Source organism: Sander vitreus, chromosome 10 (genome assembly GCF_031162955.1).
Source record: "Sander vitreus isolate 19-12246 chromosome 10, sanVit1, whole genome shotgun sequence".
Lineage (NCBI taxonomy): Eukaryota > Metazoa > Chordata > Actinopteri > Perciformes > Percidae > Sander > Sander vitreus.
This window is the reverse complement of record NC_135864.1, coordinates 32,143,554-32,200,189: the sequence shown is the minus strand read 5'-3', so window position 1 is coordinate 32,200,189 and position 56,636 is coordinate 32,143,554. Positions and strand designations below refer to the sequence as shown.

The 56,636-nt window shown below is 41.6% G+C and overlaps 1 protein-coding gene across 2 annotated transcripts; it reads left to right on the top strand.

The window, feature by feature from the left end:
• Positions 1-316: 316 nt before the first annotated feature.
• On the top strand, positions 317-52,968 carry psd2 (pleckstrin and Sec7 domain containing 2). 2 transcript variants are annotated; one of them, XM_078261163.1, is made up of 17 exons: positions 317-355; positions 4,717-4,803; positions 11,703-12,630; positions 22,039-22,608; positions 23,650-24,390; positions 39,826-40,023; positions 41,126-41,206; positions 43,326-43,483; positions 43,844-43,902; positions 45,893-45,982; positions 46,134-46,177; positions 46,301-46,491; positions 46,663-46,733; positions 47,152-47,309; positions 48,097-48,241; positions 48,439-48,582; positions 49,949-52,968. In XM_078261163.1, the coding sequence occupies exons 4-17, from the start codon at positions 22,124-22,126 to the stop codon at positions 50,177-50,179; spliced, it is 2,796 nt and encodes a 931-aa protein (XP_078117289.1). In that variant the 5' UTR covers positions 317-355; positions 4,717-4,803; positions 11,703-12,630; positions 22,039-22,123; the 3' UTR covers positions 50,180-52,968. The 2 variants fall into 2 exon arrangements, with proteins under 2 accessions (XP_078117289.1, XP_078117290.1); XM_078261164.1 differs by lacking the exons at positions 317-355; positions 4,717-4,803; positions 11,703-12,630; positions 22,039-22,608; positions 23,650-24,390 and adding an exon at positions 33,721-34,060.
• Positions 52,969-56,636: the final 3,668 nt, after the last annotated feature.

The following is a 56,636-nucleotide window of genomic DNA, read 5'->3' as shown; positions in this document are numbered from 1 at the left end:
ATCAAAAGCTCACCTTGGATGTAGCATACAATACTGACTCAAGTGACTCACAAAACCCAGATCAGTTTGGTGAGTGACTCAGAATAACCCCAATCATTAAAAGGAATCAAGTTTGCCAGGCCTAATTAGCAGACCTTTGAATGAGACATGAGGGACCCTTATATACCAGCTGACCAAACCAATAAACACACACAGGGGAGGAGAACATGGACAAGAACTTAACTTAGCAGAAGGAAACCCTGATTCCCCCCCCTGTCATCTTTTGGTATGGTCCAAGGCTGGGGCCTCTGCATGAAACCAGGCTCCACCCTTTGTCACATGTTTGGTTCGACCAGGACGAGAACTCAGCAGCCAGGTAACTCAAAAACAAGTTAAACTAAATAGCAAACAAGGTCAACTGTGTGCTAGAAACAGTGTATTGTTTAGGCGCTAATAAAGTAATTCTAAACCAATCAAACTGTTGTTTTTGATGTACTAATATGTGACTGCAACTTAGCTAACTGAACATGTGGTAAAGATGTGGCTGATTGTATTCAACCTTAAACACTCAGTTGTGTGGCTGTGTCCACCACAGTCTCCATATGCTGCTTTTTTTAATTGACTGTATCAACACAAAGAATTACAATACATCCCAAGTGGCACCTACAGCATTTGCTGTGGAAGTCAGTTTTCTCCTGTAACTACAAGATTGTACTTCCCATCATGCTTTAGCGGGCCTGATTCAACAACATGTTCAGACAGATTTTCCATGGCAAAATTTTGGTATTCCAAAATGTTCTCCTCTCAACCGCTGCATGTTTAATGCATGGACCCCCCCCCCCCCCCACCACTGACATGGAGCCAGCTCTGTGAAGAGGATGTGCATTAGCATGGATTCACATGAGAGAGGCATTTGGTTAAACAGACCGCAAAGTATTGCTTTAGTCCCCAAAGTAATTTAACTGGCAGTACAAGCTGTGCTGGAGCATGCGCCCTTGGGTGGGCTATGTAACGTGCTACCATGATACCGTATGTTGACTATTTTTGCATTATTTGCATAATGAATTTGAATGAGTTTTCAGCTGAATTTAATATTGTTACACTACATAGGTTATACAGCAATGTAAGCATCTATTGTAGATAGTAATGTACTAATGTTCTTGAATTATATGCAGTGAACATTTTACTGCAATCAGGCTTTGTATGGGGTGGAAATAAAGTCCTGCATTGTGTGTGGGTATAATCATGGGAGCTGGTTCGCTGATCAAATTATATATACAAATACAAGACAACTGTTATAGACAAGGAGCAGTCTATAACAGTTAAAGCTGCTGTTTGTAGCCTAGAAATCTAGACCACCCTAGCGGCAGCAAATGTTATTTGCAGCCAGGGTCGTCTAGTAACTCTCCGTTGGCTTGCAAGCTGGAAAAACCAAACTCTAGTCAGGCCAATCATATCGTGTATAAAGTTGGTGGGCGGGCTTAACATAATGACGGCAGAGTTGCGACAGTTCCGCGTGAATTCCCTGCTACTTGAAAACAAAGAAGATGGCTGCTGCTGCTGCTGGGAACAGCGGTCTTTGGATTCGGCTTTGGCCGCGACTCTGGAAGACTTGGAGTTCAGCTTTTCTTTGAGAAAAGAACAAAGAACGGCACTGAAGTCATTCTTAAAAAAGGAAGATGTGTTCAGAGTTTTGCCGACCGGATACGGCAAAAGTTTAATCCATCAACTCTGCTTGGTTGTAGCGCTATCCTATTGCGTGCAGAGGGAATTTGAAAGACAACCGTTTATCCCGCCCCTCGGATTGAGCCCTGCCAATGGTGAGTTCCCAGACCCAACATCTGGATGTGGGACTGGCTTGTCAGGCTATGCTGTTCTTGAATTACTGAAGAAAATTCAGTCTGGGCTTGGATTGCCTCCACACAGCTATCACCAGAGTTTAGGCTAGACTTTAGGCTAGAGTCTAGGCCAGGAATGGCTGCCGACAGGTCTCGCCTCTGAAGTGATAAGCAAACGCATATTTAAGTGAGAAGCAACGTGTACTGTATGTTGTTGTTTTTTCTTGGAAACCCCCCTAACACAGAGGTAGGTAAGTTTGCATAGGTATTTGATGCCTGTTATTTCTTGTCTACCAGATTAGGCAGATATGCTCCCATAGCTCAATTTACAGTGACTAGTGCAGTGCCAGTTTGGAACGGGACGATTGCTTGGCCTTCTGTATTGCTGCCTTTAGCTTTCTCCAGAACCGTTGTACCCCGAAATAACTTACAGAAGGCAACTGTTTACTACTGACTTACTGTGTACTTCTACTTCAGAGGAAACCATTTTATTGCCACGTTTACCTGACAGAAAAATGTTATTGGTTATTCACAAAATATCACAACTGAAATATGATGCGTTATTATTCATTAAACTATCCAGCATTGAATTAGAGACGAAAGCTCCATGTTGAACAGATGTTGAGTAAATGTAAGTATATCGTGCTGATAATTCCTCTCTTTCACGCGTCACTTTAAGTAAACATTTGAATGCAGGGCTTTTACTGTTCAATATCAATAGTGTTACTATTAATAGTTGATATTTTTACATCAGAGTACTTCTTCTACCCCTGCCAACGCCAGTTAGAGAGAGGCTGAAAAGCAAAGCAAGACACTGTTTGCCTGGGGCCCCAAATCATCATATTATATTAAACATTTCAGTTAATCTAGTCTCGCCAAAACGAATAATTTTAGTCAAACTGATTTCTTATTATCTGATTAAAAACACTGTGCCTACCGACAACGTTAAACTCAATTCATAACTGTCATTAGCAGTTTAGATAACAGACAGTCAACTGTCCTGCTGTTATTACAGACGTAAGTGTGAACTAATTACAGACATTTGCCTCATTAATGGACTCATTGTGGTGTGCTGTTGCAGTATGAAACTGCCAATTAGATTAATTTACTTATAAATCAATGGTGCGGATGCGCAGTCCCGGATGGTTGCAGTTACTCAGAGTCCTCGATGCGTGGTTCAGCTGTACCTATCCGACCCATTATGAGAGACTAAAATATGTGTTAATCAGCCACCCGAACCGAGCACAGAGACGGACTCGTCCAGCGCCAGCGGTGTGTGTGTGTGTGTGTGTGTGTGTGTGTGTTTGAGAGAGACCGAGAGGGAAAGGAAAGGTGGAAGGCAAAGAAAATCGTTTTTATTTTTTTTAAAACTACATTTAAGTTTTGTCTTTTTTGTCAATGATATTGCATGTTGATATCGCCACAGTCAACGTTTAATGATGGCGTTTAATGATGGCCGTCTCGTCATTATTATCGTAACGGAAACACTGCAGCAGAGTTCATTTCCAAACAGGCTTAGTGGATTGACGGTTATAAAGTAACGAAAAAAGAATGGATTTAATTAGCGTTAAAGCAACACCAAATATTCTTTTGTACCTTTAAAATAATGTTTCCAAAATCGTTTCAGTGGTTCATCAACTCGTAACAGGGTGAACGGCACTTCTGCATTGGCTTTGCGGCCCTCTATCGGCTATAACCACACTATGCAAGTTTGCCAGATCGGGTAGCGGATCTGTAGTTCGAATGAGACATATGACGGCGGTAATGGACAATTCCGCTTCCAACCTGTAGGGGGACCGAAGAGGAAAAGTGCTTTGGTGTTATAAGTTAGTATGGCAAACTCACACAATTGAGTTGCAAATGCAGAGTGATGACACCGTTCGTGCTCGTTGAAGGAAGGGAAGAAGAGTTTGGTTGTAAAGTTACTCCATCCTAAATCGCTTAGTTTTATTTTCAATTCATTAATATGGATGAGTCACGTTTGGGGTGGCAGCCCTAGTTTATTCACACAATAGTATGTCGAACAATAGTACACAGTGGCATCCATGTTTACTTCTGTATGTCAGCGCGCGATGTCTTTCACGCATGCGGGACAGATTCACAGACAGAGATTCCGGCCTTTTTATTAGTTAAATGTTGCACTGCCAGGACTAAGGGTTTCATTTTATTCTGCTATGAGGTGGTTCACATTGTGTAATAACATCCTTCAAATAACATATGTTAACTCATCAGAGGGAACTACTCAGATGGACCAGCTATGGAAGAAGAGTCTGACTCCTCCTATGTATTAACATGCTGCCGTCCTGAAACTTTTCAACAGTCAGCCATCCACATTTTTATACGACTTCCATATTTACAACTTGGCACAGAGGAGCCGAGTATGGCACTGTTGCTATGGTGACTGTTCTGTCTGTTGACCCGGCTGCCCAGCAGACTTATAGTTGGCGCTCACACACACACACACACACACACACACATGCACAGCACAGCACATTCTGTCACCATGTTGGCATGTCGCCCATGTTTTCCTAGTTTTTCTGCCTGGCTGTCTTTCTCTCACACTCTTTCACACTCTCTCACACACATAGGCACACATGTAAACACAAACAGAGAAGGGCTTTTCCCATAAATGGGAAACAAGATGCTTGAGACTGTACATTTTAACACTGTAGCATTATATTCCAGCTAAGGACAAGGTGGAAGTGACTGATGCTCATATAAAGACCCTCCCCCTCTCTATTTGCATCTGTCACATGGAGGGATGTGTGTCATTGTAACCCGCTTTTTCATGCCTGTGGATATAATGACCCAGATGAGAACTACACACACATACTGACACGTTTTCCCACACACGCACACACGCACAAGTGCTGACATGTCGTGTCTCCCTCTTCTTCAGTTGTAATGAATGCTGATGAGGTAGTCAAGGGAATCACTGGAGTCCAACACAAAGCCAAGCAGCTAAATGATGATGTCCCTACTGAAGGTAGGAATGATGTTTTTTACCGAATCTGTTACGACCAGAGAAAAATAAATGTTGTGGAGCAAGGCCATTATGTTATTGATGATGGCCCAGTGCTAAAATGTCTGCTGCACTCCCTTTCCCATATGTAAAAACAAAACAAAAACAGAATACACTTTTGTTCCCTTTTTTTAAATGGTGGCAACAATATCAACCTTGAACAGTTGTCTCATTTTTTAAAAGGCACCTGTGACCTTGTAGCCTAGCATCTGTAGGTATGCATTTAACAACTTGACAACCATCTACTGTTAGCATGGAAGAAGTAGTTTGACATGCATCTTATTCACTATCCTTCTGGGAGTTTGATGAGAAGATCGATACCACTCTCATGTCTGTACATTACGCACTGAGCTAAAGCCAGGAGGTGATTAGCTTAGCATAATAACTGGAAGCAGGGGGAAACGGATGCCCTAGTTCTCTAAGAAATATGCCTGCCCACCTCAAAAGCTCACAAAATATTTTTTTATTTTACCTTTATTTTTACAGGCAAGTCATTAAGAACAGGTTCTTATTTACAATGGTGGCCTGACAAGTGGCATAGCCACTTAGGGAAAGGGAAGGAGGGCTAGACTGCTAGACTTAGAGGCTAAACTTATATCTTGTTTGTTTAATCCAACAGTAATGTAAAAATGCCAATTTTTGGTTTGAGGGAAGTTACATTTTGTAACTATTTCTTGGGAAACAATGGATGTGCGGACGGACAAAGGGTTGTACACAAGAGGCAACATCCAGGCCTGAAACGTGAAGCCAATGTGAAAGTGCCTTAAACCTGCATTCTATTTCATTTTCAGCTGGGGGAGACTCCACTGGCACCAAAAAGAAGATAGATAGATAGTGAGCGAGTGAGTGAGTGCACTGGGGAAATTTGTTTTCACAGTCAGTACATAAGTCCCTTTCCATAGAAGTCTATGGGAAGATGACCCTACTTCACGCTTGATTTATTACCACAGTAAAGATTTTCCTAACGAGTTTATGCTCTCAATCGTTAGTTTTAAGAATTCTTCAATACAACATGATGTCCATTTTGTAATTTAGGGTCCCATTTATTTTAAAATGGACGAAATTGCAGGGCATGCTTTGGGACGTGGCTACACACCGACCTGTCAATCATGACAGAGGCTTGGCAATGCTAACCATGGCCCTGTGTACATTAGAGTAGCAGTGAACTTGTTTTTGGGGTGCTGTCCATGTTTTTATCTGAAACTTTGACCCTCTCACTCTGTTTTCACTTCTTCAAAGTTGATGGAAACATTTTGGTTGCCTTTGGTTGGTTTAGTTCAGTGTTCGGTAGCACCTTGTCAACCAAAGCTAGCTAGCTAGCGTTAGTGGTTCGACTGCTCATGACTGTTTTCTAAGATGGTGGACGAATGTAAACACGAACGCTACTGTCTTTATAATCTATCTTTTTAATAAACTGTCTGTACACTTACAAAGTTCTCAATGCTTCGGTTTACATGTAGGGACCCTCATTATGCTACCGTTTAAGTGTGGTGCTATTTTGAGCCTTGTTTGTGGTAGAAAATAGTGATTTACCCTCTACCCTGAAAGCTAGCGTTACAAGCTAATCACCGGCTTTGCGGTAGCTTGTTAAAAGCTAGAGACACATTCGATTAGCATGAAAACAGATCTCAGAGAACGGTCGACTCGGTACACATATGTTATTAACCCCTAGGTTCATTTTACGCCGGAATTTTCCTTTAATGTACCTATGAGAATGGTATCAGTCTTCTCATCTCACTCTCAGAAAGAGTGGAAACAACCTGTAAACACAATACGGATGACGTACGTTTATAAAGTTGATATGGGAAACGTGTTAAACAGTTGTCCGTTTACACATCCAGCAGTTACAGAGTATTACTCTGGAGTCGTGTTTCTTGTCACCTGGTAAATATAAATCCTATATGAATGAACTTGGAGACAAATAAACACCTTCTCCATTCCCTCTAAATATCTCTGTTAAATATTGCTCCTAATACATAGTATTAGCTGTGAAGCTGTTTTCTGGGGCTCGTTTACTTTCTTTAGATATTGCACAAGTAAACATCTCTTATCATTGCAGCATAACATTCAGAAAATAACTCCTTGAATGTTGTCGTGGGAGGTTTGATTTGTTTTTAGTAAAAGCAGCTTGTAAAGACTCTGAAGCAACACACACACACACACACACACACACACACACCATATCAAATTTCAGAGACGCACACATGCTTTTTACACTCCGAAGCACATTCAGCTGTGACGTCCTCTGATCAAAATCAAAAACCCACTCCATGCGTACACACATTCTGCAGTGTGTGTGTGTGTGTGTGTGTGTGTGTTGTTTATGTTGTCTATGTGCCCGTTATGCTTCCTGCTTGTGTGTGTGCCCCAGCTGTCTCACAGAGCTCCCTGCTGTTTGGCCTGCCGTGGCAGACGGAGCCAACGCTGTAAACTCTGTGGATCGATGCTCGTTTGGAGGATTTCTGTATTTAATTCCACCTCAGTCAGCAGCACTTCATCCCTCTCTCCGAGTGTGTGCGTGTGTGTATGTGTGCACACTTGGGTGCGTGATTGTGTGCTTGTGCGTGCACATTTGTATCTCTATCTTCAAATTGAGTTGTCTGTGTGAGCATGTGCAGAGGAATTCTGCAGGAGGCCTTGGTGTGTGGCTGCTAACATCTATGTGTGCATTTCTGTCGCCCACACACACACACACACACACACACACACACACACACACACACACACACACACACACAAAGAGGTAAGAGTCTTGCAGCAGAGGCTAAAGACACACACCATCAGTTGAGCACCTCCCCCTTGCTTTGATTATACTCACAACGCTATTACTTGAGCACACCAACATCAGCATATTGATTTATCTTCCACACTACCTGCTTTCATTTAATATGCTAACACACACAGTCTTCATGCCAGCACATCTTGTGATTGCACATTAGAACGCACACACACACACACACACACACACACACACACACTCATACTTTCTGACACCACAGCCGCGCACATTAACACACTTATGTGCACCATCACAGGAGACCACCCACCCCTACAAACCAAAACGCAAGCTGTTAGCTTTTCTCCTCACCAGTTACCTCCCCCTTCCCTCCCCTCACCTCCCTCCCATTGTCACATCAGGGATTTCCAGTGTCCCCAACACGTTGCAGCCACCACGGCCCTGCAGATGTCACTTAGCTGCAGACCCACCTCTTCATTTCTGCATCCATCCATCCCTCCACCTCTCCTGTGACACAGAGGAGGGACAGAACTGTGTGTGTGTGTGTGTGTGTGTGTGTGTGTGTGTGTGTGTGTGTGTGTGTGTGTGTGTGTGTGTGTGTGTGTCTACGTCTGTCTACAGAGGGGGAAGGGAGCCGGGCAGGTTAATGAATTAGTCATTAGGATTGATGTTGCGTCTGCAGTGGGTTTCCCCCAAACTGTTTCCATCGCTCTGTCTCTCTCTCTCTCTCCGGTCATCTGTGCATCCTCTGAACTCTCTTTGTCATCTTCAACCCTGTGCTCTTCCCCCCCTTGTCTCTTCCCTCTTCATACCCCCCCACCCCCCCCACCTGCCTCACTTTGGGCCTCGCCCATCTAACCTTCTCCTCCCCTTGTCTTCAAACACAAACCCAGCTCTTTTGTTTTTGTCCACGTCCTCACTCTTGCTTTCTGCGTCTCTCTTCTTAATTTCCTTTTTTCTCTCTTCTTCTCTCCATACCTCTTTTCAGCCACTCCCCTCTTCTTCGGTCTCCTTCTAATGTGCTATTGATCACTGGAGATCACTGGATTGGAGGCTAAAGTTCTCAATCCATGCAGACGTTACATTAAAGCTTGGCACGGCTCTGCATTATAAGGGCCGTATCCAAGATCCCTTAAGAAAACATCGTAAAATGTTGGCAGCAGACAATGCATAGCCATATGTGTGATTGTATAGTGCTGCTGTGCTTTTGTTTATGACCCCGAGGTGCACCAGTAAGTGGGTACTCTCAAAGCACTGTACTGTATCTTTGAAAGACAATACAAATGGTTTGCACTGCGCTCTTGGCTTGATTTCTGTGCTAGTTTTACACGTGGTAGATGAATGAGAGAGCTTGTTGAAAGGGAATGACAAATGGGTTGTGGGCATTTTGCAGGTACAGTGGAAAAAATGTCCTCTGTCAAGGGCAGAGTGAACACAGGCTAATTTCTAGTATACTAGTGCAGTGCCCATTCAAAATGTGCCTGTTGGAAACTGGCTGATGGCTTGGCCTCCGGTGTTGTTGTTTGCAGCTTTCCCCAGAACTATTGTTCCCCAAAATAACTCACAGAACGCCCTCATAGCTCAAAGCACTTAATATGCAACTCTACCGTATACTACTTACTTCCTTACTTCGTACTTCTACGTTAGAGGAAAACACTGTACTACATTTACCTGACAGAAAAAGGTTACTGGTTATGTTGTATGTATGTATGTATATATGTATGCGACTTTGGGGTGAGTATTACATTTTGTACAGTCTTATACCTCAACAGTTTTATGACAAACAGACTTTCTTGACTTGCCAAATTATCTTTTGGATTGACGAACATCATATGTTTAATTAATGGTTCAATTCAAACGGGATCAAATCATTATTTGTCTCTCGCCACTGACTACCGTACATATTTTTCCGAAATAAGGTTCCACGGTGGTCCACTGGAAAAGGTGTGACTTTGTGTCTGTATACAGCGGCCGTTTTTTTTTTCTCAACCTTTACTGTGCAGTCGCTTGGTTTTATTCACAGTTTATTAATATTGAACGCAATCCAAACTGCCCCGAATTTGAAACGCCAAGTTCATTGTGTACCCAGCAATACAACCATGAAGTAGATCGGATAAACTACAACTAGACACACACACACACACACACACACACACACACACAGAGATTCTTGCCTTTCTAATTGGATGTTGGCAGATAACATGAACTGCTTGTCCATTATGACTTAACATTTTGTGTTAGATCTTCTGCCATCGGCATGATCACAGGCTGAGAGCAGACGTCCTCTACTATTTGACAGCACAATCACAGATATTTCAAACCATGCCTTGTTTATTACTGTCTTTCTGTCTACCTAATACTTGGTGGGGGAAAATCAGACTCCCAATCCATTCCCCAGCTTGACAAAGTAAGTATGTTTTTCAGAAAATGGCAGCAAAAAGTAAAAGCCCTTCTTTGCCGTCTTTGTTCTCCAGGCCACATAACTTAAGATTGTCTTCTTTAAAGTGGTTTAATTGGTGGTATTTCTCTTTTGGATAGGCTGTAATTATAGTCCCGCCCAGTAGTGGAAGAAGTATTCAGGTCCTTTACTTACTGTAAGTAAAAGTACTAATACTGTAAAAATACTCTGTTACAAATAAAAGTCCTGCATTGTTGTTACTAAGTAGAAGTATGTAAGTATCATCAGGAAAATTAAGTACTCAATGCAGAAAAATCCTCCCATTTTAGAAACTGGAAACAAACAGTCCTGTGTTCAATCCATAGACTGTTAATATTAATGGACAACTCATCCGGTTCGGCGAAGTTCTGCAAACGCGGAACTGCTTTAAACCTGCATTCTATCTGAATTCCAGCAGGGGGAGACATGTGCGGTTGCAAAAGGAGGTCGGTTTCTGTAGAAGTCTATGAGAAAGTGAGACACTTCTCACTTGATTTATTACCTCAGTAAACATTTTCATAATGAGTTTATGGTCTCAATCACTAGTTTTAAGTCTTCTGCAACACAGAATGATGTTCATTTTTTGAATTATGGTCTCGTTGATTTTAAAATCTGCGATAAAGCAGGTAACGTGGAGTGTAACCAGCGTTGATGGCTCCTCCTTCACTCCTCCCTCTTGTCTAAAATCGTCACATCCTCAACCAGGATGGCTGCGCCCGTAACGGCAAACTCGACGACTCATAGCAGATCTCCACAAACCAATGGGTGACATCACACATGTTCTGTCCATTAATATACAGTCTATAGTTCAATTGGCTTATCTTTCAACTGTACTTGTAGGCCTTTATATTTTTGGGTAGTTTAATTTATAATAAAACATCTTATTAAGCTACATGTGTCTTGTGTGCAAACATCCTAATGTGTAAAGTAACTAGTAACTAAAGCTGTCAGATGAATGTAGTGGAGTAAAAAGTACAATATTTCTCTCTGAAATGTAGCAGAGTAGAAGTAGAAAGTGGCATGAAGACTCAAATAGAAGTACCTCAAATTTGTACTTAAGTACAGTACTTGAGGCACCACCACTGGTCCCGCCACAAAGGAAGAAGTATTTGCACCTTTAGAAAAGAGGAACTGACAGATCAGCGAAAACTACTGTAGATACCACAAGTATGTGGTGTACCCCACTACCCACCCAGAGCATGCTGGAATAGGTTATAGCTATTGCACGACCCCGCGCCGTTGGTATTAATACTGAATGGATTGAAACTTTGTTTTCTGAAATAGTGACATTGTTGGAAAATTGCTAATGCTATCTTGGCTAACAGTAATTGCAGTAAAATAAACAGTAATCCTAGAAGACTAACCTTACAGGCTAACAATAACCAGCAGGTTAAAGGTCAGGGCCATATTGCTGTTACAATAAAACTGAATTACAACATACTCAAATGTAACAGAAACTGATTTTATGGACACTGTCATGCCAAGTAAATCTTGAGTTCTCCATCATTTTTGAGGATTAAATTACACAATTTGAGCACTATAGTCTCAGTTGCAATGACTTACTTCGAATTGACCTAAATTGTTTGGACATCATTATCTTTTAATAGATTTGTTTTATTGAGTAGCATATCTAACAATCTATAAGAGCATGCTATTGACAGTTTCATGGGTCGTGTTTTTCCCTTGCAGACATCAAATTCCTATCTAAACCAAACTACAGCATGACCAATGCTACATCCTGGATATGACAGCTGCAGGACTTTGGACCTTGGATAGGATTTTTTGACTGTCTGTAAATCATCAGCATGATCTGTTTTTTCTGGTCAATTCCCAAACTTTCCCCCCAATAACATGTGTTCTCAATGGTAGTGCCTGGTGAAAAAAAAGAAGAAAAAAAAAGAAGCCAAGTCAAATAACCCATTCTTCTGAGGACATCCTGGAATCAAAAGTCTTTGGGCATCACTGGACCTCAGTCTGGGAACCACTTTTTTTACTCTGCATCCAGATCCTCTAAAGTTAAAGCTTAACCTATTTTAATGGTATTTCAATACATTCTTGGTCTGGGCAGTCATATCAGTCAGGTCCGAGTCGAGAAGGACTTGTGTCAACAAAACTGTCGGTGCTAATCTTCACTGCAGGCTACAGTGTCTGATATCAACAGGCCCTGGAGACACGTCCCGTTCACACCGCGCGTAACCACGGGAGAGTGATGGTGCTCCCGAGAAGTCCGAGGAGCGGAATTACAATTTCTCAGCTGCCATTCAAACAGGCTCCACAGAGAGGAGGAGACGAGGAGGACGCCTCCGTACATCCACCCATTCATCAATCCGCTCAGTAATCGCTCTCCGCCGCTTGGACCTCCCGAGAGCCCCTATACCAGCCTGCGCGGAGGCGCGAGACAGCACCACGAGCTTCGGCGGCAGCGGCCGTGAACAACGTTTCGCACGCGCATACCGGTGAGAGGGGGGCAGCTGGGAAGGACGTTCGGCGTGGAGAGAGAGAGAGAAAAAGAGCCCGTCTGTCAGTGTTATTCCCCGGCGTGGATGTAGAGAGACAGAGGGAGAGAGGACCACCGCAAAACTCTCCTTCTCAGCCTCTGACTGAACGCATTTTACTGGTGAGTGAAGAAACCATACTACGCTAAAGGACATGTTTAAAGTGTTATCATTTTTAAGCTAGTAGGGCTGTGTTAGCGCTAAAAAAAAATATCTCTGTTTGACCGGCACTTATAACGTAGCCCATGCTTAGATATCATGTATTTTAGTGTATGAGCGAGACGAGCATTTCTCATGGAGACTGCGTTGAGGTTTCGTGTCCTGTTTTTTTTTGTGTGTGACCAAAAATGCACACACTGAAGCCTGCAGCCTACTCAGGCTTTAGGACAGCAGTGTTTGTGGAGCTAATAGAGGCTGAAAGATATGTGCACCGTGCGGGCCGTGGGATTTTATGGAGGTGTGTGTTTTTCTCTCTCTCTCTCTCTCTCTCTCTCTCTCTCTCTCTCTCTCTCTCTCTCTCCCCCGAGAGGAGGAAAAGAAAAGCTTTTCCTTTCCGTTTTAAGGAGGACAAGTCGATCTTGAAACGCGACCAAGGTCTATTTTGGAGGAAAAGAAAGACACCGGCCTCAATTGAGCTTGAACCGTGTCTCCTAGCCATCCTGTTGTCATGGTTACTGGCTCGAGGAGGCTGGGAGAACATGGCTGTCTCGCGCCGTGCTCTCTCACTCTCTCCCTCTCTCTTACACACACACACACACACACACACACACACACACACACACACACACACACACACACACACACACACACACACACACACACACAGGCACGCAGCGCAGGGAAAGAGACAGGGGAGAGACAATAAGCCTTGTCTATCTGCCGTTTGTTTATGTCTTTAAGTGTATTGGTAGACACTTTGGGAAAAGAACCAGGCACCATTGTAACCTCATTATACATTTTAAATCGTATCCTATAATTCCATGCACATTTTAAAGGTAATTGTAAGCCCCCATATGAATTTTATATATTTTTTTATATAACAGATGAGATAAAAACATCATAAAGAACCATAAGATCTATAGAAGATAAGTCCAATTCAGTCTAGAATATTATAGAAATATAATGATTTTTGGCAGTGTAGGACAGAGCTTCTGTGCTAGACTTATCTTTGCCTCTACGGGATGTGGGTGGCTTCTTTAAAACAGGTGTTTGATAGCATCTTATTTCCCATCCCCAAAGCAAAGTCACTATTATCTTAATTATAGACATTTACATGTCTAGTCTAGATCCACTGTTATTCATCCCCCCCAATACAACTGTGGGCTCTCACAGGCAAAAGTGCAGCTCTCTTCAGTGTAATCATCTTGAACTCAAGGTGTCAGACATCCAGACGCACCAGCAGCAGCTCCCGACCAAACTGGTTGCCTCTTCCTCTCCTCCACACTCCCTCTCGTGTTGTCCTTCTCTTTGTTTATTCCCTGTAATTACTTTATTGACACTATGGTTGATCAGAAACCATTTTTTTTTTTTAAGTAGCCTATTATTTGGATTGCAATTATGTGAAACACATTAATCATACAGTGTATTACACTAAGACTGACATTCCAAAATGAGAAAGAGAACATGCAGTTTTGCAAATAATTCGTGTGTGTGTGTGTGTGTGTGTGTGTGTAATAAAGAGTGAATTTGCATGACAAAATGGAAATGGAAAACATGATTAATCACCACATGTACTGTGAGCATGTATTTAGATGTAAGCGTTTAGAGTGACAAAATGCGAGTAGACGGTTGACCTTGACAGCATAGAAGTGACATATATTGGGGTGATTTGAGAGGCTGGCTGACTGCTACGCTCCAGTAGGCTGGTGTGGCTAGTTGGAGGCCTTGTGGTCATATTGGTGTGACTTGTAGACAGGCAGGCAGGCTAGGACAACACCCGGGACTACTTCCAACTCCATGTTTTCCTGCCTTCCTGTCCCAGGCTAACGGCCAGGAAATGATTTTTCTTCCTCTCTGTCTGCATCTGTGCTTGTAACACAACAGCATTTTTGAAAGGTGACTCTATCTCTGCACTGTGTGTGTGTGTGTGTGTGTGTGTGTGTGTGTGTGTGTGTGTGTGTGTGTGTGTGTGTGTGTGTGTGTGTGTGTGTGTGTGTGTGTGTGTGTGTGTGCGCGCTGCAGCAGTGCCAATGCTGCACCCAGCCTGTATATTATGAACAGGGTCAGTGGGTCATTTATAGTATGAGACTGCAGTGTTAGACAGATGAAGAGAGGGGGAGGGAAGTCCTTAGTATTCAGATCTGATTAGCATCCATCAGTATTCAGCTGATAGCTTCATGAATTAATTTTGATTACCAATTAGCTCTTTATAGAATTATTAAGAGGGTTGTCTTGGTGGGTGCGTTTGAAAGCTATTTGTTTTCTCTCTGATTTCTCCTGTGTTTCTCTGCTGTTAATTTTCTAATTAAAAGCTAAGAGTGCAGAAATATACATAAAATATGTAACATTTACTAGTGGTTTTGTATGTGCGTGGGCTACTTATTTAATGTGTGACATCATTTTAGAAGATGAGATAACCAACTCTTTTTCAATGACTGCAGTGAAGCACCAACACTGTGCCCTTCACACCTTTTGCCAATACTGTGCTGGTGCTTTTCAGTAAGAAACCCTCACGGTGGCACACAGCTGAAATAAAAGAACTGCACACATGTTTTTTTTGTTTAATATGCATGCCGGCAGCACTACAAACGTAATGAGGTCAGACAAGTTCTAAGTGGTCAAATGGCTGCCTGTTCCACCACTTAAACTCTGTGAAGGTGGCGCAGTGATGCGCAGCACGAGTGTCTGCAGGCAGAGTAGTGTTTAAAAATAATTATATATATATATATATATATATATATATACAGTATATATATTATAATTCATCAGCAAAACAGAGCTATAAAAAGATAGATGGATAGATAGAGAAATGGCTGGAGCTAGGGCTGCTCGATTATGGAAAAAAATATAATCACGATTATTTCGGTCAATATTGAAATCACGATTACTCGTTGACTTCTGGAAAGATGTTGCAATTATTGAACTTAAAAAACAGTGGAAAAAGTTAAATAAATCAGCAGTAAAAAAACACAACTGTGAAATTTGCCTTAATACTCTTCCTATTTAAACTTTGTTTTTATTTTAAGTAAAAAAATGACTCAAACTGATTAATCGATTATCAAAATAGTTGGCGATTAATTTAATAGTTGACAACTAATCGATTCATCGTTGCACCTCTAATTGCACAGCCCTAGCTGGACCCCAATATTTGACTATTCTGATATTCCTTCGTTGGGTAGGTTTTTTTGGATTTTCAACTTTGGGATTTGAATATTCATTTTCTTCCCCCACCTACAATACTGTAATAACAGAATCCTCAGAAAATTAAACAATGAAAAGATCTCAAAAAACATGCATGCACGCTGAAATTGACCATGGTGTTTTGTAGCGATTAAGCCGCTAGCTAAATTTCCATTTATACATAATTTATACAGTGCTATGCTGTCCATTTCAGAACAGTGAAATGTCGAGTTATAACCTACCAGTCTACTGTATGAAGAGAACTGTATGTTATTAGGAACAACCCTAATAGATAGATAGATAGATAGATTGCAGAACACAAGTTGCTATAATGTAATGTTGAGGCTGTAATTTAAGCTCTTCATATTGCAAGTCATATATTGTGTCAGAAAACCTGCAACATGATTTTCCTCGCTATTGTGTAGCTCTGTCATTCGTTAAACTCTCAGGGAATCCTGGGTAATCCTCTCCTGCGCCATGTTACATCCAGTCACTGCCAATAACATCTGGCCATGGTGCAGCTCCACTTGAATCGGAAAGGCAAAAATCACATTTTCTGGGATTTGGGGTGTTATTTTGTGTCTCTGGTGCTTCCACACGCATACACACTTGGGAAAACAAACATCCATGCTGTTTTGAGTGGGATACGGTTTCTGAATGTGTCCTGCCTTCAGTCTCCGGGTGAGCTTTTTACATCACTAGCCGAAACGAGGTGGCTAACCGTAGCATGCTAGCTCGTTCTGAATGGCAAAACACTGCTACAACACACACTAGTTTACCATAATCTACAAAAGAACTACTTCCATGTCCCTGTTCTACAGGTATTCCACGCAAAATTGGAATTGCGCCATCGTTTAGAAGAAGTCTCCTAGCTAATCCTGCCTTGTACTACTGAAGTTGGAGAAACAAACAGCTAGCTAGCTGATGTGATCTTACCTAGCTACTGAGCATGTGCGACTGCCAACAAAGATGTTACAGCAGTGAGATGTCTCACTCTGTAGCTAAAATAGAGACCTGAACACAGGGTGAAAAGAGGAGCTGCAGCAATGTGCAGTACAACAAAAATATGGTGTTTTTTGAAAATTAAATCATATAAACCTATTCGGATATAACCTCTAAATACAATTATGAATCCTGAAAATGAGCATAATATGGCCACTTTAAGTGCCCTACTTAAAGGCACAAAAGTATCCAGTTATTATATTTTTCTGCATTTAATGCTTGAAGGAGAACCTATTTTACATACAGTATAAAAGTCATGTGACTAATGGAGAGCACTACTTGGCATGTTGTATAATGTCTTCTGTGACACTGGAAGAGCTTTGTCAAGTTTAAAAAAAACGACCCTGATGATGTCACACAGATTTTCAAAAGAAAGCCAGTAATACAAAGTTTAAATTAGTTTATTTGTTTACTGTTCACATAATGCAAAAATACAAAATATTTCTGTTTTTAATTTTATTTCCCTAATGTATGTATTTTTGTTTTATGCAAACCAGGGAATATCAAACTGGTGGTGTTGTTTTTTAGATATGTCAATCAAACTATTGAATTATTCATTTTGAGTATGGCATTTATCTATTTTTACAAATGAACTCTTCAATTTTAAGTTGAATCATATTGAACTTTAGGATGCAATGCAGCAGCTGGGTAGGCTTCCTGCTACAGTTAGACCTGCTCACTCCTCGCCTCCAGTCTGATCATCAGTAGTGTTTCTTTGGCATCTTTGTGTCTATACAGACCAGTCATGCTTATCGCTGGAGAGTCCCAGTGGACTGCGGCTCTGTGTCTCAGAGATCAATAAATTACACCATGGTGTGTGTGTGTGTGTTTGAGAGTGTGTACGTATGTCTGAGTGAGACAGAAAGACGAGCAGAGAGATAGAGAGAGAGATATAAAAGGCACACGAGATAGAGAAGAGCTGTTTAATGGCAACTCTGCCTTTTATCCAACATCATCCTCACTGGATTGGTAGTTCATATGTCTGGATGGGCATGTGGTCAGATGTGTGTTTGTGTGTTCTTCACATGATTGGCAGATGGTCCGATCGCAATTAAAAGGAAATTGATAAGGTTTAGGAGCCATTATTCTGCTGACAAAAGTGGAATGCAATAAGTCTTTCCTGATAGCCATTGTATACATAGAGACACAAAGACTGACTGACTGATTGACTGACTGTCTCTCTCACACACACACACACACAAACACACACACACACACACACACACACACACTCAAGGCTTTTCCCAATTCCCCGTTATTCCTCTCCTTGCCTTTTCTCCTCGTGTCTTAGACCCACCCACAGGAGATTGGAGTGGAGAAGTCGAGGCGGGCATTTAACAAAATGAGACATCCATGCTCGGAGCCGTCATTTAAAGTTGTTTAAATGAAATATGACATTCAACACAACTGCATCAGCTGATTTGTCACACACTGTATTTTATGATCTCTGTCAGGTTAGCAGAACAGTGTTCACAAAGACAACTTCTCTATTTACTTTGAATTCAATTCACAACCTGGCATCATGTGACAAGAATGTACAGGTGTATTTTGTTTTTAACACACACACACACACACACACACACACACACACACACACACACACAGTAGTAAGCTATAGCCTTTATAGGCTTTATTTTATTGTGTAAAGCACTACAAATGGTTGTATGAAAAGATCTATACATATACACACAGACACTATCTATTAGTGAGGCTCTTCATACAAATCCGAGTGTAGGCTTAAAATCCTCCATCCTCCACCCACCTAAATTAATTAATTTTCATCCGATTTAGAGACCCGCATGGACATTTCTGGACACTCGGTCACGCCTCTTTTTTTTTTTTTTTTACATGCCATGGGTGAAAAGCTTCCGCAGAGGATACACCGTTGTAGCCTCGATTATAGCTCCTCCGGCGAGCCTACTCGCTCCTCGAGATGCATTTTAGGAATTGGAATGTCCCAAACACACCATTTCTCTATCATTGGCTGTTTTTTTTCTTCATCCATCTACGCAGGGTACCGGAGCACATCTTCTCTTCCTCCTCAGCAGCGGTATTCTTCTTTTTCTAAGACCCATTTACCTCAATTACTGCAAAATGAGAGACTGAGACAGAGGAAATAGAGCGGAGGTAGACAGTGAGATAGCAGAAAACATAATGTAGAACAGATGGAGAAGAAAGAGTGGGAGAAAAACAGGACACGGGAGAAAGCGAGAGTTCCCACTTTCCGTGTCTGGTTTCATAATTGTTCACTGTTACCATTTATGGAGATATGTCACTGTTTTGTTTGTGTGTGTGTGTGTGTGTGTGTGTGTGTGTGTGTGTATTTGACTGTGTGTTAATACATGCTTTGTGTAATCGCATGAATGGATGCAAATTGTGCTTCTTTGCTAATGCCTACTTCATGTGTGTGGATATGAGCTCCCATAGACTGGAAATTTTCAAATGTTCAGCGCCTGTGTCAAGAATAATTTGAGTTCATACTAATCACTGATTGGTAAAGAAGGAAAGCACATACTGATCCATGAATGATTAAGTCATGAAAACCTTTCAGATTTATTTTGTGTTTTTGAGATATACCTTTCTTAGTGTGTCATTATAGTCATGTGATTGATGCTTCTCCAGATGGAATACACTGAGGCAAACTGCCTGGTCACTAATAAATAATGCAAAAGATTCCCATGCTCCTTCGCTCAATAAAAAAAGGAAGAATGAGTAGGCCGGTCACTGATTGCGTATGCAGAAAGAAATTGTTGGGGGATCAGCCCTTTGACATCATCACAGTTTCAAAAGCAGTCAGAGTGAAAAGGATTAGAAGACGCTAGCAGAAACACAATGTGCTCGTTTTTTTTGCTGCTGCTATACTGTATTTTTACACTGCTTATACTTGTCAGAGTGACAGAAGACAAGTTATTCAAACTGTAATGTGACGAGGAGGATGATTGTGAAAAGCCAAGGTGTTTCTTGGCTTCATCATGGCAACAATAACATTTGCCACTAGAATTGAGACTGAGAGCTGAATACTACCATTGCATTTGGGTGACGACATTTAGTCCTAAAAAAGGAAAGGTCTACTGTAATTAGGAGAAATGCTTGAAATAAGGGAGCAATTTGCTCGACTTTCTTGGTTCTGCATAATTTGCCCCGTGCTTTTGCAGCTGTGATGAAACATTTAGTGGGCCTGTGGTGTCCTCGTGCTCGGGGGCTAAGCCAATGCACTTGCAACATCATAGAAACAAATTTGGCTCACGTCCTAGCCTGCCGCAAATCTTTCCTCTCTATCATGATCCCGTTTTTTCTACACTGTTTGATCAAAATAAAGCAGAAATGCCAGAAATTTCCTCTGAGAATCCACAGTTTTGTTGGCAGCGGGCTATAGTATGATCATTTCAGCCTAACCAGGTCCTTACCTGCATCTGTATGCCATCAGAGCAGCTTTAAATGCCAGTAAAAAAAAGTTACTGCGGTTGTGCTGTCAGTCCCCTGCTACGTACGATTCAGCAGAACAGAGATCTAAAGTGGCTAAGGACTGTCTGTATCAGAATCCGTATCAAAAATCATCTCACCGTTCGATTAATAGCTGTTCTGGAGCTTTTAATCACATCACACATTCCTCCTCAGCAGATAAGTTTGCTCAGTTTTGAGCAGTGTACGGACTTTTCATCCGTGTTGACTTTAAAAGATGAGATTGAAAGCTCATTCTTGACATTGAAGATTGTGTGATGCAATGACAAGTACTTATTAATTCATTGATTATCCAAATTGTTGGGGTGATCAATTTCCTTTCAGTCGATTTAATCAGCTCATCGTTCTTCACACAATTCATCAGATTGTATCTAAAAAAAAAAAAGGATTCATTTTATTTTTTTATACTTTTAAAGAAATCTAATTTTCCATAAAAAGAATAATATATCAGCCTGCCTTAATTTAAACATTACAAGGTCTCTGCGGTAATTAAGAGCTGCTCATTAGGATTTACCCTTGAGCCTGTGTAAGGATAGAGGAAGACCTGCTATACAGGGGTCTCAGCTGCTCAGACCACAGTGCAAGTGAGAGTAACAGTAGACTATTAGAATACATGTTTAAATCTCAGGTTACTAGCATGCATTTACACAAAGCACAGTCACTCACAGCAGGGATGGAAACGGGGTAGTTAGTTATTCAGCTGTGAAATCTCAGAGAGACCGAGCGAGGATGAGCTGGCAGCGTCATTCTGACAGGATTCAGTTGAGCTGTATTAAACAAATCTCTGTCTGTGCCTGCCTGCCTGCCTGCCTGGCTGTCTGTCTGGATTCCTCTGCTTTCTACTCTATCTACCTTTTCCTGCCCTCTGTTTTAGAGCTGTTTGGCTTCATCTGGTGCAGAAGACAGTGTTCCTAACCTATGCATCTCTCTCTCTCTCTCTCTCTCTCTCTCTCTCTCTCTCTCTCTCTCTCTCTCTCTTTAACACACACACACACACACACACACACACACAAACAACAAAATACTGCAACACACATATACACAACTGTTCTCTCATGATCTCTGAGACTTTTGGCCGATCGTCGAAAACGAATCCTGTAAACGCAGCCCTTGCGTCTTCGTTTGGACGGCAAAGCCGCGTACTTGCGTATTGATGATGTCATCGCCACACCCCTCGACCTCTAGCCTTTGGCCTCTTATCCCACGACGACGTCTCATAACAACAACAATGGCGGACTACATGCTTGTGTTCCTGCTGGAGAAGATATTGAGCCTATTAGGGTTACTAGGGCAAAATATTATGCTTCTGTGCCACCACGCTGAGCAAAAAAGGCTTCTTCTTGTGTTTGGTTTCTTCTACTGTCTGTTTGTATACAGCGCGTAAGCTTTATGCGTATGCTCCGCCTCTTCTTCTCCGTTTTTGGTGAATTTCTGTAGCAGAAACAGTGCTACCTATAGGCCTGGAATATGAAGTAGCGTGTTGAGTCATTTACATATGGATCCGTTTGGACGCTAATATTCTTGAAAAGATGCCAGGGAAAACGGGGGAAAAAAAAAGATTGTTTTGGTACGTGTGGACGTGAAATAATCAAATGACTATCAGTATCTGCCATAGTTATTATGGTAATAACACTGCTTCTCCTCCTCCTTTTTACTTGGTACTTTGTCTTCATTTCATGCTGATTTTCCCTCCTTCTCTTCTGTCTCTCGGTTTCTTTTCTCTGCAGAGGGTCCTCCCTGGTTGCTGATCTGAAGCTCTGGTCCTCATCTCTGGCTGGAGTAGACAGCCGACCCCCTTCAGTGAAGAGCACCATGACCCAGGAGGGGCAGGCTCTGCCCTCTCCCACCCCACCAGAGAACCCAGTGGAGCCCAATACAGCCACCACGGAGACAAACAGCCAGGCAGAGCAGGACAGGCTGGGGGCCGGGGCGAAGGACGAGCTAGAGGAGGGGAAACAACAAGAAGAGATCAGAGAGGGAGAGGAGGAGGCACAGGGAGAGACACACAGGGAAGGAGAGGGGAGGGAGGAAGTAAAGGATGAGGGAGGAGAGGGTGAGTTAAAAGAGGAGAGGGTGGACGGCACTGGCGATGAGGTTCGACAGACAGATGAAGGGGCGGAAGGAGAGAGGGAAGGGACGAGAGCGGACGGTTGTATAAATGTGGAGGTAAGCTCAACGGGGGAGGAGGCAACACATGAGGTGGAGGGGATGAAAGAAGAAGAGGAGGAGGGGAAGGGAAATGAAGAGATGCAACTGGCTACAGAGGAGGAGGCAACTCACCCTCAACAAGCTGGGCGGTTAGTTCACTATCATCTTCACTGTTGTGCTCTGTCAAGATATACTCTATATCGCTGTTGGGCTGGGGAAATCTTGTGACTACATCTTTGGACCTTAAGGGGTCAAAGTATGATATACAATTAAACTTTCACCCTTTCCTGTTTTATTATGTATCGACATGACAATCTGTACATTCATGCACAAGTATCACATGAGTTAAAACACGCACGCACGCACGCAGGCGCACACACACACACACACACACACACACACACACACACACACACACAGCTTCTTTAAGAGAAAGACCTTTTTGGTTGGGCCGACTGAAGTTTTTAAATGGCAAATGGTTTTCTCAGTATTGTTCTCTGGTACATAATTAGCCTAATTTGCATTTTACAAAATGAACAGGCTGAAAGAAAATAAATACGGAAGTAAAATAGTCAGATTTTCAGAGAGCCGGAGGACTCAGTAAAACAATTTTAAACCTACAAAGATAGTGAAGGGCAGTCTGTGAACAGTTCAACATGTGGCAAAGACATATCTGTTAATTAGTGAGAGCTTTGTGAGAAGAATGTAGATGAAATAAAATGCATAATATGAAATAGGCAAATGGACAATTGGTGGTTTTATGAAATGCACAGCCATACTTAACACACAAATACAAAATACAGCTATTATATATATAAATAAAGCTGTTCCAAGCTTTGATGAAACCAATTTAACAAGGTATTTCTCTCCATCAGCAGCAAGCACAGAGCACTACAATAGATTCATATTCTCACAAATAAAAGGGTTGATATAGTGGAGGTTTGACAGACCAGGGGAGATGAGCTTCCAGCTATTCACAAAGTAGCAAATTGGACAGGGCTTTTTCATCTTTCATCTTGAATGTGTGGCTATTCAAGCTGAAATATTCCTTCTCCTGAATGAAGAATGATTTCAGCAATGACTATGAATGATGTGTGCCAATCTCAATAAAGAAACTGCCGTATGTTTTAGTCATATGCTAAAGATAATTTCACACTTTCCTTTCCTTTTCTTTCTCCACGTTAAAACAGACTGGCAAATGGCATAGGTGGGAACGAAGACGACGATGAAGCGGGCGAGGAGGACGAGGGAGGGGACGAAGGGGGGACTCGCACACACTTGGACACTTTCAGCTCTAACTTTGAGTCGACTGTAGAACAGGCTGACACAGAGGTGGAGGAAGAGGAGGATGAGGTCCAGAAAGAGGGAGACGGGAGAGAAAACCAGGACAGTTTCAGCTCAGCGTTTGAGCAGATTGTTGAGCAGGTTGACGCTCAGGAGGAGGAAGATGATGATGATGAGGAGGAGGAGAGGGAGAAGGGTAGGGTTGACAACAAAGACGGCTTCAGCTCCACGTTCGAGCGAATCGTAGAGTCTGCCCTGCTGAGGGGCGGGACCTGCTACAGCAGCCTGGACTCTCTGGACGTGCTGTCGCTCACAGATGAGACGGACAGCTGCGTCAGCTTCGAGGCGCCACTGACGCCGCTCATCCAACAGAGGGCGCTGTTACAGGGCCCTGAACCCCTGGAGCTGGAGCTGGAAACGGTGCAAGAGCAAGAAGGTGCTGAGGCTGGGACAGAGGCCGGGGAGAGCGCTCTCCGTGGGGCTGGAGCTGTGGCTGGAGTAGAAGGAAGCCCACTGAGGACCACCATACCGGGGAGCAGGTCAGAGTTTGTGCTGAGCCAGCCTGGACGCTGGGCCATCCCTAACGGATACCACACAGACTCCCGGGGAGCCGTGGAAGGTTGTGGAGCCATGATTAGCTCTGTCAGGTAAGGAGGCCAGATTTGGGTTATTTAAGCCCCTATCTTTAGTTATGTATGTATTGACAGCACCCTTAAACTTATTACAGAGGGAACATGTTTTGTCTGAAGATAAATTAGACAATTCTGGTGAAAATTGTTGCAGTTTTTTATTTCAGCCCTTTATTCTGTATTTCCAGGTGGGGTCTGTCGTTGAGAGAGAGGGTGTTATCAAAGTACATTGCTGTCTGACACAGTGTCCTTTTTGATATTATCACTAGCAGTCCCCAAAGTCAGTACTTTTTAAATCCTACACATAGGGGCTTTCAAGTTTAACTCCAACAATATACAAATATAACCAATTTTTAACTAGAGCCCGTTGCTACTGACAACTGAAAATTTGGCATGCAGTTTTTTTATACTTACACAGCTTTGATGTATATACAGATATTAGAAGGATAGCGTTAATAGTAAAATAAATAGTAGTAAATAGCAAATATTTAAGTAAATAATAGTAGTAATAAATAGTTTATTTCTTTCTGAGTTGTTCAGGTTATGCTTCATTCTTCATTCTTTAAATCTGACTAAATGTAACAGCTGATACATATATCTGCAATGGCACACAACTGTTGCACCGTTATCAAACCGTCCATAGAAGAAACATGGCGTACACACAGCTTTAGATGTAGAATGGGCCTGTCTTTGAACTACCATAGCAAATAGGTTATTTTACATTTTGCATGTTTAACACAGTTAAATTAATATTTAGATTATAATGACATATTCCAGTGTGTCCTGTTGCAGCCAGGCAGTGGAGGCTTTGTGTAGATATCATACTGTTGTCCTGAAGTGTAATTGGTGTAATATACTTTGACCTTGGCTTAACCAGCAGGTGGCGTGAGCATAGTGAGACCCAGCTGTGGGCCTTCAGAGAGGGGGCAGGGAGGTTGGTTGGGGGTGAATGCGGCAGTCTGGTGGTTCCAAAGGAAGTCATTTGTCCATACATGTAAACTCAGTTGGCAGGCAAATCTTTACCAGTCTACCCAACCAACCAACGTACATCCTCCAAATCTTTGGGAAAGGAGAGAAGGGAAACTGTTGCTGTACATGGTTGGATAGCTTTGTGCACTTCAGTGTGAATTTAACATTTGCACAACAGGCTAAAAGACAGCAAAAAGCATACAAAAAGGCAGTCCTGACAAAAATTCCAAGATGCAGTCGGTGAGCTTTTACATTTGTATGCAGTCAGTGGGACATGAAATGAAACCACTCCTTCCCCTGTTGGTAGTGACGGAGAGCCTGGTAAAACCAAACAGAAGGTTCATGAAGCAGCCCTGCACATTGTTGCTGGCGTATTAGGGAGAGAGAAACTCCAGTGCTGCCAAATTACACGAGGTTTATGCATGACAAAAACCTTCCTTGAACGGCAACCAAATGTGTCGGACTATTGTGGTGGATTAACACTTGAAATGTATACAGCAGTATTGGAAACAAGACACAGGGTGTCCGTCAGTGTAATGAATCACTTCGATGAACTGAACAGGAGTATCCTTCTCTTTTCGTCTCAGGTAGCCAGCTGATATTTATGACAACGCTGAGATTTTAATGCTATGATCTCACCCACTCTGTCCATCATTTGCATAGATCCCCAAGGAATTGTGGGGAATACAGCAGCAGCTGACAGTACTTTCTTACATCTAATTACCTTAATGGCACTAAAGAGGGTTGAGGAAGACAGTGTAGAGCCACTGAAGGGGGAGGGGGTAACAGGAAGCATATGGGAAAAGCCATGTAACCTGAACTATGGCTATAGGTCTGGCTGGCTGGCTTGTATACAATCCCTGTGGCTTGTTCTCCAGTCCTCCCCCCCGCCGCACAGTTTCAGTTACAAACCTACTGAAATGCCAAATAGATGCACAGACCTCCGCCATGATCAGCTCAGCTAACTGCTGGGATTTGTTTTCAGACTCTCCTGGTGCTTCCACAGCTCAGTATGAGTTTTAGGATGAACCAAGGATTTAAGATGTCGGCTCTCCTTCCCTTACTCTCTCTCTCTCTCTCTCTCTCTCGCTCTCTCTCTCTCTCTCTCTCTCTTTTCCACCCCCCGTCTACAGATGTTGTCCTTTAAGCACGGTCTTGCTTCCTGACCACCAGTGCCAAACTGAATGAGCTATTGTTTATGTCATGACATCATCGTCTTCAGCTTTCCTCTGCCCAGCAGGGTCTTAGAGTGTGTGTGTGTGTGTGTGTGAGCGAGCGAGCAAGCGAGCGATTATTGCTCTATGCCAGCTTGTCAGACATTTGAGCACTTAAATCTAGAGTGGATACATCTGCTAGTCAGTCTTAAAGGGATATTTTAAGTTTTAAAGACACTTACAGTATCCAATTTATCATGAACTAGAAGTCCTAGATGTCCAATCATCAGGATATTAAAGGGAAGAGTTGCAAGCATTTAGCAATTGAGTGCAGTCCTTGCTCCAATGTAAGTGGAGGTAAAAGCCATTACTCTGAAATCACAGTTGACGCACAGTCAAAGTTTCTTTTGTTGTAATATTCTCTAGAGGCAGCATGCATCTTTTTAAAAAATTTGAAAAATTGTTTTTCAGCCCAATTTTAATTTAAGTAGTTAATAATGAAATAATGAAAACACAACAGCACCAGTGGAGTTTTTTTTTTTGGTGTACTCTTAAGAACACACAGAGCTCATAAATAAAAGACAGACAGGCTATGATAATTTGAATCTCTTTATGATTCAAAACACTTATTAATACAAGCTATAAATGCTATAAAGGCTTCAACATACATTATCTCATCCTTGTCAACATGTATTTCCCTGTTTCATTTCTTTTTCTCTCTTTTTCACTCTGTCACTCCATCTCTTTGTTTGCTCTATCTTACCTCCTGCCTCTGTATTCATTTCTCCATTTTATTCGTTTTTATCTCACTTCATCTCATCTCCCGTACCACCCCTGCCGTCCCCCTCCTTTCTTCTTTGCATCACCTCCTCTTCCATTTTCCCTGCAGTGCTCTCCTGCTGCAGCTTCTTATCTTTCATTCCTCTCCTCTCCCTACCTCCATTCTTCCCGGTGGTTGGCCACAGAATTGGCGCAGTTACACATTTTGGCACTTTTGGGCGTCATGGACAACTAGTCTTTTTCACTGCAGGACACAGCAGCTGCAAAGCAATGGATAAAACATGGCAAGTTAGTCAGTCAGTCAGTCAGTCAGTCAGTCAGTCAACTTGGCAGACATTTAGTTGTTTTATGGGTCATTCGGTCCATGTATTTGCCTGTCACCCAGAGTTTCTGTTTGCTAGTAGATAGTACTACTCAAATCATATTCATATTCACATGCTACAGAGCACAGCCAGACTAGACATAAGAAAACAACACTAAAGTGTCTACAGCTACTTTATATGCTAAAATCAGCATGCTAACACGCTCACAATGGCAAGGCTAGCATTCGGAAGTTTAGCAACTATAAGTGTTAACATTTTGGCTATCTTAGTTTGATGTGAGCAAGCTTATTAGCTTTAAAAGCTCTCAATCTGAGGCAGATGTGGAGACATTAGTTTTGCTGATATTTAGTCATAAACCAAAGTATTTGTCAACTTAAAATTTTGACCCTATTGTGGCGCTTGTGGTAAGTCAGATGATCACCAAAGTCATTGGATTGATCCACTAAACATCATAAGTCTCTGTACAAAATCCCATGGCAATTCATCCAATAGTTGCTGAGCAATTTCAGTTTGGATCAAATTCGGGGGACCAAAACACTGACATTGCCCCAGAGCCACATTGCTACCGTGGCTAAAGACCTTAAAAGCCATTCTTTTACTGGATACATAGATACATAGGAGTCTATGAACACATTTTTTGCTTCACAAAACAGTGAAAGACACAAAGTGGTGTGTATTTTCAGGAAAACATTGGGCTGCAGCGTAAAGCAGTTGGATCACCATATGTGTCTGAAAATGCGACAAAAACTGTTAGTGAGTCATAAATCGCACTTCATGAATGCAACCACAATAATAATACTCCATGCCTTACTGTACATGCTTTCAGTGTATCAAATATATTCAGATTGATTCAGATGGCTTTCAAACTTTGCATCAATATTTTTGACACCCTTAGTGCATACAGACTCTGTCAAAAATTCAGGCTTCAACTTCCATAAGCCCCGGGCAGAGAGAAGAAACCTAATCTCACCTCAGCCAAACTCTCCCTGTAGATCCTGTCCCTACTACTGCTGATTATTCTGACATCAGTGGATGAAGGAAGTCAAGTCTGCAGCTGGTTACAGGGATATAGGAAACATTGGCAAGTTTTGCAGATATTGTAGATAAGCCATTAAAGTGTTGTGTCAGTGTCTAGTCAGTAAACCTGCTTGTTAGTTCTGAGGCTTTTCAGCCTGAACATCATGTAGTAGTCAGCCTGTCAGTCAGTCGATTAGGTTGTATTTTAGATTAGACTGTCAATTACATTTGGTCATTTGATTAGTTAGTCAATCAATCTGTTACATTAACAGTTGTATCCCTCTGTGCCCTGTGGGGACCATCATTTAGGTTTAGAGCTTAACTTTAATCCATATAGAGGCTGCTGAAACCACCATTAAAACTGGCTATTTGTCTGGCTGTCTGCCTGCCTGCCTGCATTTTACTACTCTACATAGCCAGCTCTAGCTCTGTACAGTGGAGACAACTAGTTGAATGCTACCTGTAGTGTAGAGTAGCATTCATGCAGACAAACAAGCACACACAAAGAAATGCTTCAGAGAAGGGAGAAACACTGACATGGATATGTCACTTGAGACCATTATGCACAGAATCACATCAGAGCACAAACACATTTTCAAAAGTCATAGTAAAGTATGTGTGCCTTGGCTTAAATGCATACTTTTTACTCATGCACACGTGCAATATCTCCGGCTGAACATTTGCATGCATGCATATGTTTCTATGTGTATCCGTTTGGCGAGTGTGTGTTCATCCCCCTTACCTACTAGATCTAAGCCCAAATAGAGCAGATAAAAGCCAGGCGCAGTTGTTTCCATATCAGAGAAGCAGCTCTGCCGTGTGGACTAATCTCTTTCATATACACTGTCGAGCACAGAAACGCACACACACACACACACACACACACACATAAAGGACACGGGGGCCAGCAGCATGCATGCATAAACAAAAATTTGTTGTGTCGTACATCCTAATGCCTGCTGAGTTGCGCAACTACGGGAGCTTTCATATCCATCTTTCACACTCTGAATCTTTTACACACACACACACACACACACACACACACACTTCATCTTTCAGGATGTCATTTTGGGAATAAAACCCTTAGAGTGGTTCTATAGCGCTGCTGAAAATCCTGCAGATTATCCTTGCCTGGCTCTCAGTCATGCATTGATATGGACACACACAGTTGCACACGTGGACATGAATATACGCATAGGCACTTTTGCAACACAAGCAAGCCGTTTTTTTATATATATATATATTCTCTCTTTCACCTCACCACAGACACACACACTAACTGAATCATTTCAACACCGACGGATGTATCCCTGTCTATTTATAGCTTGACTCCATGTTTTATGACACATCCCACGGTCTTACTGTACCAATGGCTGTTTTGACTGAATGAGGTTCTTCTTACCACAGGCTTCTCTCCTCTGAGGTGTCTGTCAACACTTCCTGTACAGTATGTGTTGAGTGGGAATCAAGCCAGACTCTACAAAACATTTGTGGCGTTTTCTGTTCTTGTCTTTGAATCTGTGACTGATTTAAAGGCAGATGTTATTCTTTAGTTGTTGTCAGATGGAGCTCTTCAGTGTTTCAGCACACACAATCCCACACCTGAACACAATTAGTCTCACCTAGCCAAAAGAGGTCACCATTGTCCATTGTCTGCTGCTGAGTAGGTGTTTTTTGGCTCTTGTGTGTGTGTTTATGTGTAAGCAAGAAAAAGACAGAGGGAGACATAAAACAAACCATACCACAATATTGTACCCAGGCTGTAAGTTATCTGTTATCTATGTATTTTTGTACATGCAGATCTATGTGTTACATGTACATGTTTGTGTCTTGGTTAATAACATCTTGAGAACATGTTGGAAATATTTTTTTTGAGATACAGACAAGTGCACTGGCTAAATTCCACAGATTCTTGTGTATTTTGTAGATCCAGGATTTAAAAGAAGCTATTAATCAATTAGGGATTTACTATATTACTTAAATTAGAAAAGCCATTTCAATGACAGTCATTTAGTTGTCATAATCGTTTACATTGACAATCTTGAAGGTTGTCCTATAATATAAAAAGTAAGTTAATTACAAAACTAACCAAATATCCATTTTCTGTAACATATCCGGGGCGGTTGTGGTGGCAGCAGGCTAACGGCCTTTACACACCGGGGGGCCTAACAAATAAAGGATACGAAAATGTGAAATAATCTGCAGATATTTTGCATCAAAACTATTCATACCGACAGCGATGCAAATTTGCAACAGTTGTTCAAAAAAAGATTTGAATATTCGCACCAGCTCATCTACCATGTCGGTCGGACAGTTTGGGGTCTCCTGGGGATACTCCTGAAGCGACAGCGAGAAAGTAACAGCGGTGTGAGCGGGCGAGAGAGAGCGATTGGAGGACAGGAGAGTTAACTTTTAGCGGTGAATGTAATGTTACCATAGTGCAGAGTGGAGTGACGCGGGTTAGCTCCGGAGACTCCAGCCCCGTCTCCTCCTGTGCTGTCCGACCACAGTCGGGAAGCCGAAGCAGAACATCCTAACACTAAGCTACTGTAAGCTATTACAGCCTTTTAGTGGAGTACTCTGAGGGAATTTATTTGCGTCTGGTAAACTCTCTGGTTATGCAGTGTAGCATATGTCCAAGGCTTTTATTGTGAAAGGTAAGAACGGAAAGAGTGTCTCTGGTAAACGCTGTCTTTGTCAAGGTTGAAAGTAGTCCAGTTTGGCGTATATACAGCCTCCTGTTGTATTATGAACGTCATATTAAGTAAACAACACAACGTGATTGGTTCACGTCTTTATTCGCTGTGCAAAAGCTCAGAAAAATCCACCTTGTTCAGAAAAAAAATGACATATTTGCGCCCTGGGTGAAAGTACCCATGACGAAAACAACAGTTAAAATATATTGACGTGCGAAAAAACGTCCCTGGTGTGTTAAGGCCTGTATAAAGTAAAGTAGTTTAGACATCCCTATTCCCAGCATTATTTTCCAGCTCTTCCAGGGGGAGAACGAGGTTCCCATGCCAGATGAGATATTTAATCTCTCCAGTGTGTTCCCAGAAAACCTCCAAAAGAAGGCACCCAGGATGCATCCTGATCAGATGCCTGAACCAACTCAACTTGCTCCTTTTCAGCACCAAGGTGCCGCGACTCTACACCAAGGTCACTCCGGATGTCTGAGCTCCCTAGATAGATTGACTGGTAAACCAACAGTCTGGTACAGACTTACTTACTGCTGACACCGCAACAATCCGTCTGTCCATTTTACCCCCACTCGTGAACAAGACCCCCAAGATACTTCAACTCCTTCACTTGGGCCAGCCACTCACTCCCAAAACAGAGGAAGCATATCACCATTTCCCATTAGATAACCATGGCCTCAGACTTGGAGGTGCTGACTCTCATCCCGGCCGCTTCACACTCGACTGCAAACCGACCCAGTGCATGCTGGAAGTCACGGTCTGATGAAGCCAACAGAATCACATCATCTGCAAAGAGCAGAGAAGCAATTGTGAGGTCCCCAAACCGGACCCTCTACTCCCCTCTGCTGCGCCTTGAGATCCTATCCATGAAAATCACAAACACAATCGTGACAAGGGACAATCCTTGAAGAACCCAACACCCACTAAAAAAACAAGTTTGACTTCCTGCCGAGAATACGGACACAGCTCTCACTCCAGTTACATGCGGAAGGACCGGATGGCTTGTAGTGACGGCCCTGGTCTTTATATAACTGGAGTGAGAGCTTTACCCCCCACAGGACTCCCCAGGGACCATGTTCATAAGGCTTCGCCCCAAAACACATGTAGACCTTGTGTTCTGTTTTGAGTTTATTGGTTTCTAGGACACAGCTAGATGGAGCACAACTGGACAAAAGCCTGAACTGCTTTCTGACTCTATCTTTGGCATTATGGCATTATGGCTGACTGATTGAGGAGCACAAAATAAGGACTCCTTTTAATAGGCTGCATATGTTGGCGAGGAGCACTTATCTCAAGTATCTCTGGCTAACTGCTCCAAACACGGAATCACTTATTCCCATGTGCTGGCTGCCATGAGAACATCACATCTGCGGTGGTCAACAGGTTTAGTATTCTGCTGTCTGAAAAGTTCATGCTGTGTAAATGACAAAGGTTATCCATGAGTCAAAAAATTGATGAGTGATCAGTATTCAGCAGCGTCTGCTTGGTCTAAAAAAGTATTCTGGTCCCAGTGCTGACTAAACTTCAGTTTTGTTGTTGTCGTCAAGGAAATGCAGTCATTGTTGTTGTCTGTACCTAATAATGCGCAGAACCCGGTTGCAGTGAATCTCATAGATTGCTCGCCTGTCCAAACTACCAATCAAACTTCCTCCAGGGTTTTGTCTCCATTCTCATCTTCCATCTCATCCTCCAAATTTTGTACTTTTGACCCTACAGCTGCCTCTCTGTCCTCTGATTTTTCTATTGTTCTTCTTTCCACCAGACGAGAAAAAGAGGAAGGAGGGATTTAGATGCTGAGGTTAGCATGCAGGGATGTGTCAGGGTGTCTTATAAAAATATAGTATATGTCTGTGTGTGTGTAGTGGCGAGCATAATCATTTACATAGTGTGTGAGGATTATTTGTATGTCTGTGCACCCTTACAGATACATAAAAGGTAGGTTCTGTCCTCCAGTCTGTGACTATTTATCATATGCTGCATGCCCTATAACATTTTAGATCAATCGCTAATGTGGCGTCCTCATTTTGCATTAAAAAAAAAAAAAAAGGAAAAAAATAGGAATTTAGGTATTTTGTCTCTTGCAAAATAGATTTAATCATTTTAGGTTAGACTTTTTAGGCAGCTTTACTCTGTAATGCATCAGTGGTTGCGGAGCCATATTGAAGCTATACACTGGAGTAATGTACAGAAATAACCACATGAAATGAATAGATGCTGGAAAGCAGCTTAGTGAACCGAGTCCAAATACAGGACGTCCTGCTGATATTGAACTGATCTGCTGGCTCAGAGCCTTTCACTTAAATGCAGAGGAAGTTGTGTTGGCTGGGACACACAGGGCCATTGTAAAGCCACCACTAGGAACAGTAATTCATCAGGAAAAGTCTGTATATTGGGTTGCTCCGCCCCCAACATCCTCTCCTCTGTGGAGCGTTCTGACGTTCCAACAAACTTCAAGGAAAACAAACTCCAAACACATTCCGTGTCTGTTGACACTATGGTGAAATAACGCTACAGTGTCATTTGTCAACAGAATAGGCTGTTATTATCTATGACCTGACTTCCGCTTTGAAGAAAACTGATTTGGCTTGAAGTGAAATAACAAACCGGGCCGATGCAGATTTTACCGAGGACTGGATGATGAGGCGGTCGGACCTCAGCGCGCATTTCACCGCTGATTTCCAAATTTCCGAGAGACGATGTGGAAACAGGAATATGATGTTCACTTCGACCTTTTGCTGCAACTACTGTAAGTTTCAGATTTCGACAGATCATGATTTGTTTTAAGATTTCACGTCCAAATGGGTGGGAACATTAACATTATGCTGCGTGGCAAAATGGAAATAGTGAGGTAGCTGTACTGTTACTTTACTCTGGCAAACGATCTCTATAGTACTTCTATTATATTTCTTTGTATGATACCAAAATCGGGATAAAAGTAATTTAAACGTTTTTTTTTTTTGATCTTATGTTGTATATTCCTTAAGGGGCTTTAAATGCCTGTAATCAATGTAGTGGATTAAGAGAATTTGGCATGGTTTTACCATCAATTTGCATTTGATCTTTATCAGGACTTATTATTTTAGAATGGCATGTAGTAAGGCAAGAGTTATGCGATTATAGTTGTTATAGTTATAATGTGATAGGCCTGCAACTAACAGTTCTTTTCATGATCAATAAATCAATCCCTTTTTTGAATAATCAATTCCTTGTTTAGTTATAAATAAATGCCAGAAAATAGTGACAAATGCCCATCACAAGTTCCCAGAGCTCACGGTGATGCCTTCAAAGCTATTCAGTTTACAGTTAATATAAAAATGAGAAAATCATGACAAAGCCTTAAATTTGAGAAACTGCAACCAGTGACTTATACTTGGTAAATGATTTAAAATGGGAAGTTGATTATCAAAATGATTGGTGGTTTTGTCCAGTGACTAATCAATAGATGGATTATTGTTTCAGCTCTAATTGAGGTATGAGATAAAGATTTGTAGCTATAGCCCACTTAAAGATTCTCTAAACAGTTATTTTCATGTCTGACTTTAAAAAGTCAAAATGAGCAACTTTTTACCCATCATGGTCTTAGTTGATGACCCAGAAACAAAACAAAAAAACGCGTGGATACATGTCACTTTGTCTCATTTTCTAGGCTTGAGGTGTCGCTTGTTTGTATTACATGTAGGAGTCCAATATTGCAACAGTTTTTACTCTCAGATTGTATCTATGACCTGTCTGACCCACATGCACAAAAGCACACAAACAAAGAGCTCTCATATGTGTGTGTGCGCCATCATTTATCTGTTGATCAAAGAAAATGAAAGAAAAGTCCGGGAAATGACCATATTTTGATAATCTGGTTAATCCCATAATAGACCCTGGTGGGAGATGCCGCAGAGATCCTTCCTTCCCCCCCCCCACACACACACACACACACACCTCTTTTATGCAGACACACCTTGTAAGTGTAGGTGCGGGTGGTGCACAGCCAAAGAGATTAACATGTGAGTCACTGGCATGCACCATCATGCTCTCTATCTCTGACACACACACACACACACACACACACACACACACACACACACACACAGAGTGAGTGGCGGTCACAGTGGATGAATAAGTGTGGCCTGGGGATACAGAATTGTGCCTTTAGATAGACAAATAGGTTTACTGTATGCCACTTGGCCCTCAGTGACGCCAAGTAGCTTGGCACAAAAGGCCTGCACTAGATATTTGACACTTCATGTTGTGTGTCTCTCTTACTGTTGGTGTGTGTGTGTGTGTGTGTGTGTGTGTGTGTGTGTGTGTGTGTGTGTGTGTTTTGGCTCTATTATTGCCAGCAGCAGTGAATTGGGGGAGCCCGGCATCTTTTTAGCCCCATGACTGATATGAGCTTTGAATGATTTATGAGGTCTCTCTGAGTCTATAGTGAATTAATATGGTCAGACGAGCGAAAGCAATTTCACTGCAAACACCAGGCTAGATATTGTTTTGATAGTTTACCACCGACTCATTTTATTTTGTGTCCATATGTGTGTGTGTGTGTGCTTATGTCTTTGTGCAATATGTACATATTTCAATCCATCCATTTTTCTTTTTTTAACCACTTGTCTGGGTCCCAAAGGGGGTTTCTAGGTGGGACATGCAGTTTATTGAGCGGATACTGGGTCTGCCCAGAGGTCTCCTCCTTGTTGGACATGTCCAGAATATCTCCAGAGGGAGTCATATACAGGAAGCATTTTTTTCAGATCCCCAAACCACCTTTACTGGCTCCTTCTCCACAAGAAAAAGCGGTGGTTTTACTCCTTCCGGATATACAAACTCCCCACCCTGTCCCTAAGGAGGAGCCCAGGCACCCTGCAAATTATCTGCTTTCACTCGACTCTAGCTATAATCTTATAGTCATTCTTGGCGGTGATGCTCCGCCACGATAAGGTGGAGGAGTTTGCATGACCCACCTCGTAATGGTGGAGGGGTAATGTGTTCCAGTGACCCTGGGAGCTGTGTTGTCGAGGGGCAATAGCAAATTGGTCCAAGGTCAGGGGCCAGATAAAGAGTGATTCTGAGAGCCTAATGAGTCAGTCAAGACAGGTCAGTGTAACCTTGCCTGGAGTAGAGAAATCAGGGTCCAGGACTGACTCCTGGCTATGGATACGTTTATTTGTCAATCTTTTGTATCAGTCAGTTTTTGTCTGATGCCCCTTCGTGCCACATTGTGAAATTGTGTTAAGACAGCCATAAGGTAGTCCACAATCCCTTTACTTCTTCTTCTAGCACAGGACACTTTGGCTTCCGCTGTATCCATGGTAACCATCAAATCCCTTACGACAACAGCACGTAGTGTATTCAATTTGTGAGGGTAATGCAATTGGGCTGATCTGATTATGCAAAAAAACATCTGAATCATCTGGCAAGAATGCTGACAGTGCCACGCAGATGCACACACAGACAGGAAATGAGGAAATGCCATTTAGACTGATTTATGTAAATGTGTGGAGTCTCTTTCTTAAGAAATAAATCGGAGATAGGTGTTTTGTGCTTATTTGTATTAATACAACAATAGAGTGCAGTTTGTTTCTTTGATCATAAACATGATATTAAATGTCATGCTATTTTGCTTGAATGATTGATGTATTGTCTGTAAGGGTTGTTTTTTAATGTGTAAACCAAACCAACAGCAAGGATAATTAACTCCCTCCCTAACTCACTGATGGACTGTGGTGCGGAGCAAAGTATACAGTGCAATGCAGTACAGTGGACACAACTCAATATCTTAAAGGTCCCATGGCATGAAAATTTCACTTTGAGGTTTTTTTAACATTAATATGAGTTCCCCCAGCCTGCCTATGGTCCCCCAGTGGCTAGAAATGGTGATAGGTGTAAACCGAGCCCTGGGTATCCTGCTCTGCCTTTGAGAAAATGACAGCTCAGATGGGCCGATCTGGAATCTTCCCTTTATGATGTCATAAGGGGAAAGGTTACCTCCCCTTTCTCTGCTTCCCCATGGCAAGCTGGTCAAGGCCACACCCCCACCCTCCACCTTACCCCCCTCTCTCCTCCTCAATAGCATTTAAAGCTACAGACACAGAAATGGCACATCCTAAGGAAAGCTCATTGTGGGACTGGCTCTTGTGGCTGTAATTCTGCACCAAGGCTGAATTTCGGGAAAGAGACTTCAGATACAGTATTAGGGGACCACTAAGGCCTATATAAAAGAGACTTTAGATACAGTATTAGGGGACCACTAAGGTCTATATAAAAGAGACTTCAGATACAGTATTAGGAGACCACTAAGATCTATATAAAAGAGACTTCAGATACAGTATTAGGGGACCACTAAGATCTATATAAAAGAGACTTTAGATACAGTATTAGGGGACCACTAAGGTCTATATAAAAGAGACTTTAGATACAGTATTAGGAGACCACTAAGATCTATATAAAAGAGACTTCAGATACAGTATTAGGAGACCACTAAGGTCTATATAAAAGAGACTTCAGATACAGTATTAGGGGACCACTAAGGTCTATATAAAAGAGACTTCAGATACAGTATTAGGGGACCACTAAGGTCTATATAAGAGACTTCAGATACAGTATTAGGGGACCACTAAGGCCTATATAAGAGACTTCAGATACAGTATTAGGAGACCACTAAGGCCTATATAAGAGACTTCAGATACAGTATTAGGGGACCACTAAGGCCTATATAAAAGCATCCAAAAAGCAGCATGTCATAGGACCTTTAATCAAACTACCTCAGTAAGTCATAAATAAATAAGTAGGGCACTAATTAATGCTCTTGCATTGATTCTCTCTGTTCTCTTGATGACACTAACGGTTATATAGAGTGTGAAGCCTGATTAGTTCATTAAACCGTGTCCCTGAGCAAGACACTGCATTGCAGTCTACACTGATGGCCTTATTTTTTCAAGTCTTCTTTTCTTAGTTGAGTCAGCTGTTATTGGTTCTACAGGCATTATTTACACTCGATAACATTACAAGTGCTTTGACATTTTTGCCCTAAATAGGGGCGTCCTCTAGCTCACCTGGTCCCATGTAGGCTGCGTCCTAGCCAGCAGCCCGGGTTCGAATCCAGCCCACTTTCCTGTCTTTCTGTATTATCTAATAAAAAAATGTGTCTTCAATTAAAAACGGATATTAGCTGCAGAAGTGGAAGTTTAGTGAAGCTAAAAAGGGCCTGAAGAGGAAGCTGGTTTCATAATCATTACTGATAGTTTACAATTCAGTATGTTTAACTTTTCAATGCATTTCAGTTTGAGGCATTACTATGTTAAAATTTAAAGAAGAGGATTATAACTATAACTATAACTCAAATAGGGTACATAGTGTTCAAGAACATGCCGTTCATGCAGACTTTGCAAGTCGTTAGTGAAAGCTGCGTGTTCACTCTCATTTTTCAACTGTTTCGCAACTGGTCTAATTTTTTTTTTAACCTTAATTATTCCTGCAGGGGTGATTGAGTACATTCAATGTTTTGCAGGAACGCCCTGATTCATAATCACACAGATACACCCATTCACAGCTGGAATAGACAGCCTAGTGATAGACAATGAGCATGAGATGGACAATATACTTGTTCAGTTTGGGGTTTTGCTCAAGGGCAAGTTGATGGGAGTCGTTGAGGCCAGAGAGATCATTACTTGTTCACTATATGGGCCTTTATAAATGGAAAGCTCACTTCTCTAACTTCCAGGCTACATGTTGGGGAGCCACCGATACTGTTGTTTTTTTTTTATGGTCGATACCGATTATTAGTAGTTAATGAAACCGATAACCGATATTTGTAACCGATATGCATTTACAGTGAAAATGAAAATCTTTAAGTCAAAATTAAGATTTTGGAATGTTACAAACTCCAACACAGCACTTTGTTTAAATGCTTTAAGCAATTATTTAATAAATGAGAAACTTTCAACATAATACCCAGTAAAAGATAGTCAGAGGACATGATGTCAGACTCAGTGGGGAGTGAAACCAAAGCAGAGGGACAGACGGAGCTGTAGCCGAGCCAAAGTAAAGCACGTTTAATGAATTAACTTTAGCGGTTATCAGGGAAATAAAACGCTGATGCAGATAATATCGGTCTATCCCTACTACATGTGCATGAAACAGAGGAATAGAAAAGTAGAATTGAGGTTTTTATATAACAGGACTTTATTTCACATGATGTTAGAGGTTAACAGTCTGAGATGAGTGGAGCTTTTTTGGAAGAGGTGAAAGCCGCTTTGTCATTCTCATCAGCCTTTCGATTCACTGTATTGAACGAAACTGGGTCAGCGTCAAGACAAATTATTCAAACCTCATTTGACTTTTTGTTTGTGTGTATGTGAACATACGTTTATGTAATTGAGTTTTATGCTCAGCAGTTCAGTTTCCTCTGTCTGGTTTTAAGTGTGTGGGCGCGAAACGACGGACATGTGTTCCATTCATTAACCTAAAGGCACCTGCTTTGTGTGTTTGTTTGTGCGTGTGTGCGTATGTTCTCTCCTCCAGTGATGCCAACCTCACAGACGTGCTGTCTGACTCAGAGGAGTGTGATCTGGGCAGTCTGGAGCGTTTGGAGCGCGGCAGCACCGACACTCTGGCCAATGGCTGCCGAGCCGACTGCGAGGCCGCCAAGAGACTGGCCAAGCGCCTCTATCACCTCGAGGGCTTCAAACGCTGTGACGTGGCCAGACACCTGGGCAAGAAGTGAGCACGCACACACAGTAACACTTGTGCAGTAGGGCTGGGCAATATATCAATATTGTATCGATATATGAGGCTAGAGATCATCTCAGATTTTGGATATTGTAATATGACACAAGTGTTGTCTTTTCCTGGTTTTAAAGGCTGCATTACAGTAAAGTGATGTTATTTTCTTTTATTTGCCTTTACCCACTTAGTCATTAAATCCACATTATTGATGATTATTTATCAAAAATCTCATTGTGTATGTTTTGTGAAAGCACCAATAGTCAACCCTAGAATATTGTTGCCATATCAACATCGATGTATTGGGTCAAGAATATGGAGATATTCTTGACCCAATACATCGATGTTGATTTTCTCCATATCGCCCAGCAGTTACTTTGGAAATGTAATAGGTTACTGATTACAAGGTACCCTATTTCAAATGTAATAGTACTGTAACTATTACTTTATCAAAGTAATTAGTTATATATAATATATAATAAGTTATTAGGCTACATTCAATAACGTTTTTGATTCCTTTTCTAAATGTCTAATGACAGCTGTGGCGCTGCAAATTCAAACTTTACTAAACAGCTGTGGCTGGAAATGGCAAAAGAAGACATTGTGCAAATGAAAAACATGCAAAAGCAACAAAAATAAATATTATTCAACATATAGCCTAGCTTTTTACAGAAAATATTCAGATGCAACCCCCAATTTAATCGTGGACATTTTCATTTCTTCCCAGTAACTGTAACGGATTACAGTTACCTTTATTTTGTAATTAAATTACGCCACTACATGTAACTAGTTCCTCCTCCAACACTGCACATGTGCATACATGATGACTAAAGGACTGACAAATAGCCAGAAACAGAGGAAAACATGTTTACATAGTTACATGTGTTCAGTATGAGCGACACAGACATAATGTACACATAGATGGACATGTAAGAATGCACACAAGCAACCACATCTGCACAAGTGTACTTTATTCTTATAGCATCACTAGAAGAGCATTCTCTAATACAGAGCTGTCAGGTAAAGCATTTCTATAACGCATTCATACGTCTCCAGTGCCACGTTGATGTGCTGACTCTCTCTCTCTGTCTCCCTGCAGTAATGAGTTCAGCCAGCTGGTGGCATCGGAGTACCTGAGCTTCTTTGATTTCTCCGGCCTGTCGCTGGATCGAGCCCTGAGGTAATGCACAGTCAGCACTTGGAAGTGATGAGTTTATGATGTGGACGTCCCCCCCCACCCCCCTGTCACAAACCATTAGCTTTGTGCTAATCAAGCTGTCGTGTTGAGTACAGTTAGCCAGTGTAGCTGAACGCTGCAGAGTACATCACTGCCCTGTACCTGACATGTTGCTGTCTCCAACTGCTGCCTTCAGCCCACCGTGTTCAGTTAAGAGCCCTTGTGTGTGCACTTCAGACTGTGCCAGATTAGTATACTGTTGTTAAAGTGCTCATATTATGCTCATTTTCAGGTTCATAATTGTATTTAGAGGTTATATCAGAATAGATTTACATGGTTTAATTTTCAGAAAACACCATATTTTTGTTGTACTGCACATTGCTGCAGCTCCTCTTTTCACCCTGTGTGTTGAGCTCTCTGTTTTAGCTACAGAGTGAGACCTCTCACTTCTGTTCCATCTTTGTTGGGAGTCGCACATGCTCAGTAGCTAGGTAAGGACTACTAGCCAGTCAGAAGCAGAGTATGAGGGCGTGTCCTGACAGTACCTAGGTAAGGACTACTAGCCAGTCAGAAGCACAGTATGAGGGCATGTCCTGACAGTACCTAGGTAAGGACTACTAGCCAGTCAGAAGCAGAGTATGAGGACGTGCCACGCTAGCAGCTAGGCGAGCATTATAGCGTGTGTTACAAAGTGACCACGTTTGTCTCTGAAGTAAAGGCTGGACTACAATAGAGCTGTTTGGAGCAGTTTGTGAACAGTGTTTTCTGTGTTTTCTGTTGGAGATGGTAAGTCCCTTTGGTACCCATTTGGGTATTGTTTGGATCTTGGATACCAAGGTCTTCACACTAAGGTCAGCCATAATAATGTCTGGTAGGAATGAAATAATCATCATAATATGTACATGTACTGTAGGGCTGCACAATATTTAGATTTTTTTATTGTCATCTCAATATCAACTCTGGTGCAATAAACACATCGCGAAAGACACTCAAAGAATTTTTGTGTTAGTTGAAAGAAAATATCAGTAGAAAACCACACTTTAAAATGTAACTGTCATTCTTGTTTAGTGCTGCCTTTCATATTCAATTCACTGTTCAATTTGTTCATTTAAAGAAAGTTGGAAATTAATTCCTTTCATTTGTTTTAAATTAAACAAGCAAGTTGTTGTATTTTAGCAGAATACTGAAAGCAGCGGAAATGAGTACACTCTAATACCTGTTTATTTATCGCAAGTAATATCGTTATGGCGATATTCAACAACGTTGTCACTTATCGCAGCCCTAATGTACAGTAAATGGTTTAATGAAGGTTACTGTAGTTGCCTGTGTTGATCTGACTGCATAGAAATTCTTTCTATCAAGATATATTGTTTAGTCAATGAAATTTGAAAAGAAATGGCAAAAGAATATCACAAATTCAAGTCCGAGGTGATGTCTTCACATCTTATGTCCAACCAAAATTCTAAATCCCCAAAAGATTCAATTTACTTTATAACAAAACAGCAAATTCTCACATTTCTCACAGAGAAGCTTGAACCAGCCCGAATATTTATCACCTTATGCTTGAAAAATGAATGAAACTCAATCAAAATAGTTGCAGATCATTTTTCCGTCAATTGACTAATTGATTATAAGACTTTCTGTTTCAACTCTACATTAATGTATCACCTGGAAAGAATGAAAGTGAGACTGTGTGAAATGTCATACGGTTACCAAATCAAATCCATTTATTTGCAGTTCAGAAGTGCAGCCAGTTCTCAACACAAGACCACACACACATAAAGATAAAGATGACACAATCCTTCATTATGACAATATACACACATGACCACGAGTCACGAAGTTTTAAAAAGCAGGTTTGACTGTTGCAGTTTTTCTCAAAGTCAAATGTCTGATAAGGTTTTCCAACAAAGCTGTTGGCTGAATTTGGTGTTTGGTGTTTTAAGCCCCCAACGTTGTCTTCCAGGCAGCGCTGCTTGGGGGCTTAAAACACCATCGAGCGCTGAATTCCTCCGCAAATTCTATTTACTGCCAGAAGTGATGAAATCCTATATATATTTTTCAGAGATGCATTATCGGAAACCATTTGATCTCCTGTTGACCTGTGATTTGTGTGTGACAGGAACTTCTTAAAGGCCTTTCCACTGATGGGAGAGACCCAGGAGAGAGAGAGGGTCCTTGTACATTTCTCCAGACGCTTCTGCCACTGCAACCCCCAGACACTTACCTCTGAAGAAGGCCAGAGCCACGAAGAATATGACGCTGATGACGACAATGACGGTATGAGGAACAATATAATAAATAAAATAAGTCATAAAAAATAAAAATATATGACTCATGTTTTTTTATATATACGTAATAAATCGATTTGGCATTACTGTTACAGTTTCCCATTTTGATCCCAGTTAAACAAACACTCATGACTGCAGCATATTTACACTTCAAAAACTAGCTGATTATTTTAGCATGACGGCTATATACAGATGTGTGTGTGTGTGTGTGTGTGTGTGTGTGTGTGTGTGTGTGTGATTTGTGTCTGCATGAACTATAAAGGAATGTATGGCACTGCACTACAGTGTGTATGTAGAGGAGTGATTTGACATTTAGCTGACGTCGGCCTTGTGTATTGTCCTGTTGCAGATGGAGCCCACACATTGACCTGCGCTCTTATGCTGCTCAACACCGATCTACACGGACATGTATGTACTGTAGTTGTCTCTTTCTGGTACTGCAGGATTCCCTTTTCCTCTAGTCTTCCTGTAGTCTTGCATTGCCAGACCTTCCTCCACAGCGCCACAGAGGAGGGTCTGGCTAGTCTACACAGCATTCCGGGATGGGAGAAAAACGTGCTCTGGTTTATTGGCATTTCTTTAAACCAATCATCATCGCCTTGGGCGGCGCAAAGCGCCGGACGCAGCAATGGTGCCTCTGCAAAATAGCCTCGGGAAGGAACTTGTTTTGGTTGGAACATGTGCACGTAGGGAGGCGAGCTCTGGAATTATAATGGCTGTCGAGTGTGTAAACAAAGTATAAAGACAGTCCTTTGTCAGCAATGGCATGTCTCCATTCACACCTTCTTTTCTATCTATTTCTTGTTCTTTCTGTCAACCCTTCTCTCTCCTCCGCGGCCTACTTTCTGACCTGTTTCTGTCTCTCCTCTCCTCGAATAGTCTCATCTGCTCGGTTCTAAACTGGAGCACTGTGGTCTGGGCAGCATAACACGATCAGTATCGTAGGTCCTGTGCTTTGCTTTTCCTCGACCCGCCTGCGAGTGAATTTCCCTCCTCGACCTGATATCCTTTCTCTCTTTTCAATTTCCTTTTCCTCCCTTTCAAATCCTTCCCCTGCTAACCAAATGTGGCCGCCTGGTCTCTCTCCACCCGTGCAGGTGGTAAGTATATTTATAGTACTAACACTGTCCTCATTGACATCTGTGCCTCCTCTTGTCAGCTAATAATACCATTTCATTAAGTCATGATTATTTGAAATTTGATCAGTCACATTAGGCTCATAATAAAGGATGCACACACAGGGATATATACATTTTTTTAAACATTGTTGTGCATTGACAGAAAATATTTGGTTGCTTAAATATTGTTTACCAAAAATAAATGATCAGTAGTAGTTTATTCTGCTTATAATAACATGTAGTACTGGTATAAGCAATGAGAAATGCAATTGATCTGCAGTGCTGCAAATCACAATGTCTAAAATAGTTCAAATTCAAACAAAGTGAACAGCAGATTAAATGGAGCATAAAACATTTTGTGACACCTGTTATATCCCATCCTTTTATTTCTTGGACTTTTCCTAGAAAAGGGAGCAGGGTTGTCTTGTCTGTTACGTGGGCCTTCTCAGACGAAAATGCAAATAGGAAGCCACAAACCAAATCTTTTTTTCTTTTTCTTTTTCCTATAACAGTAGCGAGTCGATTCAGATTTAGTCCCACAGCTGTATCTGTTTAGGTTACAGGCTTTATTCAGACAGAAAAGGGGAAGTAATACAGAAACACCTCCCTATGTTTTCACCCTGTAATGATGCATCATACTAAGAGGCTAAAGGAAATTTATGGTAAGCTGTAGGGCTGGGCGATATGGAGAAAATCAAATATCACGATATTTTTGACCAAATACCTCGATATCGACACCGCAACGATATTGTAGTGTTGACTATATTTACACAATGAGATGTTTGATAAATAATCATCAGTAATGTGGATATAATGACTAAGTGTTTAAAGGCAAATAATAGAACAGTTACAACAGTCTGGTAAGTTCAGAAAATGACATCACTTTACTGTAATGCAGCCTTTAAAACCAGGAAAAGACAACCCGGCCATATTAAGATATCCAAAATCTAAGATGATATCTAGTCTCATATCATGATATCGATATAATATCGATATATATTGCCCACATTGTAAGCTGTTATTAACACATACATAAAAGGTGGAACCTCTCACTGCCACTACTAGTAGAACCAGCAGCATAACACTGCCACCCAGTGGAAAGTTGCAAAACTGCATTCAGGTTGGAGCACTTAAAACTAGGAATTTGAATATTTGTCAACTTCTGTGGATAACGAGCTGAGCTAAAGATTGACCAGTTTACTTCCACACGTTAAAACGCTAATTGAACTGATTGTTTTGTTTGTGTCTGTCTGTCTGTCTGTCTGTTCACCTCTCCTCAGAACATTGGGAAGAAGATGTCTTGCCAACAGTTCATCAGTAATCTTGACGGCCTCAACAATGGCAAAGACTTCCCTAAAGACTTATTAAAGGTACAGATCGCCTCCTGGGAAAGTACAGCAACCACAAAACCTCTTTTTGTCTTAGCCTCAGAATTGAAGCATGTCTTCACATTCTTTACCCTGTAGTCAGGTTAAAAGAGAATGTTTACAGTTCCTCTCTTTTCTTGCCTTGCCCACACAGGTCTTGTATAACTCTATCAAGAATGAGAAGCTTGAGTGGGCAGTGTGAGTATGCATTTTGTGTTTGTGAAAAGGAAAAGTACTTGGGCTACGCAAGTTTTTTTCAGAAGTAAGTACACTTGAATATGTGCTGCTCAGGTTTATCTGAATGGGTATTTGTGTGCGCAGTGAGGAGGAGGAGCTGAGGAAGAGTCTGTCAGAGCTGGTGGAGGAGCAATGTGAGGGTGGGAGTAAGCGTGTTGCCAGGGTAACGGACGGCCATAACCCTTTCATCGCCATTCCTATTCTCTTAAATGCCGTCACCTACAAACATGGAGTGCTGACCCGCAAGAGCCACGCTGACATGGACGGCAAACGCAGTGAGTTATTGTACACACACACATACACACACACACACACACACACACACACACACACACACACACACTCTTAACTGAAATGAACAAATTCATAATAACTTAAACAATAAGTTAAAAATAAATAAAAATATGCCAAAAGTTTTTTTATTTCTTCGCTTTTCTCTCTTCCAGCCCCGAGGGGTCGCCGTGGTTGGAAAAAGTTCTACGCGGTTCTGAAGGGGATGATCTTGTATCTCCAAAAGGTACCACACCTCATCCTCTGCTCTGTTACCATAGAAACACACATCCAGCACCGCTGTCATTGCGGTGGTGGATGCTGCTAGCTGTGTGTGTGTGTGTGTGTGTGTGTGTGTGTCAGATGGAGCATTAATAGAGGAAATGAGGCATGGCTGCTCTGCTGCGTGTTTGTCTCCCCCTGCTGGAAGGCAGCAGTGTGATATTTTCACTACATTTTAAATTATGTGATGGACATCTAATCTAATTTTTAGGCTTATTGTTTCATTTAATGAGGACTATTCCTCAGGATAAAGAGTTCAGTATACTCTCTATAGTCTCTGCTATAATAGACAAAATGACTGAAACATAACAACATTTACAGGCTCCAAAACATAAGACCTACAATCTCTGTATGTCCGTTGTTTTTTTCTGTTACTTACCCAGGATGAGTACAAGCCTGACGCAGACATTTCCGAGGTGGACCTGAAGAACGCAGTGCGGATCCACCACGCTTTAGCCACTCGTGCCACCGACTACAGCAAGAGAGCCAACGTACTGAAGCTCAAAACCTCAGACTGGAGAGTCTTCCTTCTGCACGCCCCGTAAGTTGAATTTGAGATGTTTTCATTACGCGTCATAAAACAATTAAGCCTCAAAAGTACAGGAAATAAGACAAATACAATGGAAGTTTCCATTTTTATACATATATGTTTTGAAATGTTTTCACGTTTTCAATGTATGGCATCGTCCAAAGATCCTGAAACTTTTTGATGTAGACCGTCAGTGGGCCATCTTGAACATAATGAGCTGGTGTAGAGGATTGATGGATGGACAGATCCATGGATTTTCTGCAGATTTTAAACGAATCAAATACATAAAAATAAAACTCAGAATGTTAACACCCCCCCCCCTCCAAATCAGGAAAACACTCTGCTTGATTCTGCAGACTTTCATTCTGGATCACCACTGAAAACGTAGATTGCGTTTGGGTCTCGTGAAGATGAATTGTATGCAGCACCAGAGTTTATAAAGTACTTAATAAAGTAAATTGTAGCTAAAAAGTCTCTTCCCTAATTAGATCTTTATAAGAGTATTTTGTGGTACCTAAATCCACTGTCATCTCAATTCTCAGACAGTGGAATTGTTTTGTGAATTTAGGCACACAATGTCAAAATACTAGTTGATACTAGTTAGAGACAATTACATCATTTCAGTTACATTCTGTGAAACGGAACGATTGTCTTTTTTCTGTCATGTTCTGCAGCCAGTTGAATGTACCAGGCTTTTTCTTGTAGATGAACCTGTGTTGATGAGTCGAACTACGTGTACAGCAATAGAAACAATTTTCATTCTACTCACCTGCTCTCTCTCCCTTCACTCTCTTTCCAGTAGTGAGGAGGAGATGATGTCTTGGATCTTTCGGATAAACCTGGTGGCGGCGCTGTTCTCCGCTCCGGCCTTCCCTGCCGCCATCGGCTCCATGAAGAAATTCTGTCGGCCAATCCTGCCGTCTTCATCCACCAGACTCAAACAGGTACGCGCAGACACACACACACACACACACACACACACACACACACACACACACACACACACACACACACACACACACACACACACACACACACACACACACACACACACACACACACACCTTTCTATTTTTGTCCGCTTGTCTGATTGGCTGTTTTGGGGTTCTTCTGTTTTTTGTCCGGGCTGTGATTGGTGCAGGAGGAACAGCTGCTGAGTCATGAGAGCAAGCTGAAGCAGATGAGCCTGGAGCTGGAGGAGCACCGGAAAAACTCGCCCTCAGCTGACCCCAAAAGCCGCGAGTGGGAGGAGTACCGGCTCAAGGAGCACTACCTCACGTACGAGGTACGGGCTTTGAATAGCTTCGTTAATTTGTCTGTTTTATCAGGTGTCATTTTTATTCTTTTTATGTTTTTTTCAAGTTAAAGGGCAGCTAAGAGACCAAAAAACATGCCAGATGGCTATTGTAAAGTGATAGCTGTTTTCCTTTCTTAACCATTCTATTATCATAAGTATATCATTTACAGCCTGACAGGCCAGACCCACATCAAGATGTTGGGTCTGGGAACTCACCATTGACGGAGCTCAATCCGAGGGGCGGGATAAACGGTTGTCTTTCAACTTCCCTCTGCACGCAATAGGATAGTGCTACAACCAAGCAGACCAACGAAGAAGGTAGCAGAGCTAGCTGATAGATTCAACTTTTGCCGTATCCGGTCGGCAAAACTCCGAACACATCTTCCTTTTTTAAGAATAACTTCAGTGCCATTTTTGTTCTTTTCTCAAAGAAAATCTTAACTCAAAGTCTTCCAAAGAATGCTGTTCCCAGCAGCAGCCATAAGCCCCGCCCACCAACTCTATACACGATGTGATTGGCCTGACAAGAGATTGGTTTTTCCAGCTCACAAGCCAACGGAGAGTTGCTAGTCGACCCTGGCTGCAAATTACATTTGCTGCCACTAGGGTGCCTCTAGATTTCTAGGCTACATCATTTATGATTTTGTATTTTTGTTTAGTAGCAAGGAAGATGTTCAGTTAACACACATATGAAATCTCATTATCAAACTTTATTGTTTTCTTCTAACCTAGCCAACCAGCTACGAGATGAACCGTGACAATAAAACATTTGATTTGGTCAAAACAACATTTTTAAAACGGCAAAAAAGGCAAAGGTACAATAATGTTAACATAGCCGCTTGTGAGTTCGCGGGCACGGTAAACTTTTCCATGGTAACAGCGAGCTCCACCAATCAGAGACGTCACTGTTATGCTTAGGATTGTGGGTAGTGTAGTCCTTTTCCATGACATTGCGAATAAAACATGTTTTTCCTAAAACATGTTATTATTATTATTATTATTATTATTATCATTATTGATATTATATGGAATTGTGGCTTCTACAGGGGCATAAACCATCGTTTCACAACCTGGTGGCTCGTGGTCACTCTCGCATTGCCGGACCTTCCTCCACAGCACTGCAGAGGAGGGTCTGGCTTGTCCACACATACATTCTGGGATGGTTTATTGGCATTTCTTTAAACCAATCACAATCGACTTGAGATAATATGGCTAATAATCAAAATTCTTATGGAGAAAATTAATGGGACCTTCGCTTCCGGAACCACACTGTTGAGTTCTGTTTGATTCATTTTCTATTAGTCTCACTTTCTTTCTCTCACTTTCTTTCTCCTCCGCCCCTCTCGTTGAGCAGAAGACTCGGTATGAGACATACATCAGCCTCCTGCAGGCCAAAATCCGCGCAGAGACGGATGACCTCGAGAAGATCGAGGCCAGCGTGATGACTGGCCTGATCATGGAGGGTGGCCTGGCCGGCCGCGAGTGCCACCTCCGCAAGACGCAGTCCTCCCCGTCCATCAGTCAGGCTCAGGGCGGGCTGAACGGGAGGGCTGCTGGATGCACTGCCCCAGGACAGAGGAGCTGAGGGGAGGAAGGAGGACCAGTGACCCCAAAGCCCACCAAACAACATCTCTCCAAGCCAAACTAGCTTAATCCTCCCACTTCTTACTGGGTTTTCTGTTAGTATTTAGTGTTTTGGGCTCCTCCGTTCCTCTTGTTGTACTTACAGTAAGAAGGTGGGTAGCAACAGGAGGAATGACTCACTGTCCTTCGTAGAATTGATCAACCCTGGTGATAAGTTTCTGTCCTTGAGCAATAGATGAAGAAGATGAAGAGCCCGTGCTCGATGCCCAACAAGTGACCCTACCAAACCTCAGACCTTTGAACTTTTACTATTGCACATTAAAATGATCATTACTTTGATCACTATTTATAATGACATCATCAGTATTATTTTGAAATGAGACTCAGAGCGATGCACGTGTCTTTAGTTGAAATGTGTATTTAGTTATGAGCAGAGCTTTGAGTCATTCATATTGTCTTAGTTGAAGGCCAGAAAGAGAACAAAGAACGAGAGACGGACTGGTTTGCCTTTGTCCTCTCTGTCCTGTCCTCCAGGAAGCAGGCAGTGATGCAGATGGAGATGGTACTACTGTAGCATTTTGGCCTTTTGTTTCCCACTCGTGTTTACACACCCAGCCACTCACAGGCGTGTGTATGGACCTACGGTATGGGCGGAGTGTGGCGTGTGAAGATGCAACATATCTATCCCAGACTTACAAAAACTCTCCAAAAGAACTTCTCAGAAGGATCATGTCCCTGCCATGTATAGCATATTTATTTATTTATTTAATTCTCCAAACCTTTATTCACCCCAGGAAGGGTTTACACTGAGCATGCTCGCTCTTTTTCAGCCATTTCCATTTGACGTTCATACAGCTACATCCATTTGTAAGTAGCTGCCAAGAGGAACAGCCGTGGTTTGAACTGTTCACTAAGCTGCTCCACCGGAGGAACTGGAGGTTGAGTGCCTTACTCAAGGCCACCTTGACACTAGATGTTGAGGGATTTAGAGAGTGTTAGTCAGTCACTTGTCAGAAAGATCTGGGTCTGGGATTTCGAAGCTGCCGCTACCCCAAATACTGACATGTATTCAATTATTCTGTATGTTTTTTCCAACCAGTCAAATCTGAACTGAAGAGGATAACTGTATGTGACTGAATGAAAGCACTGTGCCATGTTCCGTTTTATCCCTCAAACTACTCTTCTTATATCACGGCAGAGTGCACTGAGCTGATATGTAACATTATACGGTCGGGTGTGAGGTTTCCGAACATCAAAGTGAAGGGCAGAACAGGAAGGTGTGGGTGGGAGACATACCGTATGAGTGGGTCAGCCGGTGTATGTATGTGTGTGTGCATTGGCATGCTCTTTTTAAGCAGTTGAGTTGTTGAAGCTGTAGGCAACAGGAAGAAGTAAATATAGCAGGTTCTTGTTTTTTCTATGAAGATTTTTGAGCATGTTTGGTGAGAAACAATCTGATGGCCTTCTGCTGAATAAGACCTGGAGCTCTCAAAAGCATCTTCAGCACCAAGGCAGACATCATCCTTTTGACAAAATATATACCTTTAACTCCCAAAACAGAACATCTAACCAATCTATGTTCTGATTTATAACATGTTACATGGACCTAATATAGCTTGCTTGGCCTTGTGTTAGGCATTTACTAATACCGGTGTATTCCTTTGATTGCCATCCTTCCTACCAGTTGAAGATGTTTTTGGGAAAGCAGGACCTGGCCTATCTTAGACAGAGACTGGCTTATTGGAGAGTGTAGCAGCAGGTCTGCTCCAGCTTAACATGATAAAGTCAAGAAACCTGTCAGCATACTGTAATGGAGAAGGGAACAGCAGCAAAACAACTCCACCAGCAGAGTAGCCATCAAAACATCCTCCACAAGGGGGAGGAGGAGGATCATGGAGGGTTCATTTTCTAAGAAGAAGAGACTGCTTTAGTTTTCTAAGTAAGACTGTCTCTGCCAGCCAAGAACAAGCAAAACAGACATCCAGCACACGTTTGTCCAAACTGGGTACACAACATATGAAGCCTGTTTCTAATGGGAGGAGGAAGTGGGGATGTGGTGGTAGGGGTGGCGGTACCGCTGTTTGTGAGCACCTTAATTGATTCCAAGCCACCCACACACACGCACACACCACACACACACCACACATTTTCTCTTTCTATGTAATTTGCTTATGACACAACTGTAGATCAGTGAGCTAAGTCCTCCCTCACTCAGCCTCAGTGTGGCACAGAAGCATGTTGACATAACCAGAGCTGTGGATATCGACAGTATATGAAAGCTTTGGCTCTGGACACAGCGCTTCTGTTCCTTCGTATATCATATTAGTAGTGACTGATAGGATCTGAGATTCTTTTGGGACTTGGCTGGACACCTGCAATCACAGCTGGAATCCTGGGACCAGATCCTTGTACAGACCAAAATACTGAAGCGGAGCTGAGTTTTCAGAGAGGAAGTACCATTTTATAAAGCTGTATTGTTAGGATGAATAACTGCTTTCTTACAGGGAGACTTCCCCCTATAGTCACTTTGGCTGTTGTGCTAACCATTGTTTCCCAATGTTCTAGGGTAGGCCTGTGCTGTAATATAGGATTGTGACAAAAAAAGATTTGTTGATTGTTATGTTTAATTTAAAAAATGAAAACTTAGGCACTTTGATGTCAGCATTGGATCTGTCTTTTTGTTTGTTTTGTTTGTATATCTGAACTGTTCTTTGACAGGATGCTTATACTATGTAAAGGACATATTTACTGAATATTTAGTCTGTGCTTCATAAAGTAAGCTTTTATACACATGATTGTGATTGTGCTTTCTTAATATTGTTAACTCTAACTTGGGTGACATCTATGATATTATGTAGATATTACTTAGTGTAATAATGCAACAGATTTTGTTCAGAACTTCAGCACTATACAACATTTCCAAAATGTAAATGCTTTTTAAAAAAAAATTTATTTAGCCTGCAGTAAAGAGCTATATTTGAAATTTAGTATGTTATTAAATCCAGTATAAAACAGCTAGTTAACTAGACCAGTGGTTCCCAAAGTGGGGTCCTTGAGGGGGTTCCAGGGGGTCCCCAACAAAAAGGAGAATCATTCATTTTCACTCTAATTCCATCCATACGTAATGTTAGGTATAGATGGTGATGATGGAATTATGAGTGAAAAGTATGACTATTTGGGTCATGGGTTTCCTACACATTCGGTAATAAAGCAAAACTCCTATCAGATGGGGGACCCTGGGATGAAAACTTATCAAATGGGGGTCCGTGGTCTAATTTGTGTCAGTTTAGGGTTCCTTCACGTGAAAATGTTTGGGAACCACTGAACTAGACCAAAGCCACAAGTACCTAATAGCAACAGACAAACTGTCAGTTTGTAAGAGCTTACAGCATCTAACCCATGTAAAAACGAATAATTGTTGTAGAGTTGCAACCCAAGTCAGAAAACTAGATTCACAAAACAGGCCTCTTATGATTCATCTGTGTTCTATGGCATACGTTCTGTATCGTGCCATAATAAACTACGTTAACTTCACACAAAAAAAAAGCATTTGAAAGTCAGCACCATGAGACCTTTTAATACTGCATGGTGTAACATAACACTAGACACACTGATAGTGGTATTACAATTTGTGTGTATCAGTGCAGCATTCATATCTTTTGCAAAACAATGCGTGGAGCAGCTTCCAGTAAATGACAGTGTAACACATTGCTGTATCAACTCCCCGTTTTCTTTTAATGCATCAAATGTAAACTTAAAAGGCACCACCCTCTCGACCACTTCAATTCTCCCCCCCCAGGTGTCTTGCAGTATTTCTCCTGCATCAGCAGACATGTTGGAGGGGGCTCTGCTACAGCAGCTGAGAGATGCTGATCACATTTTATGTCATGCTACAGACTGATACTTCAAAACAGGGAGCTGTTTTGACCTCGAAATAACTGATCTATAATTGCATTTTAGCTTCAAAACCGAAACACTGTAACCTTAAAGTTATAACTAATTGACCTGACTGTATATATTTTTTGGATTTGTGGAACAAGATAAACATTTTATTTTATTTTAAGCATAAAATCCCTATAGTAGCCTAAAAGGTTGAACATTTTATCAAATGGATGTCCTGTTCAATTGTCAGCATATTGGTATATCTCAGGCCATTATAGCACTGCTTTAGAGTAAAAGAAAAAGAAACATTTCTTTATCAATGGCTTTCTTGCAAATAACCAAATACCTGATATCACTGATTTGTTAAAAGCTTTTTGAGTGTATGTCCACCACCTTGATATTATTCACCCTGGACTACCATTTATTGTGATTTATGGTAGAGGAGATTCAATAATGAGCATTTTGGGAATTAGCATTGGTCCACATTTCACACAAAATATGCAGTCATTTGTCTTGAGGCCATGACAAACTGTAGAAATGGGACAGGGAACCTGTAACATACCGTGATACCTCACCATAGTAAGAATAAGATGACATCATTTAGCTATCTGTTGTGTATCTGCAAGAAACGAGCTTAGAAAAACCAAGATAGCATACTACCGTGCTGCCATATTAACAGTCTTTTCTGGATAAAAGTGGGTGAAAAAAACTTATTTTATTCAGTTGTGCTAAAGAGTGCCTGTTACTTTAATAAAGTGTTGCATTATGGATGGTTTTCAGCTGTAATGTTGCTAGGCTAGCAAGTTTTTAAATGTCCATCTGCTTTCTGTCTACAGGCGTTTTTTTAGCCCCAAAAGTGTCTAGTAAGCCCACATAACTTGCAAAATATTTTAGCTGGCTCTTGTTACATTTAAGTCTTTACCGAAACAAGAAGTTGTAATGTCAAGCAGCTAACAAATGTGTTGCCACTGAATGTCAAAAGAAGGTCCAAAAGATGCTAACAGTCTGAGAAAGTTTTCTGTGTTCCTGAAACTGCTGGCAGTGTGTGAATATGTGACTGAACAACAGAATAAAGAAACTCCACAGAAGGGTAAGATTTATACTTTATTATACTATGTTAGAAACAATATGTTTAACTTTTGACAAAATTGCATTTGGAAAAAAATTGATAGAAGGTTGAAAAAAAGTGACAAAAATGCTTCACAAACGTGGGAAAAAAAACAAGAAAAACCTAAAAACAAATCGACAGACAAGTGACAAAAACGTCATACAAAGCTTCAAAAACTTGATACAAAAAAACAACAAAAACGTAAAAAAAACAAAAAAAATCAACAAAGATATCGGAAAAAGTGACAAAAAACTTGGGGAAAAAAAAGCTTCAAAATGTCAAAAAAGCCACAAAAGTGTTGAAAAAGAAGTTTTCATTTTGACCCAGAACGACAAAAAGCTGCATGGTCGATGGGAAGACAACATGAGGGTTAAAAATCCCCAATTCACAGCAGAAATAAACATTAACGTTTACAGCCTGGTACCAAAACGGTCCAAAAGCGGTTTTGGTCTCTAAAGCTAATAAACCCCTTCATGACAACTGTTTAGGGGGGTGGACGTTTAAATAACTCACCCATTTAAATAAAATAAAGGCTTAAATTTTGGATAGAGGGCAGAGCATTTAAAAAAAAAAAAAAGTTGGAGCATCGCCCTTAACTCTAGCCCCTCCGATTTCGCTACCGTAGGCTGCTGCTTAAACCACGAGTTTGAAGCATGCTTGACTCCCCACCAATGAAAAAGTAATGAATATTATATTCCATTTCTGCCAATAGAACCCCCTAAATCCTACACACTGCTCCTTTAAGTGTCCCAGTGAGCTGTTGTGACAAAGATTGTAAGCTAGTAAAATAGCATAAGCCAGTTAAAATGTAAGTGAAATAGAAATAAATAGACATAAATAGGCAACGTAAAGTAATTCCGCACATTGTAATCAAAACAATACACATATGATTGTGTACTACTACAGGCTATGTTTATTAAATGAAGCCCAAAATATTTTGCAGACTAGAAATCACTAATCAGCTAGCGCTAGCTAACATCAACGTTAGGTAGCCGCTAGCTAAAAATTGTGTCTGGAACGCAGCACGAGAAAGGCCTCTTTTTAACAAAACTGGTGGTTAAAGATAATTTTCTTTCTAACTGTAAAATGTTTTTAAGGTGTTTTGTTTTTATTTAGATGTTTTATAAAGTGTTATTTTATACTTAAATTGTGTCAAAAAGGTCCTTATCCAAAAGCATGTTTCAAAGGGGGTTTTGGGTTTTAATTAGCATGGTCTTATCTTCTTTTCATTATAGTAACCTGCTCTGAGATTCCAAAAAAGGCTAAGCTAGTTTGCCAGCTAGCTAGTTTAACAAAAGGATCAGCATGGTCATTTAGTGGCCAGACACGTTATGTGGCTGAACAGACACCTACACATTGTTCAACATGGCATCTGCAACATGGCATCATGACTTTGCGTAAACATACACGCCACTTTCCTAAAGCCAAATGGCGTGTTATCTGTACGCATTTTGAGCTCTCCACATGT

Excerpts from the sequence above, each read along its gene's own strand:
- psd2 (XM_078261163.1), top strand. The coding sequence starts at position 22,124 with ATGACCCAGGAGGGGCAGGCTCTGCCCTCTCCCACCCCACCAGAGAAC. Across the intron at positions 47,310-48,096 it reads GTCTTCCTTCTGCACGCCCC|TAGTGAGGAGGAGATGATGT; the intron begins GTAAGTTGAATT and ends CTCTCTTTCCAG. Across the intron at positions 48,583-49,948 it reads AGCACTACCTCACGTACGAG|AAGACTCGGTATGAGACATA; the intron begins GTACGGGCTTTG and ends CTCGTTGAGCAG.